The sequence below is a fragment of the Dromiciops gliroides genome, chromosome 2 (genome assembly GCF_019393635.1).
Source record: "Dromiciops gliroides isolate mDroGli1 chromosome 2, mDroGli1.pri, whole genome shotgun sequence".
Taxonomy (NCBI): domain Eukaryota; kingdom Metazoa; phylum Chordata; class Mammalia; order Microbiotheria; family Microbiotheriidae; genus Dromiciops; species Dromiciops gliroides.
Genome location: NC_057862.1, coordinates 662,606,034 through 662,671,806, shown reverse-complemented (window position 1 = coordinate 662,671,806; position 65,773 = coordinate 662,606,034). Strand labels below are relative to the sequence as shown.

The following is a 65,773-nucleotide window of genomic DNA, read 5'->3' as shown; positions in this document are numbered from 1 at the left end:
ACACAGTATCAACAACATTGTGTGTTGATCAACTGTGATAGACTTGATTCTTCTCAGCAATACAATGGTCCAAGATAATTCCAAAGGACTCATGATGGAAAATGCTCTCCAAATCCAGAAAAAAAGAACTCTTGAATCTGGATGCAGATCAAACCATACATACTATTTCTAATGTTTCTATGGTTGTTTTTTTTTCTTTTTTGAGGTTTTTCCTTTTTTGCTCTGATTCTTCTCTCATAACAAGACTAATACAGAAATATGTTTAATGTGAGTGTACACATATAACATATATCAGATTACTTGCTGCCTTGGGGAGGGAAGGAGAAAAATTTGAAACTAGAAATCTTATAAAAACAAATGTTGAAAACTATCTCTAAATGTAACTGGAAAATAATAAAATATTTATATGGGGAGAAAAAAGAGTCTCTAAGCAGCAGGGAGAGGTGGTCCAATTTCCCAGCCACACAGGGTTCAAACAATGCAATGAGATTTCTCCTGATTCCCACAAATGAATAAAATTTTCTCACAGAACAGAATTTGGACTAGACCCATAATTGAGTAGAAAGGGAACTGGGCTAGCTTCAGAACTGAGTCATAAGATGGAATCAGTGTGATTCATTCGATTCCCACAATTAACCACCTTTTCCTATCTCTATTGCTTCTGATACTTAGACCTATTAAAAGGACCATAGTATTTCTTCTATTTCTTTGCTTTTCTCATATTGCATTTGGGCTGGATTTCTTATGGGTTTCAACCATTTTATTTTTCTTTGTGGTTTTTAGTGGGATGTATGAGGAAACTAACCTCTTTTGCTACTTTTATTCCTACATCTTGGATCAGTCTTTGAGGAAGATAACCGTAATAAGTATGTATTTCATTGGACACAACCATCTCCAGACTGCCTGCATCTCCAGCATAACATGGTATTGTCAAGATAATGAAATGTGATAGATGAGATTTGGCAGATACTCAGGTGGCAGGAGCCCACCTGAGTGGATTACTGACTGATTTGACTGGTTACTAGTTGACTAGATTCTAAGCACATCTGGCTGGTATTTGAGAGTACTTAAGAAAGCATGGTTCTCAGAAGCTAAAAAAACTTTGAACTTCTGGCCCAGTCAACCAACCAGCTTGAAGAACCTCCCATTTCTGGGAGGGGACAGGAAGGAGGAAGGAGAGCCTGCGCTGGGAGCTCTGTCTCTTTTGGTTCCTGACTTCATGGTGGCGGCACACGACTAAACAGAGGAATTGAGGAAAGGACTACACAGAAGAGTTGAGGAAAGGACTATACAGAGGGATTGAGGAAAGATAGGATTGCCAGGCTGTAGGAATTCTGTTCTCAATCTTTCTCTTTCTATCTCTCAATAAACCCTTAAAAACCTAAACTCATTTTGTCAGTGATTTTAGTCAGTTTCCCCCAAAACTGGGGGAACAGATTAGAACCCACATTTAGAATTTTAAATTACACAGTATCATCAAGGGGAGTGGGGGCCAAGGGAAAGTGAAGAAGGCTTTTCCAAGGTTGAAGCTAAGGCATCTCCTTACCTTCCTCCCTAAACAGTTCCTTCTCAGGGGGTTAAGCTAGAACTCCATGCTCAATCCAATTTGTCAAATTCATCCCCCTTCTCACATTTGGTATTTTGTTGACTACCATCTGCTTTTAAGTGGTACCCAGATCATTTAAAACTAACTTTACAAATTGCTAAGAGCTGCAGTATATTTTGCCTTATTATCACTGTTCTCCAATAGAGACTGTTTCCCCACATTGTATCTATGGTATACACTACTTTGAATACAAGAGCAAAACCAGAACAAAGGGCACTAAGAAGCATTTTCTTCTTTACCTCAGAGCAAAAGGGTCAAAGGGCAACCCCTTCCCCAGCACCAGAGAAAAATATAATTGGGAAATGTTTAACAAAATAAAAAAAAATACAACAGTGGATGTTAAATTTTTGTTTTTCTAAGCCAATATACCATCTCCATTTGACTTTGACACCATCGCCTTACAGTGATCATACTGAATGATCTCAGGAACCTCCCATTGCTGCAATATTTCAAGCATTTGAGAGGTCTGTCTTTTCCACATTGGCTCCTATTTCTATTTTTAAAGGCTGGCACCATGAACATTAGATAATCCACACAACCATCCAGTGTCTAGTTTTCTTCACAGGACTAATTTTTTTCCAGCTTAGGTTTTTGTATGAAATGTTGCCATGGGAAAAGCTGTCACCAGCATCTAAATATTGGTATTAATGCAGCAACTTTGCTTACTGTGTACTAATCAATGATCAAACCAAGTGAACGCCTACTTTGTGTCAGGCACTATGCTGTTTTGTTTGTGTGTGTTTTTTTGTTTTTTTTTTTACAAATATTCTCTCACTTAATCCAAGTTACAAGAATTTCAAGATCTAAGTGTCTCATTTGATAGGTTAGGAAGGACCTTGAGATTATCCAGGTCCAACTTATACTTGAATAGGAATACCTGCTATAACATAAGACAGTGGTGAGGAGCCCACTAAGCTCCTGGGGCAATCTAATCCACTTCTGAACAACTCTAGTGTCAGGATGATTTCCTCTAATATATCCCCTACTTGCTCTAATTTGGGCCCCCCAAAATCTTATCCTAGGTCTGAAGGATCCTGTGGATCAGTATTCACTCAAAAACATAGCTCATATGCCCCCAAACTATTTATGTGTACCAGTAAGTCCAAAGACACATTAAAAAAAAGATATTTAATCAAATAACATGGTAAATAATACAATAAGATACTCCCCCATATACACATGGGGTACATTTTCCCATAGGTTACCACAGTAGCAGTTGGGAAAAATACACAAGCAGAGAACATATAATAAATAATAATAATAACTAATATTTATATAGGACTTACTATATAAACACTTTACAATTTTTATTTCATTTTATCTTCACAACAACCCTGGAACATAGGTGCAATTATTATCAGCATTTTACAAATGAGAAAACTGAGGCTGACAGAGGTTAAGTGGTGCCCAGGGTCATACCACTATTAATGTCTGAGGCCAGATTTGAACTCAGGTTTTCCTAAGGGCAGACCCAGCACTCTATCCACACATATGACCAAGGAAACACATAAAAGCTACATGTAGTAAATATTTGGCTAGGGAACATGTTAAGGGAAACACATGAAGTACTGATGTGGACATGGCACACATGAGGCTGGGGCAGCTCACATCTCCAATGTGATAAAATGGCTGACATCCTCTGGTAATTTAAACCAAACTGTTTTCTGTTGGGTAAAGTCTGCCCTTAACCATGCACCACACAACCTCCACTGATTTTATCATTTCAAGCCCGGGCTGTATTGTCTGACATCTTATGGCTAGTGAGGTGCACTCTGACTTTCAGCCACTAAGAGCTACCTACTATTCTCTTCCCATTTCCTGGAGTATAGAATTCAGAAGCCTTTCCTTGGAAAGGTCAGGTTAATGCTCTTATAGTGCCCAGCTTGGGATTGTAACACACCACAACCATCTGGAGAACTAACAAAAGCCATTTTAATTCCCCCAGACTTAAATTTTGTTTTTTTTCTTTTGAATCCTGGAGTATAAAGATTTTAAGTCTATGGTGGTAGTTAACTATATGACTTGGGGTTAGAAAACTCCTTATAACTTCCATTAGAAACCTGATCGCTAGCCTGTCCCTGTTTAAGTGTATTTTACATAATGGCTCCCAAGCTCCAACTGGAGTTATGTGGTAAGATGAGGTTTTAAGGCTCATCTTCCTCCTAAGATTCATTAAGATGTTAATTATGTTCAGAATGTTTCTCTATAGTTATTTTATGTGTGTTAAGGTTTCCCTTCTGGTTAAAAGCTCTTTCACATTTATAACAGATATTGAGTTTCATTTCTGTATCTGTTATTGAATCTTTATTAAGTTTTCCCTTACGGATGAAGGCTTTCCCACATTTACTACACTGAAAGGGTCTCTCCCGATTATGATGGTAAGTTAGGCTTTCCTGATTGGTGAAGGCTTTCCCACAATCATTACATTTATAGGGTTTCTCTCCAGTATGAATTCTTTTATGTCTCTTAAGGCTTCCCTTCTGGCGGAAGGCTTTCCCACATTCATTACATTCAAAGGGTTTCTCTCCAGTATGAGTTATTTTATGCAGAGTTAGGGATCTTTTCACACTGAATGACTTCCCACATTCATTACATATATAAGGTTTCTCTCCAGTATGAACTCTCTTATGGATAATAAGGTTTGCTCTTGTGGTAAAGGCTTTATCACATTCATTGCACTGGAAGGTTTTTTTTCCAGTATGAAATACCTGATGATTATTTAGGCTTTGGTGACTGGTGAAAGCTTTCCCACATTCACTACATTTATAGGGCTTCTCTCCAGTATGGATTCTTGTATGTCTTTTAAGGTTTTCCATTGCAATAAAAGCCTTCCCACATTGATTACATATATAGGGTTTTTCTCCAGAATGTGATCTCTTATGTCGTTTAAGATTTGCCTTGTGGGTAAAGACTTTGCCACATTCATCACATTGAAAGGTTTTATCTCCAGCATGAAATAGTTGATGACGAATTAAACTTTGATGATCAGTGTATGCTTTCCCACATTCATTACATTTATAGGGTTTCTCTCCAGTATGAGTCCTCTTATGTGTTTTAAGGTTTGTACACCACCTGAAGGCTTTCCCACATTCATTACATACATAGGGTTTCTCTGCACTGTGAACTCTCTTATGTCTGTTAAGAGCTCTCCTCAGTATAAATGCCCTTCCACATTCATTACATTCAAAAGACATCTCACCTGTATGGATTCTCTCATGACTTTTAAGGTTTCCCTTGAGGCTAAATGCCTTCCCACATTCATTACATATGTAGGGTTTTTCTCCACTATGCAGTTTTTTATGTACCCTAAGGGATGCACGGTACCTGAAGCCTTTCCCACATAAATTACATTCCAAATGGTTTTCTCTAGTATGACTTATTTGATGTGTCTTAAGGATTCCCCTCTGCCTAAAGCATTTCCCACATTCACTGCATTTATAGGGTTTCTCATTAGCATGCATTCTCTGATGTCTCATAAGACATGAGTAGTATCTGAAGGTTCTCCCACATGTATTGCATTTCAATTGTTTCTCTTTAGTATGAATTATCTTATGTTTATTAAGGATTCCTTTCTTGCTGAAGGCTTTCCCACAATCATCACACCGATAGGGTTTCAGACCACTGTGATTTTTTTGATGAACAGTAAAGCATGAAATGCTGCTGAAGTTTATGTTACATTCATTAGACTTATGGAGTTTCCCTGGGGCATGTTTTCTATGGTAATGAATAACATTTGATTGGTAATTGAAGGGCTTTTTGCATTTACTATCCTTACAAAGTGACTTCCCGGTGGAAATTCTCTTATGTTTAAATGGATCTAAGACCTGTTTTAAGCTCTTTCTAAGTGTATCACATTTATAGAAACTTTCTCCCATAGGAACTCTCTGTTGAGGAATGACTTTTTCCTCCCTAGGCTTTGTCTCTTGCTTTTCCTTTTGCCTGTCTAATTCAATATCATGAGCCCAAGTTTCTTCCAAAGTAGATTGCCTGGGGCCATCCTTTGTAAATGTTCCTTGTTCTTTCACAAAAATATCCTGATTTAGAGTGGGTTCCTTGATTTCACATCTTGTCTTCTGACTAAGGGAACCTGAAAGCAACAAAACATGTAAATAGCCATTATTCTCTGTGATGGAAGAAAGCAAAGGGTATATACTAAGTCTAGGTTGTCTTTTCCTCCAAAGACAATGATGATTAACTGGGGAAAGGTTGAACACTTATTGTTGCCAGGAAACTGAAGCCCAATACAATTAAGAAAAAATTATATCAGAGCAACTAGCTGCCCAGGATTTAATGAATTACATTCCAGGGTACTGAAAGAATTTATAAATGTCATCAGAATATCCTCATTAATAATAGTTAGGGATAATGTCTCCATCTTCAGAAAGAAGAAACAGATTTTTATTTGTAAACTAAAGACTGATAAGCTTCAAGGTAATCTCCAGATAAATTCAGGGGAAAGACTGTCAAATCATTTAGTAATAGAGTGTTTGCCATGCCAATCAAACTACCAAAAGATTACTTTAAAGAACTTGAAAACATAATTATATAATTCATCTGGAGGAACAAAAGCTCAAAAATCTAAAGGGAAATTTTTTTAAAGTGCCAAGGAAGGGAGCCTAGCAACACCAACCTAGCAACATCTTAGCCACATCAAACAGTTCTCCAACTATACTTCAAAACAAAAATCATTAAAGCTATTTGGTTCTGGTTACAAAAAAGAGAAGTTAATCAGTGAAACAGATTAGATATACAATATTCAGAAGCAAATGAACCTAGTAAATCCAAATACTTCAAGGACTAGAGGAGGACCTCACTATTTTGAGAGAAAAAATACTATGCTAGAAAAACTAGAAAGCAGTCTGAGCAGAAACTAGGTTTATAACACTCTGTACCAAAATAAATTCCAAATGGATTAAATATAAGAGGTCATATTTTAAACAGATTTGAGGAGACAAGAATAAATTACTTTTCCTATCTATGGCTAGGGGAAGATTTCATGACCAAACAAGGGATTAAAAAGAGGATCATAGACTATAAAATGGACCACTTTAATTATATATGTATAATATATTATATATAATAATAATATATCATATATATATATATATTGCACAAACAAACGAAATGCAGCTACAATTCGTAGGGAAACAGGTAACTACCCCGCCAAAAATATTTGCTGCATTTCCCTCTACCAATCAGCACTTCACATATATTCTCTAGCATCACATCTCAATACATGTCTTTTTGAGAAGGTTCCAAGAGCCCCCATTCCTCCTGGGTGAAGTTACCCTTCTCATAGCATTAATTTCATACCACTTCCTTGCTAAAAACTGCTGTATTACCCCAATTCACTTAAGGTATAGGATAATTCAATTCCCTGAAGAAGTCACATAAGATCCCCACAAAATGTCTTCTGCTCCAGTCAAACAAATCTCACTCTTGTTTAATCTGTCTTTCACATGATGCTTCCCTAGCCAAGAATCCCTCTTCCCTTTCCTCTCTACCTAATCAAATTTCAACTGGATCCTCTGCACAATTACCTAGTTCTTAATAAAGTGTTACCAAATCACTCATCCTTAATTACCTATTCTTTCGAACTCTCAAAGTACTACTAGTGGTAATACTACATTGCATATACTCAGATTACTTTCTGAGAAAACCTGTTGCTTTTGAAAGCCCTCACCATCTTGGTCCAGAACTCTCACTTAGTCAATAATGCTGTCGACATCTCACTTTAACAGAAAACTGACTGCTCTGTGAGGCCATCACACATCTCCTTTCCCTCTTCACTCTTCTCACACACTATGATCCAGCCCTTCTCATAAGGCCTAAGGAAAGCTCCCAGTCCAACACCTTTACTCACCGGCTGGGATGATGTATACTGTGTTTCCCATATGTTTATTTTCCATGCACTCACCTAAAAAAGTGCTAATCAGGACTCCTCCCTCTGCCATCCACGGTGCTCCTATTCTTTCCATCTGGGAAATCACATCTGGTATGGAAACAGGAAGGCCTCCTTATTGGAAAATAAATGATAAAATACTTAGAGCAGAGAGAAAATCCAGAATTCAATCTTAGCCTCTTGCTCGTTAAGGAACTGAGAGTATGCTTCGGGGGCGGTCACTGGTTCAGAGGAAATGATTTCATCCCATTCTTTCCTAGAAATATACACACCTTTCATGTCTTCAAGCATCTACACTGGGTCTCTGGGGGAGACTCTCTGACCTGAATGAATAGTCAGTAGTGAAAGTGCCGTCTTAGCACAATAAATCTACTAATATCCCATCATATAACATATACACCTTTCACTTAAGTAGAGAGAGCAGACTTTGGGTACCAAACAACTCTGAAAGCACTCTGTAACATGAATTCAGGACATTATCCCTCCATAAGAAAGGAAGCACTTAAGGCATCAGTCAACCAGGAGGAAATGGAAATGCAAAGACAACCCAGGGAAGCTGATAATGTGTCAGGGAGAGCCAACCTTACCAAGAGAGAGAAAATTCTCATAGTTCTCCAGCATCACATCCCAATACATGTCCTTCTGAGAAGGTTCCAAGAGCCCCCATTCCTCCCAGGTAAAGTCCACAGCCACATCTTGGAAGGTCAGTGGTATCTGAAATAGCAAATAAAACACCTGCTCACTCAGGAACCAGCCCTCACAGCTCTGAGGAAGTTGGCAGAATGTAAAAGCACTGTTTCTCAAAGAATTAAGGGTTTTAAATACTCAATTTTAATTATTTCTGGGGAGCTTACTTACTGGTTACCTCACTTTATACTAACTCAACATTATTAAAAAAAGTTTACCACTCAAAGTCAAACTTACAAATGAGCTTCCATACTGAACCCAATGTGAATCATCCATGTTATTTGCAAACTCCAAATCACACAACTGAGGAAATCAATTGAGGGCCTTAACATTACTGACTCCCTTAGACTGTGCTGCAAGATGTGTAAATGTTACAAGTATAATCAGGTCTATGCAGACCACACACTAGTTAGTTATGTGCCAGCCAGCTAATTGATTCTACTTTATCATCTAATCATCCTCAGTGCCACAATTTAGGGGTCTGGACTAATATTTTCCTATTAATTAATAAACTTGCAACCTCTTCCTCATCCTCACTTATAAAATGAGCATTAAAATAATACCTCCCTTATAATCTTGTTGTGAGGATCAAGGCCTAGGGATTAGTACTGGCCTGAGATTTTGCTCCTATGAGGAGCTCTCTGACAAAGAAATTCTTTCTGTCAATGCAGATTAGTACCTTTCCTGTAGATATGATCACCTTAGAAAGTTCCCCCAGAGAGTTAAGTGACTTATCCAGGGGGAGGGCTAGCTTTGACATCACTCCCAGAAGTCCATAATGCTTCTGGCAATACAGTTCCCTCTGATATTAGGCATTGTGTATTCTGTTCTCTTGGTTCTGCCTTCAAGTTGCCTTTGTGAATTCAAATCATCTGGCCGGGACAAACTACCTGTTTGGGTGCTGAGAGAACTGGCAAGTGTGATTGCTGAGTCATTTTCAATGATATCTGAACATTTACGAAACATAGGAGAAGAACCACACATTAAGATAATAGTAATATTGTCCTGGTTCACACAAAATAGGAAGAACAGAATATAAAGACTTGTTCTATTTTACCAATTAATATATTAATGTATTATTAATATTAATTATGGGGCAGCTAGGTGGCGCAGTGGATAAAGCACCGGCCCTGGATTCAGGAGTACCTGAGTTCAAATCTGGCCTCAGACACTTGACATGTACTAGCTGTGTGACCCTGGGCAAGTCACTTAACCCCCATTGCCTTGCAAAAAACCCCCAAAACAAATATTAATTATATTAACTAGTTAATTTCACTAAACTTTCTCCCCAATTTTTATTCTTTATCATAAGGGATATCTCTCTGGGAAGGGTTGGGTGAGCTATAAGGGAAAATATTAAGCAATATGGAAACAAAAAGGACTAATAAAAATTCAATTTAAGAGATCAGAGAAAATGGGAGAGGAACCATTAGGGTAAGACAAATGTTGTCCTGATTGAAAAAAAAAAAGGTATATGTGTGTGACCAAAAGCTATTCACTAATAGATAAGTAGTCAAAGGATATAAACAGTTCTCAAAAAATTGCAAATTTAACAAGTATATGAAAGAACTCTCCAAATCACAACTAATAAAAGAAATGCACATTAAAACAATCGTGAAGTTTTACCTCACACCCTGCCAACTGGGAATAGTCAGTGTTGGAGGGGCTGGGGAAGATAGACACACTAGTGCATTATTGGTGGAACTGTGAATTGGTAGAACCATTTTGGAAAGAAATTTGGGATTATTCCAATAAAGTGACTAAAATATCCATGCCTTTTGACCCAGGGATCCCATTACTAGGCTTATGTGCAAAGGAAGCCATTGATAAGAAGTCCCCATATAGACTAAAATATTTATAGCAACACCTTTTGTGATTGCAAAGATTTGGAAATAAAATAGATTCCCATGGAGCAGTTAGGTGTCGCGAGGGATAAATCACCAGTCCTGGATTCAGGAGGACCTGAGTTCAAATATGACTTCAGACAGTTGACATTTACTATCTGTGTGACACTGGGAAAGTCACTTAACCTTCATTGCCCTGAAAGAAAAAAAGGATGCCCATAGATTGGAGAATGGCTAAAAAAATTATGGTACATTAAAAATAATAGAATATTATTGCTCTCTAAGAAAGGAAAACATGATGAATACAAAGAAGCATGGAAAGATCTACATGAACTGATGCAGTAAAGTGCAGGCTAGAAAACAATACACACTATATGCACTACAATAACATACACAATAAACAATATATACAATAACAAATGGATAAAACCACCAAAAAAATTTAAAAATGTATGTTGTACAACTAAACAGAAATTTTTTCCATGGCTTGAAAGAAGAGCTATGAGAAGGCATCCCTGTCCCTTTGTAGAGGCAGGAGATCCACAAATATTAGACATTGTACATACTTACAGACTTTCTTGATATATCAATTATGCTGATTTTTTCATCTTTCTTGTCTTTTTCTTTAAAAATACCATTGGGGGGGCAGTAGATAAAGCACTGGCCCTGGATTCAGGAGGACCAGAGTTCAAATCCGGCCTCAAACACTTGACACTTACTAGCTGTGTGTGACCCTGGGCAAGTCATGTAACCTTCATTGCCCCACAAAAAAATAAAAAATAAAAGTACCATTTGTTATCAGAGATGGCTCTTTGGGAGGGGAATGGAAACTATGGGAAATTATGGTTATGTAAAAAACAAAAGATAGCAAAATAAATTTATTTAAAAAAATATTGACTGAAATTCAGGTAACCCCTATCTAGGACATTCCCTTTATTCATCTATTAGATTAGTATTACTACCTCTTCTCTCTACTCACAAGACTATGAGATTAATTCTTTATTACCTCTTGCCTATTTTACTGTCAACGGCCCCCTACTAAGTCTCCCTACCTCAAGTCTCTCCTCACTCCAGTCCATTCTACACACTGAGGACACTGGAATGATCACTCCCTATTCCTGGAAGTTATAGCTCTTACAACCCAGCTGAAGATCCATTATCATCTCTGATGGTTCTGTCCTCCTGCTGATTCATATTGAGCCTCCAATCCATCAATGTTCCCTCCTAGTCTTTGGAAGGCCAAAACTAATATTAAAGATGAAATTCAATAAGGATGAATATAGTCACAAAAGCACAGAATATGAGATTTGGAAAGGACCTCACTTAGTGGGAAGAGAATCCACCCCATTTGCTACCAGACAAATAGTTTGTCTGGTAGGTTCTTGAAGTTCTACACCCATGTACACACAAGTATAAGAGTGGGGAGGCAGAGTAAGATAGTCAGTTCTAAAGAATCTGGGAGTTTTATTGGATAGGTGGCCAACAGGAGATGGCAATCGGATATAGCAGCCAGAAAATCTAATGAGTTCTCAGGCTTATTAAGAAAGGTATAGGGGCAGCTAGGTGGCGCAGTGGATAAAGCATTGGCCTTGGATTCAGGAAGACCTGAGTTCAAATCCAGCCTCAGACACTTGACACTTAACTAGCTGTGTGACCCTGGGCAAGTCACTTAACCCTCATTGCCCTGCAAAAAAAAAAAAAAAGAAAGAAAGGTATAGCTTCCAGGAATAGGGAAAGGATAAACTTATTATATTCTGACCTGCTGCAGAGAGAGTTTCATTTGGGAAGCCAGTTTGAGAAGGGCATGGATCAGCTGGAGGGTGTCCTGAGGAGAGCAACCTTAATGGTGAAGGACCCTGAATCAACGTCATGTGAATCAGATGAAAGAAGTGGGTATGTCTAAACTGAAGAAGACTGAAGAGTAACATGATAGATATCTTCTAGTATTTGAAGGCCTGTCCCCTGGAAAATGGATTGGCACAAAACCAGGGACACAATAGTAAGAAGTGACAAAAATGGGACATCAAGAAAAACCTTCTAACAGCTGGAACTCTACAAAGATGGAATGAGCTGCCTCAAGAGGTTGTGGGTATGGGGCAGCTAGGTGGCGCAGTGGATAAAGCACTGGCCCTGGATTCAGGAGTTCCTGAGTTCAAATCCGGCCTCAGACACTTGACACTTACTAGCTGTGTGACCCTGGGCAAGCCACTTAACCCCATTGCCCCGTTGAAAAAAAAAAAAAGAGGTCGTGGGTGCTCCTGCTTTGGCAGTCTTCCAATAGAAGCTGGGTGAACACCTGCAATTTCATATGTGGGGATTGTGTTATAAGTGTTATAGTGGGGTACAGTCAACAAGCATTTATGTGCCCACTGTGCTAAATATTCAGAACACAAAGGCAAAAAACATTCCCTACTTTCTAGGAACTCACAGTGTAAGGGGTGTATGAGTTAGACTACATGGCGAATTAGGTCCCTTCCAATTCTCAAATTCTGTTATTTTTTGGTCTGCATCAATTCATATAAGTCTTCTAATGTTTCTCCAAAATCTTCATACTCATCATGGCTTATGGGATGATATTCCTTTATAAACCTCAATTTATTCAGTAATTTCCCAACTAATGAGAATCTAACTGGTTTCCAGTTCTTCACTACCACAAAGAGAGCAGAGGCAATATGAATATTTGGGCAGATAGGGATCTTCCTTCTTTCTTTAATTGCTTAAGGATACAGATGTAGAGACAGGAGCACTGGGTCAAAGAGTTAGAGCATGAGTTTGTAACCAGACACAAGGAAGACAATGTCACAAAAGGCAAAATAGATTACTTCAATCCAATGAGAATAAAATGCTTTTGCTCAAATAAAATACATACATACATACATATGTACATACACATATACATACTATATACATACATATATACATTTTATATATATATATACTAAGAGGTACAGTGAAATAGGGGAAAGACTATTGGCTCTGGAGTCAAAAGATCTGGGTTCAAATTCTACCTCTGAAGCTTATAAGACCTGTGTGATCTTGAACAAGTCACTTATTCTCCCTAGGCCTCAGTATCCTCAACTGTAAATTGAGAGGCTTGGGCAACATGGCTTCTGAATTACCTTTTGGCTCAAGATCTCTAATCCTAAGTAAAGATACAGGCATAGAAATCTCTTTGCAAAGTAATTGATAAAATCTTGACATCTAAAGTCAACAAGGAACTTATCCAAGTCCCCTGTATCTAGGATAGAAGTGGGAAAGGATATCAGCAAAAACACAGACATTCAAGAACTACCCAAAAAAGTACCAGCTTGTCAGGGCTGATAATTAGACAGATGCAAACTCTGCCCTTTACCTTCACACCTACTAAGCTGCTCAAGATGCAATAATTCCGTGTTTGTGGGGATATGAAAACACTGGCAAACATTCCCTAGTCCAAGAGCTGCAAGTTGTTCTAACCATCTTAGAAAACACGTTGGAATTCCACAAAAAAAGTTACAAAGCTCTTCACACTCTCTGCCCCAGCTGACTGGTCCCACAATTTGTTAATTGTTTATTTGTCTTTTACCCTTAAGGAGTTTCTGACAAAATGAAAAAAACCTATATGCAAGAAAAATTGTAGCAGTGATATTTGCAACAGAAAAAAAAGGCAACAGTATTTCCAAAGGACTAACTGGTTACTGTGATCTAAGGAATGACAAATATGACGATTTCAGAGAAATAGAGGGAGATAAAGTGAACAGAGAAGAGTCATAATCGACACAATTACTAGAGTGACAGGAATAAAAATAACTTTTAATGACAACATAAATCATGGCTAGGAGTGTTGGATTTGGGGTTAGAAGACTTGAGTTCAAATTCTGGCTCCACCAGTTACTGTGTGACCTTTGGCAAGTCATCTTAGCCTCTTTTAGTCTGTTTCTTCATCTATTAAGTGAAGCAGATGGATTAGATAATTGACTCATACTGTTCCATCTAGTTTTAAATCAATCAATGAATACTGGACAATATCACTAATAACTCACAAAGTAAACCCACTCCTACTTTTAGCAGAAAACTACCAAAGGGTAAGGATTCATGAATTACAAAATCAGGAGGTTGGATTTCATTCCTTCTAGCTCAAAAATTTTATGAACTCTGTTTTGTCTGTTAAAACTTCTAAGGTTGGGGCAGCTAGGTGGTGCAGTAGATAAAGCACCGGCCCTGGATTCAGGAGTACCTGAGTTCAAATCTGGCCTCAGACACTTGACACTTACAAGCTGTGTGACCCTGGGCAAGTCACTTAACCCTCATTGCCCCACCAAAAAAAAAAAAAACCAGAAAGAAAAAAAAACTTCTAAGGTCTTTGAGGGTACAAAAATGAGTTCAGGATCCTGGATGCAGAAGAGAGAGGACGAGAAAGAGAAAAGGGATGGCATTTCAGGAAAGAGTAAGTTTTTAAGTCACCTGGGACCTGGTTGTTAGGAGCACTGAAGTCATTCCCTCCTTTTCTCCTCGTTTCACCTTTCTTGGGGAAGAGCAGAGTACTGAGAAGCCAGACCTGAAGGATAAGAAGGAAGTCAGGAAGGAGACCCAGTTCTACCTAGTAGTTCCCAACCTAAGAGAATGCAATTTCACATACACACACACATGCACACACACACATACATACACATGCACACACATATGCACACACATATGCACACAAACACATACCCATGCTCACACTCCCACACATACTCACATGCACACACACACAATACATACACACACACACACCTATCATCCTTACAGAGGGAAGACCTCAACTACATCAGCTGTATGCTTTAGAGAGCAAGCAGATGGTTAAGAATACACCAGAAATTCAGGCTGTGAACAAACTGATTTCTTTCTTTCTTTTTTTTTTTTTATAAGCCCATGACAACCTAAGCAAGAGGGGGTGTTTAAGAAGCCCAGACAAGGGTTGCATCTCTGAGAACAGGCCCAAAGTCAGTCATGGCATCAATCAGATTCTCTCACCGTTTCCTTTTTCTCTCCTTTCTTGCCCATCAACCAATTACAATAATCAAAATCCCCAAAGGATAAATCTGGAAGTAGAGGTAACAGGTAACACCTTGCTTCCCTAACAGCAACTACTCTTGGGCCCTTGAAAAACGAGGGATGTCAAGGATGGAACTTTTCCTGTGCAAAATGAGAAAGCTGGGAGGGATTTCTAGCAGTGTTTTATCCCCACTTTAATCTGAACAAAGAACCAGAGAATCCCAGAAACCTCCCTACTCCAACCAGCTGTCAAAAATATCTTATTTTGGGCATGTAAGTGTTACATGCTGATTTTCTCCTTTTGCTCTCCTTAGTGGACAATGATTTAACACATAATTGCTCATCTGGAGAGGCCTTTGCCACCAAACATGGCTAATAAACTGAGAGGAAACTGATCATTTGTTTTTAAAACTTCTAGAACTTACATAAATAGCTCTCGTTCAAACTAATATAGCAATGGCCTGTTGAAGTCTTGAAGGCATTGTGGAACCATTATTAAAATGATGGGGGAGAATATGAGAGGTGCCAGGAAACTGGACACAGGTAAACGTTATCCTGGGTTTCAGAAAAGGTTAAAAGAGCAGACTCTACAAACTCTAGGTCCCACGCCTGACCTTATTCTTGGCAAAATTCTAGAAGTTCTTATTAAACGGATAGTTAAGAGGTTTTTAGAAAGGGAGGCAGGGGAGATGAAGGATCAGCACAGATTCTTCAAGAAGTTACACTAGATTAACCTCATTTCTTTTGATATAATGTTTCCTAGATGTGTGGATCGTGCTACAAAGTTCGCCTTTGCTCCACTGTCATCCCCATCCAATCCCCCAGGGCTCTGTTTTGGATGAATTCCCTTCTCTATCTACCCCGGCTCTTGGAGAATCAATCCATCACCCAATAAACACTTATTAAGCTCCTACTATGTGCCGGGCCCTTGCTAAGGGCCAGAGATCCAAAAAGACAAATTCATCCGCTCCCTTGGGGTCCCGGAGGACCCCAGTTCCTCTCCAGGGCTAGCCTTCACCATTTGGGGTGACAGGTCTTGGGTTCAAATTCCCTGCCCCACACTCGTAGCGCACGGCACCCTCCCATTCCCTTTTTCCACGCCCTTTCCCCTCCCCCGGTCCCAGGGGGAGCCTCCGGGAGCTCCCCAACACCACGCACGCATACGCGCACACCTGCACGCATACACACACACACACCCTACACACATGCACACACACACCTACTCAATCCTGCACACACACATACGTGCACACACACCCCTGCACACACATACACAAACGCACACGTACACATACACACATGCACAAACACACACTCCCTGACTCACCCACCAGCACAAAGGCCCGCCAAGAACTAAAAGCCGGAATAATCAAACCCTTCCTCGGCCTCCCTTCAAGAACTGCGGATGCGCAGAGCTCACCCTAAACTACATTTCCCACAATTCACTAGGACCTATCCAACCAGGGCTCGAAAAGGCTGGACCGCGGGGAACTTTTATCTTGGAAGCTAAGCGGGGAAATGGCTGCCTGTGGGAGCCTTCTGCGCAGGCGCTGCTTGTTCAGAAAGTCTTGACTGACCGACCACATCTCTGCTGAAGTGGGGAGCTTTGTGTTTACTTGTTATAAGGGAAGATTGTTTGTTTCTTTTAATTTTTGGAGTGGGTCATGTGATTATGAGTGATTCTAAAAAGATGAAATCTACATGTAAGCAGTAGATCAAAAGATGCAGGGCACTGTTTCGGAGGCGCAGCCAATAGAATTAGGCTACTCCCAAACACGCACTAGGCTAAGGCAGAATGTCATTTTGTCTCTTGGTGACCAATACCTTCCTTCCGCCCCCCCCCCCTTCACCCCCTCCCGTGCCAGGGTGACTCCACCATAGGTCATGTGCACCTGTGTCAACATTCTCTCTGTCTCTCTGTCTCTGTCTCTGTCTCTCTCATTTTTTACAGATGAGATCACAAAATAATTAGGTGTAAGAGCTTACATTTTAATTTAGGAAAATACTTGAAATTTTTTTAAATGGAATTTTTTTTTACTAAAAACAATTTAAACATAAAGACCCACAGAAAATTAAAATAAGGAGCAGCAGCAAAATGTATTTTGCTACTAGTGAATTGGCTCAAATGCAACTTCTCTTTTAATGATTAAAGAGCTTTTTGAAACCAGGAAGATCTGGGTTTAAATCCTGCCTCTGATACAAAGTGGCTGTGTTACCTTGAATGTCACTTAAACTCTTTAATTCTCCAGGTCAATATGCAAAACGATCCCTGGCTGAGCATGCTGAACTGCTTTGGAAAAGAGTCTCTTCATCTTGTATCTTCCCATAGGGATAAAATCATAGGTGCAGTCCTGACCCGTTTTTATCAGATGAGCTCAAAAAAAATCCAGGGTAGCAATCATGATCTCAGACAAGGCCACAGTAAAAGTGGACATGTTTTAAAGAGACAAGGGGGGGGGTAGGTGGCGCAGTGGATAAAGCACCAGCCCTGGATTCAGGAGTACCTGAGTTCAAATCCAGCCTCAGACGCTTGACACTTACTAGCTGTGTGACCCTGGGAAAGTCACTTAACCCCCATTGCCTCGCAAAAAAAAAAAAAAAAGAGAGACAACAGGGAAACGTTGTCGATCAGTCATGTCCAACTCTTCATGAACCCATTTGGGTTTTTTTGGCAAAGATACTGGAGTGGTTGCCATGTCCTTTTCCAGTTCATTTTACAGTTGATGAAACCAAGGCAAACAGAGTTAAGGGGCTTGCCCAGGGTAACACAACTAGTAAATGTCTGAGGATGGATTTGAAATCAGAAAGATGAGCCTTTCAGATTCTAAGCCTGGAATTCTATCCACTCTGCTACCTAGCTGCCCAATAAAATAATACCAATCTTTAATACAAGCACCCACTGGCATAAAGTCTAAGTACTTATGTCAAGAGATATTATTAATCATCTACATGTGCTGGACACTGTGCTAAGTGTTAGGGATACAGAAATGACAAAAACCTTTCCTATCTTCAAGAAGTTTAGTTTAATGCTAATATGGGAATTTTTTATTTCTAATTTTCTTTACTTCATTTATATCATCCAGGGCTCAAGGCTATTCCTCTTGCAATTTTAGGCTAACCTGTAGCCAGTCTTCCATTAATATTAACCACAGCTGAACAAAAGCTGACTGATGGAATAACACTTTTAAGGGGAGACTGAAAATCCTAAAATAGAAACCAAAGGTTATTTTGACAACCCCAAGAAGAAGAATCCCAACTGTCTCTGACTTCTCAGTTATCTTGGAAACATGTAAATCCCTTCCCCCTCAACCAGCCCATTGAGAATCCTCTAACTATAGAGGCAGCTAGGTGGCGAAGTGATTAAAGCATGGGCTCTGGATTCAGGAGAACCTGATTTCAAATCTGGCCTCAGACACTTGACATTTACTAGCTGTGTAACTCTGGGCAGTCACTTAACTCTCATTGCCCTGCCCCCCTCCAAAAAAAAAGTTTAATCAGTAGCCTGACTTAGTTTACTTATAGAGTCTAATTAAATAGGTTTGTTTGATTAGAAAATTTATGAGATTATGATTCTGCTTGACTAAGTTTGTTCATCTTTTAAGATATTAAAAGAAACATGGGATTATGAATTTGTCTTTTTTAACTGTCATAGCCTCAAAGAATGTAGGAGATTGTAATGTGTAAATGAATTATTTCTTTAGCATAATTTTGCCTGTATATTAAAAAAAAAAGCTCTTTAGAATCCTAACCTTGTTCAGGTTAATTTTTTTTCTAAACCCTGAACCTGTGGTTGGGGATAATAAAACTTAGGTTTTACCTCTATAATTTCTTTATTGTAATAAAACTATTTCTGTAACAGTTAATTACCACATGAACTCTTAAAGGCTATATTTCCCCCATGACAAATGTTTTGGACACTGTGCTAAGTGCTAGAGATAAGGAGAAGACAAAAACTGTCCCTATTCTCAAAGAACTCAGTCCAATGGTGGAAACAACTATGTGTAAACAAGATACACACAGGATAACATAGAAGGCACAGATGTGAGTCAATCTAAAAAAACGGAGGGATGAGAGAGAAGAAGGGAGAAGGAAGAGATAGAATGGGCTAAATCATCACAGGTAAAAGAGGTAAGAGCTTTTACAAGGAAGAGCTTTTACAGTGGAGGGGAAATGGGGAACTAGCAGGGAACACTTGAACCTCACTCATCAGAATTGGTTCAAGAAGGGCAGACTATATAAACACACTTATTCTTCAGTTGTTTCAGTCATGTCTGATTCTTCATGGCTCCATTTGGAGTTTTCTTGACAGAAATACTGGAGTGGTTTGCCATTTCCTTCTCCAGCTCATTTTACAGGTGAGGAAACAGAGGCAAACAGGGTGAAGTGACTTATCCAGGATCACACAGCTAGTGAGTGTCTGAAGCCATATTTGAACTCTTGAAGATGAGTCTTCCTGACTCCAGGCTTGGCACTCTATCCACTGCTCCCCATAGGGGCCCATATACATATTTAATTGGATATAGAAATCTACCTTACCCTACTGAAAAGTAGAAGGAGAAGGGAATAAGGGAAAGGGGGTGTGTGATAAGAAGGAGTGTAGAGTAAAGGGGTCATGGGGCGGGAGGAAAATAGACTTTTGATGAGGGATAGGGTAAAAGAGATTGAGAGAGAGAGAGAGAGAGAGAGAGAGAGAGAAGGAGAAAAGAAATTAAGATGGAGGGAAATACAATTAGTAATCATAATTAGGTTAAAATAAAGGGTTGAAACAAAGTATATTATGCTTTAGCCAAGGTAAAAAAGGCATAGGTAGCAATCATACTCTCAGACAAAGCAAAACCAAAAATAGACCTAATTAAACAGGGAAACTACCTTTAGCTAAAAGGCACCATAGACAGTGAAGTAATATCAATACCAAATATATATGCACCAAATGGCAGAGCATCCAAATTCTTAAAGGAAAAATTAAATGAGTTACAGAAGAAAATTAGACAGTAAAGTTATAATAGTGGGGGGGGGGTTTCTGAAATGAATAGAATTTTAGAAGTTAGATGTGATAGCCCTTTGGATAAAATTGAATGGAAATAGAAAGGATATGTCTTTATCTCAGCTGGACATGGCACCCTCACAAAAACTGACCATGTATTAGTGCATAAAACTCTCACAGCTAAATGCAAAACAAAGATTAAATGTACCCTTTTCAGACCATGATGCAATAAAATTACCTTTAATAAAGGACATTGGAAACATGATTAAAAACTAATTAGGGGCAGCTAGATGGCGAAGTGGTTAAAGCACCGGCCCTGAATTCAGGAGTACCTGAGTTCAAATCCGGTCTCAGACACTTGACACTTACTAGCTGTGTGACCCTGGGCAAGTCACTTAACCCTCATTGCCCCCCCCCACAAAAAAAACTAATTAGAAACTAAATAATCAAATCCTAAAGAATTAGTGGGTCAAAAAACAAATCATAAAAACAGTAACTTCATTAAAGATAATGACAGTGAGATAACATATCAGAATTTCTGGGATGAAGATAAAGCAGTCCTTAGGGGAAATTTTATACATCTAACCTCTTACTTAAAAAAGAAAAAGAGAGAGAGAGAGAAAGTAGATCAATGAATTAGGAATGCAGGGTTTTTTGGGTTTTTTTTTTTTTTTGGTGGTAGTGGTTTGTTTTTGTTTTTGTTTTATTTTTTTTCGGGGCAATGAGGGTTAAGTGACTTGCCCAGGGCCACGCAGCTAGTAAGTGTCAAGTGTCTTATGCCGGATTTGAACTCAGGTCCTCCTGAATCCAAGGCCAGTGCTTTATCCACTACACCACCTAGCTGCCCCAAGAATGCAGTTTTAAAAAAAAAAAACTAGAAAAAAAAAACAAATTTAAAATTCCCAATTAAACACCAAAATAGAAATCCTGAAAATCAAAAGAAAGATTAATAAAATTGAAAGTAGAAGAAAACCAACCATTGAACTAAGAAATGAAACTGGGAGTTGAATTTATGAAAGAAAGAATAAAATAGATAACTTATTGGTTAATTTTACTTTAAAAAAGAAAGAAGAAAACCAAATTACCAGTATCAAAAATGAAAAGAGTGAATGCTACCACCAGTGATGATGAAATTAAAGCAATTTCAGGAGCTATTTTGCCTGATTATATGCCAACTAAACTGGTAACCTAAGAAAAATGGATGCATATTTACAAAAATATAAATTGTCCATGTTAGCAGAAGAAATAAAATACTTGAATCATAGTGTAAGGGCCAAATTTAATATGGGGAGAGTTAATTGGGTGGCTTGCCATAATATTGGGGTTCAGAAAATAATGAAGGACCTCTAGGTCCAAAGTTTCCTCTCTTCCAAACTGCCTTTTTTAGTTATTTCTCCCAGGCTAATAAGAAAGGAGATTAACAGCCTCTTTTCCACAAACAAATCAGGTTTTATTAATGGGAATAAAATATACAACAAAGTTGAAGTTAATAAAGCCAGGGACAAGGGAATAGGAGAAGAGAAAAATGGATAAGCTCCCTGGCTCTAGCAAAGACTGATTCAATCCCTAAACTTGCTTCCAGCTCAGCTAATTCGAAAAGCTGGCCTCGTTTCTATTAACTCACCACCTGGGGTCTGTAGTTTCTATGGGAGTCAGCTGTACAGCCCCTCTCCAGTCCGCTCTCAGAAGCTCACCAACAGGAAAAAGCTCTCCCAGCCTCAGCGTTCTCTTTTCTACTTTTTCTCTCCCTCCCCCAAAAGGGAGGTCCTTCAAGCTGTATGGCTAAGAGAGTGGTCCCCCTGCTGATGTCAGCAATATACATCACTCAGGGCAGGCCAAGCGTGGCCTACATCTAGTCATCCCAAGTAGGTACTTAGTCGGTTTCTCAAACAATACTAAATCAATCCGGTGGGACCCCTGGGCATCTGCCAAATTCCATTATTTTATCACAATAGAAAAAGAAATTGAATAAGCAATAAATGAGCTCCCTAAGAAAAAATCTCCAGAATAAGACAGATTTACAAGTGAATTCTACCAAACACTTAAAGAATAATAAAGTCCAATACTATCCAAACTATTTGGAAAAAATATATCAAGGAGTGCTACCGAATACCTTTTATATAACAAATATGGCTTAAACCAAGGAGAGCAAAATCAGAGAAAAAAAGGGGTAGGAAACAATTCCATTTAAAATTATTGTAGACAATATAAAATACTTGAGAGTCTAACTGCCAGGACAAGACTAGGGACTATATGAATACAATTACATAATACTTTTCACATAAATAAAGACAGATCTAAGCAAACAGAGAAATATTAATTGCTCATGGGTAGACTGAGCCAATATAATAAAAATAACAATTCTACCTAAATTATTTATTCAGTGCCATACCAATCAAATGGCCAAATAATTATCTGATAGATCTAGAAAAAATAATAAAATTCATCTGGAAGAACAAGGGTGAAGAATATCAATGGAATCAATGGAAAAAAATGAGGTAAGGCAACCAAACAGTACCAAATTTCAAACCACATTACAAAGTGGTAATTATCAAAACAATCTGGTACTGGCTAAAAATAGAATGGCGAATCAGTGAAATAGATTAGGCACACAACACACAATTGTAAATGACCATTTATCTAGAGTCTGATAAACCCAAAGATCCAAGCTTTTTGGGCAAGAACTCACTATTTAACAAAAATTGATAGGAAAGGGGCAGCTAGGTGGCACAGTGGATAAAGCGCAGACCCTGGATTCAGGAGGACCTGAGTTCAAATCCAGCCTCAGACACTTGATACTTACCAGCTGTGTGACCCTGGGCAAGTCACTTAACCCCCATTGTCCCGCCCCCCCCAAAAAAAGAGCCATTCCCCAGTTCATATAGTCAAATGATATGAACAGGAAGTTTCTAGACAAAGAAATCAAAGCCATCAGCAATCATAAAAATTCTCTAAATCACTATTGGTTAGAGAAATACAAATTAAAACAACTCAGACATACCACCTCACAACTATCAGATCGGTTAACATGACCGAAAAGGAAATGACAATTGCTGGAGGGGCTGTGGAAAAATTGGGACACTAATGCATTATTGATGGAGTTGTGAACTGGACTCACCATTCTAGAGAACAATTTGGATCTGTGTCCAACAGGCTATAAAACTTCCTAACTTTTGAGCCAGCAATACCATTACTAGGTCTATATATCAAAGAAATCAAAGAGAAAGGAAAAGGACCTATATATACAAAAATATTTGTAGCTGTCATTTTGTGGTGGCAAAGAATTGATAATTGAGGGGATATCCATCAATTGGGGAATGGCTAAACAAGTTGTAGTATATGATTGTGATGGAATACTACCATGCTGTAAGAAGTGATGAGAGGGATGGTTTCAGAAAAACATGGGAAGTCCTATATGAACTGATGCAAAGTAAAGTAAGCAGAACCAGAAGAACATTATACACAGTAATGGCATATTTGGTAGCTAGGTGGCACAGCAGGTAGAATGCTGAATTCAAATCCAGCCTCAGACACTTAACTACCAATATGACCTTGGGCAAGTCACTTGACTGTTTGCCTCAGTTCCTCATCTGTAAAATGAGCTGGAGAAGGAAATGGCAAACTACTCCAGTATCTTTGTCAGTGTAATGATTGGAATGACGCCACCTACTAGAGACTTGCTGTGGAAAAGCTCCACCATGAGGAAAATGCCTCAGAGGCATTGTGGCTTTTCCTTGGCATCAGGAAATGACGTTTGCTCATGGGTGCTGTCTATCAAGGCTACCAGCCAATCAACTTGAGGAGCCTCCTATGGTCTGGGAGGAGACAGGAAAGAGGAAAGGGAGCCTGCGCAGAGAGCGCTGGCCCTTTTGGCTTCCGGACTTGATGGTGGTGGCGGCAGAGGACTTCACAGGAAATTTGAGGAAAGATAGGAATGCCAGGCTGTTAGAATTCTGTTCTCAATCTTTTTCTTTCTATTTTCCAATAAACCCTTAAAAACCTAAACTCGTTTTATCAGTGATTTTTAGTCAGTTTCCCCCAAACTGGGGGAACAGATTAGAATCCACATTTAGAATCTTAAATTACACATCAGTAAAACCCCAAAATGGGGGAATGGAGAGTCAGACATAACTGAACAAAAACAAAAGGATAGCGCCTATTAGGTACTTTACAATTATTATGCCATTTACCTTCATAACAACCCTAGGAGATGGGTACTATTATTTTCCTTCTCAGCAGAGAACCTTGCTTCATATTTCATTGAAAACTTTGAAGTCATTCACCAAGAGATTCCCTCTTGGGGCAGCTAGGTGGCGCAGTGGATAGAGCACCGGCCATGGAGTCAGGAGTACCTGAGTTCAAATCCGGCCTCAGACACTTAACACTTAACTAGCTGTGTGACCCTGGGCAAGCCACTTAACCCCAATTGCCTCACTAAAAAAAAAAAAAAAAGAGAGAGAGAGATTCCCTCCTATCACCTCCTCATCTCATAGCATTACTCTCTCTTCCTTCTTTCTCATGTGAAGAACTGGCCCTTCTCCTTGCCAAGGCTAAACCCTCTATATACACAATTGATTCCATTCCATCCCATCTTCTCCAGCAGATTGCCCCTTCTCTCATCCCCTTTCTCACTAGTCTTCAGTCTCCCCCTTAATTCTATTAATGCTTTTCCTCCATTATCTCTAATTTATTATATATAGATATATATATCATGCATATATATATATATGCACACACACACAAACAAGGTATACCATCTTATTTGTATTTAGTTGTTGGCATATGCTTGTCCTGATTAGACTGTAAGCTCATTGAGAGCAGGGACTTTTACATTTCTTTGTATTCCCAGTGATTGGCAAAGTGTGTGCAAATAGTAGGGGCATAATAAATGTTTATTGACTGTCCATTCTTTTCAGGTCTGTGCCCCCCAGCAGCCACAACCCCATTGAAAAAAAATCTGAAAAATAAAGCCTAAAAAAACCATAAACCAAATCCATACTATAAATCTTCCTGGGCAAGAAAAATACCTTCTCACATTGCCCATGCCTGACTGCCAGCTCAGTCTCCTATGCTTTGGACTAACCCTAGTTAGTTTAACCCTAAGGGTTATAGAAACACCAGAAGTGGGGCAAGGTGCCTTTTCTTAGTCTTTGTATCATGCCAAGAAGGAGCCTTGTGCCATAGGCTCAGGGACTTTAGACCCTCAACATCTGAAGGACAATCATTGCCCTTTTAAAAAAAATTTTACTTGAACAAATGACCCAATTAGTTTATCTGTCATTTTCAATTCTCCAGTGCCTTGCCTCTCAGTAGGGTTTGGTGAAGTGTCAAAAGATGACAACAAAGCCTATCTTCCTCAGGATAAGATTGCCCACAAACAAGGCTTTTTTAAAAGCTCTAGATAAAGAAATGAGCAACATAAGCAAAGGGAAACAATAAGCATAGGTCTTTCCTCTAGTCCAGGACTGCTTAAGGGATAGTCAGAGGCATGTAGAAGTCCTGGTAAGTAGCACGTGTAGAGGGGACTTCACGGTGCCAGGGGTCAGTGGGGAACAAGGCCAGACACAAGTAAGTGCTTGTGGAGATAGGTGGGTGGCTGGAGACAGTGTGTACCCCACACTGAACCCCTAACACTGGAGGCATGAAGCAGGTACAACCTCCAGTGTTGGTCAGAACCACAGCAGAGGACTCTGCTAGCTCTGGCAGGCCTCTGAGCAAGGAGGAAGAGAGAGCAGGTGCCAACTCAATCCATGCTCAGGAATCCTAAAAGCCTGAAACCAGGGAACTTGACAAAGCTTAGCACAGACAGAATATGGGATGAAGCCTACTGCCAGTGCATGAGTGAACAAAGAGAAGGAAATGGTGACAGGGCTGAGGCTGGTGCCTTTGTGTGGCCACCAAGTGTTGGAGGCAGAAACCATGGATTGAGGTACCAGTGGGGGGTAGGGGTGGGGAAAACTTGTTCCTAACTCTTTACCCAACCAGACTAGACAATTATGGGCAGGTCTCCACAAGTGACAGAAAGACAAGAGAGGGTCAAGAACTCACTAGCAACATCAGCATGTCTCCTTGATTTGTGCATGGCAACTATATCTTTGAAATCTGTTGACCTACTTTTATTCTTCTTCTTTCTGTTGGGCCATTTTTCCTGTTCTAAAAACCTGAATTTACAACAGCTCCCATCTGTTAGCTACCTTGGAGACAGTTTCCCAAAGGGAAAAAATGATGAACTTAAATTCTGAATACTATACTGCAGGAAATAATAGAAGAAAACTACCCAGAAGTTTTGAAAACATGGCAAAATGATAATTAGTAGCATCCACAGATCTCTATCAAAGAAAAGTTCACTTCTTAAAACCATGTCATACAGTGCTTGAGTTTCATGATTTCCATAACAAGGAACAAATGTTTCAAGTATTCAGAAGAAAGACCTTCAGCTATAGAGGAAATTCAACTTGAAAAATTCAAGATTATATGTCAGAGTAAGCAGAGGAAATATGGAAAAGGCTATTCTAAAAGCCAAAAAAAAAAATGAGGTTCCCTACACACATACATCCACACACACACACACACACATACACACACAGAGTCATGCCTATAATACATTTTCCAAAACAGACTATTAATAAAACTTATGACCCTTCAACAAAAGATAGGAATTTGAGGCAAAGTCAATGCTTAATAAAGATTTGTTGATTGACACTTGCAAAAAGAAACCAGAGGCAATCAGAACATTCTGCCTGTATACATTCTGAACAAGAGAAACACAAGAAACATAAAATCAGGACAAAACAATGAAATATTATTTTCATGCTCCTAGGACAAAAAGAAACCTGGGGCTGTTGCTTAAAATAAAGAAACCTGATTAAGGTTTAAAAGAAAGAACAAAGAGGAATCAAGGGACAAAGGATCTAAAGGGCAAAAGATTTATTGTGAACTTCAAGAGCCTAGTTAAGGGTTGGAAGAGGACTTAGGGTTAGAAGAGGAATTCTGTGAACTAAAATGTATATTCCCCTCTAAGTATAAGATTCTATATTTTGGGGTGTGTGAGTGAATGGGAGCACAATCAGGAGGGGAAAGAATAGAGAAGGGAGAGTAACTTCATCAACTTTCTAAGTTGTCTTGGGTTGGAAAATTGTTTCATGCCAACCTTCTATGGGTTTTGCCACTCCAGAATTTGTTTTGAGGCATTCTTTTAAAGATATTTGGAGAGGAATTTGGGAGAGCTCAGGAGAGTTCCTGCCTCTTCTCTACCATCTCAGCTCCACTCCTCAGCCCTGTATTTATTCATCTGGCCAAAACACTCACAAAAATCAAGATTGGGGGCAGCTAGGTGGTGAAGTGGATAGAGTACCAGCCCTGGAGTCAGGAGAACCTGAGTTCAAATTCGGCCTCAGATACTTAACACTTACTAGCTGTGTGACCCCGGGCAGGTCACTTAACCCCAATTGCCTCACTAAAAAAAAAAAATCAAGATTAGTTTGATGAAAATGGTGGGGAAATTCAGATATGAATTTCAAGAACTCCACAAGGTTTGCCAGCAGGATAGTTCATCTGTCTCTAAGAAGGGAACATTTAACTCCATCAAAAATAAAGTACAGGGGGCAGCTGGGTGGCACAGTGGACACTTGACACTTACTAGCTGTGTGACCCTGGGCAAGTCACTTAACCCCCATTGCCCCGCAAAAAAACAAAACAAAACAAAACAAAAAATAAAGTACAGGGGCAGCTGGGTGGCACAGTGGATAAAGCACGGGCTCTGGATTCCGGAAGTCCTGAGTTCAAATCTGGCCTCAGGCACTTGACACTTACTAGCTGTGTGACCCTGGGCAAGTACACTTAACCCCTGTCACCCCGCAAAAAAAAAGAAAAAGAAAAGAAGAAAAAGTACATGCGAAGCTTAGAGATACATGGTTCTTGGCTCAGTAAGAAGGCAGAAGAAATTCAGTTTTATGCTGATAGTAACAATCCAAAGTGCTCTTAGGATGCCCTGAAGGCTATTTATGGGCCAAAGACCTATGGTGCATCTCAACTACTCAGAGCTGATGGAGCCCCACTGATTAGTGATAAGGACACATCCCTGGGAAATGGGCGGAAGACTTCCAAGTATTCTCAACAGACCATCCTCAATCAATAGCGAATCCATTGACTGTATACCTCAGGTTGAAGTCAATCCCTCTCTAACTGAACTTCCAACTGAAGAAGAGGTTTGGAATGCCATTAGCCTCCTCTTGCATGGCAACGTGCCTGGTGCTGATTCTACTCCAGCTGAAATTTAGAACACAGGGGGTCCACTGCTCATACAAAAACTGACTGAAATTTTCCAGGTTATATGGCAAGAGATTATCCCCCCCACCCAAGTTATCAAGGATGCCTCCATTGTCCATCTCCATAAAGGTAATAGAAATAGATTGTCCTATGACAGTCACAGTGGGGGAAAGGGGGTCTCTCTCTCGGTAATGGAAGTTGTAATGGATGGTTCCAAGTATGGATGGTGTGGTGCTGCCTGGTGGAGCACCTGTGTCTTCTTGGCGTTAACAGGTCTGTTAGACTCTTGCCAAAGTCCTCCTTAATAGGTTGATTTTTAGCCTGGAAGATAACCATCTATCTACCTGAGAGCAAGTGTGGCTTCAGAAATGGTTGATATGATGTTTGCTACCTTATAACTCCAGGAGAAATGCCAGGAACAGAACAGAGATCTCCACACAATTTTCATCAATATGACCAAAGCCTTTGATACTGTCAGTCATGAGGGCTTGCAGAAAATTATCACAAAATTTGGTTTCCCAGAGAAATTCATTAGTATTGTATGACGAGGGCAGCTAGATGGCGCAGTGGATAAAGCACCTGCCCTGGATTCAGGAGGACCTGAGTTCAAATCCGGCCTCAGACACTTGACACTTACTAGCTGTGTGACCCTGGGCTAGTCACTTAACCCTCATTGCCCCACCAAAAAAAAAAGTCACAGTATTGTATGGCAATTTCACTATGACATGCTTGCCTGGGCTCTCATGTTTTCCCAGTCACCAGTGGAGTAATTCAGGGCTGCGTACTTGCTCCCATGCTCTTTATTTGGGGAGGGGGGCAATGAAGGTTAAGTGACTTGCCCAGGGTCACACAGCTAGTAAGTGTCAAGCGTCTGAGGCTGGATTTGAACTCAGGTCCTCCTGAATCCAGGGCTGGTGCCTTATCCAAAGCACCACCCAGCTGCCCCCTTCCATGCTCTTTAACATGATATTTTCAGCAATATAGTCAGATGCCTTCAATGGGGATGAAAACAGCATCAAGGTCAGCTACCTCACTGATGGTAAATTATTGAACTTGAAAAGGCTTTAAGCCAACACTAAAGCAGAGGGAGTGTTGATGCACCTTTTTCCCCCCACAGATGACTGTACACTCCATGCAACTGAAGCTGAAATGCAACAAAGTATGGATAGATTCTCTGCTGCTTGTGCTAATTTTGGCCTAACAGTTAACACCAAGAAGACACAGATGCTCCACCAGGCAGCACCACACCATCCATACTTGGAACCATCCATTACAGCAAATGAAGAAATATCGAATGCTGGGGTACCTAGGTGGCACAGTGGATAAAGTACCGGCCCTGAATTCAGGAGGACCTTGAGTTCAAATAGGGCCTCAGACACTCGACACTTTCTAGCTGTGTGGCCCTGGGCAAGTCACTTAACCCTCATTGCCCCGCAAAAGAAAGGAAGGAAGGAAGGAAGGAAGGAAGGAAGGAAGGAAGGAAGGAAGGAAGGAAGGAAGGAAGGAAGGAAGGAAGGAAGGAAGGAAGGAAGGAAGGAAGAAATATTGAATTCTGTGGATAAGTACACTTACCTTGGCAGTATACTTTCCAGGCATGTACACAGGGATGATGTGATTGACATACGCATTGTCAGAGCTAGCTCTGTACGTGGGAGTCTCCTAAGGAAACTGTGGGAGAGAAAAGGCATTAGGCTGACTATCAAACTAAAGGTTAACAGAACCTTTGTGTGGACATCATTGCCTAATTATGCCTGTGAAACCTGGACAGTATACCAGCGCCATGCCAGGAAGCTGAATTGCTTCCATTTGAATTGTCTTAACAAAATTCTGAAGCTCACCTGGTAAGATAAAGTACTGGACATCAAGGTTTTTTCTCAAAGTAAACTGCCAGTCATTCAAACTACTATAGAGAGTGCAACTCCCATGGGCTAGCCACATTGTTCAGATGCCAAATGTGTGCTTGCCTATAAGACTATTTTTTTTAGGGGCAGCTAGGTGGCGCAGTGGATAGAGCACCGGCCCTGGATTCAGGAGGACCTGAGTTCAAATCCGGCCTCAGACACTTGACACTTACTAGCTGTGTGACCCTGGGCAAGTCACTTAACCCCCATTGCCCTGCAAAAAAAAAAAAAGACTATTTTTTTGGAGAACTCACACAAGGTGAGTGCTCAGAAGAAGCCATATAAGGACACTCTCAAGGCCTCTCTGAAGAACATTGGAATTGATTGCGCGACATGAGAGATGCTGATAAAGGACCTCCCAGCCTCAAAGAAGGCACTGTACTCTATGAGCAAAGCAGAATTGCCATAGCTCAGTTTATGTGGATTATTTCTTCCCGACCTGTGCTGAATTAGCCTTTTGAGGTCCTATCCGTCTGATCAGTCACAACTGGACACACCGTACCTTGACACCAACCCAGTGATGTCATTTTGGTTCTCTGAGAGTGAAGAACAACAACTGACCAACCAACCACTCAGGCTTCTGTACTTTCGTCATGGCTCTCAAAAGCCTAGACCTTGGGTTTATAAAACAGACTAAAATGGAGTCAGGCACCAATTTTTAGTCCTCTTATCACCAGGACGGGGGGACTGACAAACCCTAAAACCAAGCGGGGAGAAACTACTGCCCCGTTTTCATTCAATTATTTGAACAACAGAACCAATTGTTTCTTTTCTGATTTTATTTTCATAAATCAAAAGTGTATTCATTTCATTTTGGCAAACAAATCTATATTCTCTTAATTTTCAAAAAAAAATATGACATCTCTGCATTTTTTCCAACTTTTCCAAAACGGTTCTTCCCAGCAATTCTGGCCCCGCTGAACAAAAGTCTGAAATATGACCCCGAATGCCCTGGCCAAGCTTATATTAAAAACAAGTCTAGGCAAGAAAAATTCCTCATTATATTGTACAGGCTCAGAATGGTATGGAATGCAACGCATTATAAATTAATCACCTTCATGGCAACAAGGTTTTGGCAAGAATAGTCTTTAAGCCTCTGGTTTTGTTTTTGTTTTATTTTGGTTTTGTTATAGTTGAAATTGGTGGTGGGTTATTGGGGTAGAGATTCTTATACCCACTTGCACACAAATCCAGTTAGAATAAAATACTATTTTATTTAGACACTAGGGAAAGGAAACCAAGAGAGAAGTCTTTTGACTTCTTCTCATGGGGAGAAGGTATGGCACAGAGACTTGGTTCTCTGAGACACCTATCTCCTTGAGCAAGAAAAAGGCAAATACTTCTGGGTTTTTTTTGTTGTTGTTGTTTTTTGTTTTGTTTTTGCAGGGCAATGAGGGTTAAGTGACTTGCCCAGGGTCACACAGCTAGTAAGTGTCAAGTGTCTAAGGCCGGACTTGAACTCAGGTCCTCCTGAATCCAGAGTCGGTGCTTTATCCACTGTGCCACCCAGCTGCCCCCAAAGGCAAATACTTCTGTAGAGAACTTCTGGTGGAGGGATCTAATGGGGTGATCATCTGACTGTAGAAAGTTCCCTTACTGGGGGTGATCATCTGAGGGAGGACAGTCCCCCACTGGTGGTGGCTGGGGGAAGTTGGGGGAGAGGCAGTTCTGATCTCTGGAGCCATCTCCATCCCCCAGTGCTATTCAGGCAGCAGCCATGCTTATCTCTCTTGCTTCAAGGTGTATCTCAAGGAGAAGACCCACATCAGCTGACCAGGTTAAACTTTAATAGTCCTAACCCTGTAACAGTTTTTTGCTTGACTTTCAAAAAGCTAGACATTAGGCTTACAAAATAGACTGTAGTGGGTGAGATACATTTTATTATTCCTCTAATCATTCTTGTGCTACAGGCCTGAGGAATAAAGATTCCACCTCCCCAGGGGAAATAACTGCAGCACATTATTCAATTGTTTATTTGACCAAAGGAAACAATTGTTTCATTTCTGATTTTAAATGTACAAATTTATCAAATTAAGTTAAATATAAATCAATAAGTTTCTCATATTTTCAGTCAACATATCTATTTTTCTCTTTTTACATGGAAACACGTTTCTCTATTTTCTTGGCCACCTTTTCCCACATGGTCCTTCCTAGCACCCAACATGAATGAAAAAAAAAAATCTGAAAAACATACTGATGCTTTTCCCAAATTAAAGGTCTAATTGCTATTACAAACAAACCTGGGCAAGAAAAAGTCTTTGCCACATTGGCCATGTCTAGAATGATAGATGAGGCACTGAATTTTATATCGATCACCTGCCTGGTAGCAAGCAATTTGCAAGGGCATTATTTAGGCTCTTGTTCCTTTAGTTTGACTTTCAAAAACCTAGATCTTAGGGTTACAAAGCAGACTAAAGTAAGGTGAAATACTTTTCCCTAGTCTTCCTATCATGTAAAGGGTCATTTTTGTGCTGCAGTACTGGGATCTGAAGACCCTTTAAAGCAAAGCCAAAAACATTGCTGCCCCCTTTTCTCTTGATTAATTCAACAAATGAACCAATGGTTCATTTCTTATTTTAATGAAATAAATTATTAATTTCCATAAATTGATACATTTATTCACTTTTCAGCAAACTAATTTATACTCTTTTATTTACAAATAATTTGGGGGGTCAACATATCCAAAATGATTGTTCCCAACACCCTCAAATCCACTGAACAAAAATCTGAAAAATGCTCCATAATACTTTGACCAAACTAAAAGCCAAACTCATACTACAAACAAGTCTGAACTAGAAAAACTTGGCATATTGTCCATGCCCAAAGTGATATGAAATGCACTATGTTTTAAAATAATTACCTTACAGGCAGAAGGCAAGTGGCCAGAATAGTATTGGTCCTTTTGGCTTTACTTTCAAAAACCTAAACCTTAGGGTTACAACATGCTCTAAATGGAGCTAGAAACCCTTTTGTATTCCTCTAATGATGCAAAGAAAGAGCCTTCATGGTGCTAAAGATCAGGGAATAGAGACCCCAAGACTCAAGGAAAACCACTGCTACACATTTTTCAAGCATTTATTTGACCAAAGGAAAGAACTGTTTTTTTCCTAATTTTAAATGAACAAATGCTGATAAATTGATTAATTTGGTTTTTTTTCAATCAACAAACCAATCTTCTTTTTTTCTCCTTGTCCTTGTCCTCCTTCTCCTCTCCTCCTCCTCCTCCTCCTTCTCCTCCTCCTTCTTCTTCTTCTTTCCCTCCTCCTTCTTTTTCTTTGCCAAACTAAGACAAACATATTACAAACAAGACTTGGCTAAAAAAAACCCGCCTTTGCCATACTGACCATGCTCAGAATGGTATGTAATTTTAATTTAGTCACCTTCCTAGGAACAGAGTAGTGGAAAGTTTAGCGCTCAGGCTTCTGTTCTTTTGTCTTGACTTGGAATAACCTAAACCTTAGGGTTTTAAAATACCCTGATGTACACAAATAATACCAAGTACACAAAATACACTAAAGTGGGTAGAGAAGTCATTCTGTTTTCATTTATTTCTCTTATCATTGAAAGAATCTTTCTTGTATAAGATTCAGGGTCTCAAGACCTCCAGCACCCATTGGGGAGACACTATTGCCCTTTTAAAAAATTGTTATAGCCCTTTTTAAAATCAATTATTTGAACAAATATATCAATTGGTTCATTTTTATTTTTCCATGAACAAATATATCAATTTATTTTAACAAATGAAATTATTTTAATAATAATGAATTTATTTTAATAGATCAATACATTTATTCATTTATGATTATTTTTGTAAAATGCCAAATCTATATTTATATCCACATATAACATACCTTGACTAAACTGAAATATATCATAAATTAAACAAGTAATGTCTACTGCTTGACAAACTTAAGTTTTAACAATTAAAATCAATCAAACTGGAATGAAATAAATATAAACAAATTTCCAACAAATTGTACCTCTATGTAAATACACTGTTATCTTAAAGGAAAAAATACAAAACCAATAGTATCCCAATAGTTCATAATGATGGGCAAAAAAGTACTTTGAAGTCCAGGGCTATGGAATTATTGACATTTGTTATGCATTTAAGGAATGTGGTTAGAAAGGAAAAATCTGTGTACATATATAACCTATATCAGATTGCTTGCTATCTTGGGGAGGGGGGAGGTAGGGAAGTGAGGTAGAAAAATTTGGAACTAGAAATCTTATAAAAACAAATGTTGAAAACTATCTCTACATACAACTAGAAAATAAAATACTTTTATGATTAAAAAAGGGAAAATCTGAAAACCCCTGAAAATCGCAGCCCTCTGTCACACACCCCCTTAAGATTTGAATATCCTTATGTTGTACATTCTGTAAGGGACAGAATCAGGCAAATATGAGGCCAACCACCTTCCAATTGTGTTCATTTTGAAAAATAGGCCATAAAAAGTGCAAAACTATGAAAACAAAATCTAGATTGTGTACATGTGGCTCAGCTTATGAAAAGAAAAAAGGAAATAGAATAATTTCCTAATACACAGCACTTCATTACAATGCCAGTTGACAGATCTCAATTAGGTCCCCTTTAACACAGGTGTTAAGACATACATCAAGGATGTCTGATGTTGCATAATGAAAACAAGAATATTTCTAGGTTTTGCTACTATAGGACATTTACACTTTCTATGTGGAAGAAAAGGGCTGGGTAAAAAGACTACCTAGCAGTGCAAAAAATTTCAAACAGTTTCTTACTAAAATATAACATGGAAGCCAAAGCCTTGTAAATGCTGAAGTAATAAATCATCAGCAATAGACTACAAATAGAGGTAACTGTTGTGGGGGAAATTGATGGGGGTTTGGGGTAGGGGTTCTTAGAGATTCCACTTTAAAGAATTATACCCTCTTGCACACAAATCCAGTGAGAATAAAATAATAGTTTATTTAGGTGCTAGGGAAAAGAAACCAAGAGAGAAATCCTTAGACTTCTTCTCATTAGGAGAAGGCATGGCATAGAGGTGTGGTTCTCTGACAGGCAGATACTTTTATAGAGGACTGTGGAAAGTTCTTGTTTGGGACAAAATTTGCCTCAGTTTACCCAAATAACTTGAGGAGACCACCAACTCAAGCAGAGGCAGATTTATTACATTCTCATGAGAATGGGTGACCCCATGACCCCATTGCAAGGGCTGAGGAGTGCAGTAATGGGATCATAAGTTGGGTTTTTTATAGAGATTTTGAGGGGGAGGTCCCCTTGTGCACAGGGTGAGCTCACAATCTAACATCCAATCATGTCTCACCCAGGGTGCGCATTCAGCTTATGATCAGGGTATGATGCATGCTCAGCTATGTCTGAGAGCTGAGGCAAAGGGGAGGGAGAAAAGGTCAAACCAAGGGAGGGGGAAAGGGTGAAACCACGGAAGGGGTAAAACCACTCCACCCCGGTAAGGAGGGGCAAGGGGGAAGAAGGGAGTGATGGTACCAGGAGCTGGTACCAGGGGGGAGTTAGGATTTAGGAATGCAAAAAGGGAGAGGTAAGATCTGGGAGTATCTGTACTAACAGGAGACATCTTTCCTGTCTGGTCATAGCAACAGCATAACTAACCCATAACAAGAACTTGGGGTTTGGAATGTAGGCAAAGGTGGGGGGAAGGGGTACCAGGGTACATCAGTTTCAATAAGGCAAAATGCATGATTTCTATTATAAGCAATGGAATTAAACATGAACAAAATGATCTAACTATAACAGGGACTGGGGGCTGGGTACTTTCCAGACCCCATCCTCAGAATCTGAACTGACTCAAGTCCACCTATCCCATACATTCCCTTATTGGGGGAGGACCATCCCCCACTGGTAGTGGCTGGGAAAGTTGGGAGAGGAGGGGCTCCGGATCTCTCAAACCATCTCTCTCCCCCTCATGCCACCACAAAGGCAGCAGTCACACCTAATCTTATCTCCCCAAGGGATGGACAAGACTGGAATGAAGGGTGGTGGTCCTGGAGTTAACTCAGTCCCGATCCTGTGCCACTTATCTCTTTAGGTGTGTCTGTCTTTTTGTTTAGTTTCTCAAGGAGAAGGTTCTTTGATTTACCCCAGAAAACTTCTGTGGTACCCCGGGCCCATGACATAATTATGAGCAAAAGTTAAAATATTCAATCAGCTCTGCTGACTGGTGGCTGCCCTCCTTTTAAAACCCAAGTTGAATAAGCAATGAGAAATGAGAAAAATGAGAAAGAGCAATGAACAAATGAGAAAAACATTGTCATTTCAAAACAAACAAACAACCAAGAAAAAGAGAGAGGTAGGGTTGTGATGGACTGTGGGCAATTTCTTATTCAGAATCAATTTTTCTACAATTAACTTCAACATGTCTTCAGTTAACTAAGATTCCAGAAACACAAAGAGATTTCTAAATACAAACATAAGATACACTAAAAGTTTTTTTATTTTAAAATTCCTTTCCTATATTGTAAGATATTTATAATTTTGTACTGGAATTTTACCAGTTTGAGTAAATATATGACATGTCAATTTAAAAAAAAAATTATTTTAGTTTGATAGAAAACAAATTTAAAGAAATTCTATGTATTACTTTGTTCTCTATTAGCAAAGATTTGTCTGCTCTGAGCAAACGGTTCTCAGTAGAGGCATACTTAAAAATCCCACATAACCACCACACACCATTAATTAGAAAAAAAAAGTCACTAAATAAAACAGTCTGGTGGTTCCAAGACAATTTACAAGCCATGGAACAGCTAGTAACAAGTAATGTATCTCTTTCAGCTAGCATTCTCAAATAATTTGCAGTAAAAGGGAACTGAAAATTCAGAAGTCATCTTATTATTATATGTAGCACAAATTGGTAGAGAGGGTCAATACTTTAATTAGGTGTATTCATATCAATTTGCATAAGGACAAAGTTAGATTGCCTAGGATTTGATATCATACAGATCATTAGGAATTTGTTTTAAAATAAAGCCTATCCTAACTGAAAAAGCACAAGATCAGAAACTGCTCAAAAAGTTGAGCTACCTTGAAAGGAGTCCCGGGAGGAAGGAATGGGGGGGGAGGGGCACCTGAACCACAGTATTTAAACAGGTAGGTTTTCCAATAGATAATTTTTGTTTGTTTGTTTTTGTTTTGTTTTGTTTTGTTTTTGGTGAGGCAATTGGGATTAAGTGACTTCCCCAGGGTCATGTAGCTAGTAAGTGTCAAGTGTCTGAGGCTGGATTTGAACTCAGGTCCTCCTGAATCCAGGGCCAGTACTCTATGCACTGCGCCACCTAGCTGCCCCTCCAATAGATATTTACAAAATTTCATCTGAGCTGCAAGCATTGTAGACTCCCTCCCTCCCTCCCCCAGTTACTTTTCAGCAGTGCTTAAGTATTCAAAAAACTACTTAATATTTGGTCAATTCTAAAAAAAAATTATTCAAGGTAAAACCAGAGATACATATTCTCCACTTTTATAACCTAACTTTTCCAACTACAATTTTTATTGCTATTTGGTACATATTTTAAACAGAACCAACATTACAAAACCATAGTGTTCTTTATATGTACAGTACAATCACAACTTATTGCAGTAATTTCCACTGTTCATTTTCTCAAAAGATGAACTGAAGGTAACTCCATAGAGAATATGTACTTATGTCCTTCTAAGACCCTTTCCTCCCCCCCAAAAATCAAGTTTTCTTGTTATTAGGTCAATAATGTATGTTAGTAATAAGACTCTCATAGTTTCTTTTTTGCAGCATGCTATTTGATAACTGTTGATTAGACATAAGCCTTTTTTTCCTTCTTATTGCAGAGCTTGATGCTAGACTACCACTCTATCCACAAGAACTATAAAGTGGTCCAGGATCAAATGGCTCATAGGACTTTAGGACAATCAGTCTATTTGGAGAATCAACTTCATTTGAATTCAGGAGCCCTTGCTTGGTTGGCAACACAGATGGACAAAGGACAAGGTAGACAATATCAATCCTGAGGTAATAGATTTGCAATTCTGTTTGCAACACCGTTTCTGTTTATATCACATTCTCTTCTGGAATTGGCTATTGTCGCAGTCATGTTCAAGAGCAAGTATATTAGCTTTCATTCTTTTTGAAGATGGTTCACCAAATTCCACACTGACATTGCAAACATTTTGATTATAGAAATATTCTCTTCCTTGATTATTAGGCCACAGAGAGTCACTTTTAAGAGGATAGACAGAGGAAACATTGACATTACTGCCTACTATGCCAAGTTGAGGAGACATGCTCAGAGATTTTAATTTTGTGTCTGGTCTTTTTATTCTGTCAGGGACTGGAGAAGCACTGGTTTTCAAATGCATCTGACTGTTGTCTAATCACAACTGCTTTAACTCCAATATTCTGCTGTCATATATGAGACTTCAGGTTACTTGGGGCTAAAGTGCTGGAATCTATTCCTGAAGAAAGTGGAACTTTGCTCAGCAAGGGTGGGCATCGTTTACCTTTCTCTCTGGCTGCAGTGACTTTGACTGAGTTATTAGAAACCTTAGGTTTATGTGAATTGGTAGATAAGGGAGGCACATCTTTTATGTCTTTTGACTTCGTTTAAATTTCTCATTGTCCTTATTTTTTAAAATTTTTAATTTTTTTTGCAGAGCAATGAGGGTTAAGTGACTTGCCCAGGGTCACACAGTTAGTAAGTGTCAAGTGTCTGAGACTGGATTTGAACTCAGGTCTTCCTGAATCCAGGGTTGGTGCTTTGATCTACTGTGCCACCTAGCTGCCCCTGAGGCACATCTTTTCCAAGTAAAGCTGGTGGGCATCCAGTACACCTGCTTTTGACAGAAGACTTATTTCTACCATTTTTATGAATGTCAGGATTATATCTGTGCATTAACCTCTGATGCATCCTTAGAACTTCTGGGTAAAATGTTCTGTAAGTATAAAATGGGCAGGTGGTTGTTGTTAATAAACCTCTTCTGAGAAAAACAGTTGAACATTCTTGGGCAGATCCACTGGATAAATTCAAAGGCTTTTCCTCAAAGTCCATGTTTGGTTTATGCTTGTAGTTAGGAGTACTCTCTTTAATTTCATCTATGTTATTTACTTTGCTTTCATGGATGGTATCTCTTCTGCCAGAAAGAATATCCTTCTAGCCCACCAGAGCTTTCTGCAGTAAGAGTTTGAATGCTTGACAGTTTAGTTCAAAAAAGGATCTCGGTGTCTGGTACCTTACTCTGCCCCATGATCCTCAGAATTTTCCTGACACAGTTTGAATGAAGCAATTCAGTTTCCTGGCATGCCATTGGTATACTGTTCAGGTGCCACAAGCACACAACAATGTGGTCGGCACAACAGTTCTGTACAACATTGGTGTGGTAGGCAGTCTAATACTTCTCTCTTTCCTTCAGCATCTCCCAAATGCTGAGCTAGCTCTGGCAACATCATTATCAATATGGATATCCCAAAGTATACTGCCAAGGTAAGTAAACTTACCCACAGCATTCAGCATTTCTTCATTTGCTGATGGTTCCACATATGGATAGTGTGGTCTTAGCTGGTGGAGCACCTGCTTTTTCTTGGTGTTCATTATTAGGCCAAAATTAGCACGAGCAGCAGTGAATCTATCCATACATTGTTTTATCTCAGCTTCAGAGGCTTGCACTGAGTGTACAGTCATCTGTGGACAAAACAATCATGCACCACCTCTCCCTCTATTGTTGTCTTGGCCCTATGGGTGTTATCTTTTGACTTGTGCATAAATTGGATTTAAGTGAAGCAGAGTTGCATGAATTCATCAGCCCCAGTCTATCTTCCAGAGTCATTTCAGTCCAATAGTGGAACAGAGTCAAGATGACTGGTGATATTTTATCCTAGAGACAATGGGAAGCCACTGGAGTTCATTGAGTAGGAGGGTTACATAACTGGGTCTGTGTTTTAGGAAAATCACTTTAGTGGGAATGGAAAATGGATTGGAGTAGGGAAGATGGTGCTGCCTTCTACAGTAATAGGGAAGGTAGGAGGTGTGGGGAAAGTTTGTTGCTATTAAATCATTTCAGTTGTGTCTGACTCTTTGTGATTGCATTTGGGGTTTTCTTGGTAAAGATATTAGAGTAGTTTACCATTTCTTTCTCCAGATCATTTTACAGATGAGGAATGGAGGAAAACAAGATTTAGTGACTTACCCAGGGTCACACAGCTAGTAAGTATCTGAGGGCAGATTTGAATTCATGAAGATGAGTCTCCCTGACTCCAAGCCTGACACTCCAGACCCTCCTTCCTGGGATAGTTTAAGAGGAAAGATAATAAGATCTCTTTTAGACATATTGAATTTAAGATGTCTACTGTATATCCAAGTTGGAGATGCAAGATTTGAGGTTAGCAGAAAGACCAGGGCACAACAACTAGATTTGAGAATCATCAGCACAAAGTTGGTAATTAAATCCATAGCAGCTGATGAGATCACCAAGTAAAATAGCACAGAGGGTAAAGAGAAGAGGTCCCAGTAAAGGACCAATGATCTGAAGAAGGATCCAGCAAAGGAGACAGAGAAGGAACAGTTAGGTAGGAGTAAAACTCCTGAAAACCTAGAAAGAATGTATCAAAGAGTATCAAGTGATCAGCAGAGTCTTTTCATCATGAATGCCTGAAAGTCCTCTTTTTCATTGAAGTCCCATTTTTTCCTCTGAAAGATGGATTTATGATTCTTGGTTGTAATCCCAATTCCTTTGCTCTCTGTAATATCATAGTCCATGCCCTCTGGTCCTTTAATGTAGATGCTGCTAGATCTGTGTTATACTGACTGGGGCTCCATAGTACTTGAATTCTTTCTTTTTGGCAGCTTGCACTATTTTCTCCTTGACCTGGGAGCTCTGGAATTTGGCTATAATATTCCTAGGAGTTTTCCTTTTGGGATCTCTTTCTGGAGGCAATCGGTGAATTCTTTCAATTTCTATTTTAGCTTCTGCTTCTAGAATATCAGGGCAATTTTCCCTGACAATTTCTTGGAAGATGATGTCTAAGCTCTTTCCTTGTTCATAGTTTTCAGGTAGACTAATAATTTTCAAATTATCTCTCCTGGACCTATTTTCCAGGTCAGCAGTTTTTCCCAGAAGATATTTCACATTGTCCTCTATTTTTTATTCATTTGGATTTGCTTTATTGTGTCTTGATTTCTCATAAAGTGACTAGCTTCCATTTGTTCAATCCTAATTCTTAGGCAATTATTTTCATCAGAGAGCTTTTGTACCTCCTTTTCTATTTGGCCAATTTGACTTTTCAAGCTGTTGACTTTTTTCTCATGTCTTTCCTGCATCACCCTCATTTCTCTTTCCATTTTTCCTCTACCTCTTTAACTTTATCTTCAAAGTCCTTTTTGAGCACCTCTATGGCCTGAGACCAATTCATATTTTTCTTGGAAGCTTTAGATATAGGGGCCCTGAAGTTGACATCTTCCTCTGAGGGTGCACCTTGATCTTCCTTGTCACTAAAGAAACTTTCTATGGTCCTCACCTTTCTTTGTCTGCTCATCTTGCCTTTCTTTTACTTGACTTTTAAAAGCTCCTTAAAGTGGGGCACTGTTTCCAGGCTGCACTATCCCAAGCTTCAGAAGGTCCCAGGTGGTATGATTTAAGGAGGATCAAGTTCTTCACTTACCTGGCCTGTTCCCTGGTCCATAGATGAGCCCAGACCAAGTTGCTAATCAACCAGCTTTGTGTGTTATGGTGGTCAGTTCTGATGAGCCTGTGCCCCTACCACCTGGACCACTGCTACTCAAGCGTACCTTCTGGTGCCCAGCAGGGGTGAAAAACCCAAGTTTTGCCTTAGCACCAGCATAGACCCCTGTAGTACCCTGCCCAGGGCTCAGCCTTCTCACCAGACTGTGAGCTTAGTTCCAGATGACCCTGGCGTTGCAGCTGATTAAGAGGCTCTGGGCGGGGGGCTCTTTCTCTGGAGAGGCCTTCCTGGGACTGGATCTGTGTCAGGGTGACTGTGGGGTTGGGCTCCACTCCTGTCTCAGCACAGAATCTTCCAAGCTGTCCTTGGTTAGAAGATGATTTCAGTGCTTGGTTAGAAGATGATTTCTTCTGTGGGTTTTGCTCAAGTGATCAGCAGTGTCTAAGGCAACAGTGAAGTCAAGGAGACTGAGGATTGGGAAAAGGCCATTGGATTTGGCAACTAAAATATAATTAGTAACTTTGGAGAGAGAAATTTTTGTGCAATGATAAGATTGGAAGCCAGATTGTAAGAGAAAGGAGTGAGAAGTGGGTTAGAATTTATACTTGTTGGCAAAATCGCATTAAGGAAGATAAGTAATTATGAGCAGTACTATATCATAAAATGTAAAGAAGCAGTGAAGAACAAAAAGAGCTCAAACAAAGCTTGGTAGGATATCCAACTAAACACAGTCACCGGAAGCACATTCAACAAGGAAAATCAAAAGATTACAAGCAGAAGAAAAATGAACAGGAAATGGTTCTCATACCATAATGGTATGTTGGCATAGGAACTGGAAGGTTCAGAGGGCTCAATTTTCACTATTAATGTTACTTTTAAACTGAAAATGTTTTTAAAACTTCACATGTATTAATCTGTACTCAAATAAAAGCCAAAGGGCTTTGGCAAAGAAGATGTAGACACCGTTTGACTATAACTGACTTTTTTTTTCTTCCCACGTCAATGGGGATTAAGTGGCTTGCCCAGGGTCACACAGCTAATAAGTGTCAAGTGTCTGAGGCTGGACTTGAACTCAGGTCCTCCTGACTCCAGGGCCGGTGAGCGCCACCCAGCTGCCTCCTTATAACTGACATTATATATATATACACACATACACATACACATACACATACATATACATATACATATACATATATACACACACACACATATATATGCATCAAAGTAATCTGGCATCCTTTAATTTTTTTCAATTTTAATAGTATCATTTAATTTTTTCCAATTACATGTAAAGACGATTTTCAACATTCGTATTTTGAAAGATTTTGAGTTCCAAATTTTCCTTTCTCCCTCCTTCCCCTCCACCCTCCCCAAGAGAGCAAACTATCTGATATAATTAATATATGTGCAGTCACATAAACCAAAGCTTCTTAAACTGTGGGTCAAAACTCCATATGGGATCTTTCAGGACTTTCAAGTTTACCCTCTCTTTGTCAGGAAGAGGCATATTTCATTTTTATTTTCTCGGACTTGTGGTTTATCATTGCCTTGATGAGAGTTCTAAAGTCTTTCAAAATTGTTCTTCTCTATAATATTAACACTGTATAAATGGTTTCCTTATCTCTGCTCTGCTCACCTGACTTTGCATCATTTTAGAGTAATTTGATCATCCCCTCTGTCACCTCTACTAATGAAAACTCCCAGAGCTCGCTATAACCTCTAGGATAAACAATAAACCCCTCTGGCATTTAATTCTGTTTCACAACCTGGGCCCCTCCAGACTTTTCACACGTCACCCCCCCCCCCAAAGGCTCTCTGATCCAGCCATGAGGGTCTCTTTGCCATTTATACTTGCCTTTCTTCCCCATTTCTGCAGTGATCACCCTCACCCCCCTCGGGAGGGCCCTTCCTAATCCCCTCAGCCTCTAGGACCCTCCCTCTGGGGCTCTCTCCCACCGAATCTCTATTCACGTGGCATGTCCCCAGCGATATGGACAGGTCTTCCCCATTAGAATGTAAGCTCCCTGAGGGTAGGAACTGGGTTGGCCATTTTGGGTAGCTCGCTTAATAACTGCTTCTTGCCTGACACAACTTCATGGACTTTTGAAAACCTGTGTGACCCGGGTTGTTTGCCACGCAATCAGACCCCGAAAAATGGAGGGAATGACCCCACCCCTATCATATTATCTAAATTCGCACCACTTGTTTCTATTGGCCTGGAGCCAACGGCCACATTTTACAGAATCCCAAGTTCGTAAAGCATGAATTTATTCTTTTCTTTCTCTGCATCAGGCAATGTTTGTGGTTTTTGATGGTGGTAAAATTCATTTAAAAAATTTTTTTAAGTATTTTAAAACAGAACCAAAAGGGGAACAGTCTGTCATAGGGTTCCAAGGTCTCCAAACAAAGGCCACAGCAAATATACAGTCTCTTCTCAGAAGGATGCTGGTGATGCCATCGAAGATAACCCACATTCTCGCGAGGTTTCGTCTAACCGGAGGACGGAGGTTTCCCGATCCTAGGCCACAATCACGTCCCTTACCTCGACTTGTTTAGCAAAGTAGAAATCTAAGTGTGCCTAGCTGTGTGACCCTGGGCAAGTCACTTAACCCTCATTATCCCAAAATTAAAAAAAAAAAATTCTAAGTGTGCGCTCTTCACCGTCCACATCTATTCTTTCAAGCTCATGGAACGCAGATGTTGGAATGGGGTGGGGCGAGGGGGGAGCGCGAGTAGAGACCAAACGGCCCTCAAAGTTGCCTACTAGGAAGACTCCAATTCCCAGAAACCCAACACGTATGACACATGCGCGGCCCCTCCCGCTGCTTGCGGCACCGAGGGATTCTGGGAATCGTAGTTCAGAACTCAGCTAGCGCAGGCGCACTTCTCGGTGGGTCTTGCTTTCATCCCTTTGTTTTCAGAGTAACTCGGAGGGAGCTGGACATTGGAGGGCGAGTAGGTGAGTGAGTGTGTGTGCGTGCGTGTGTGCGTGTGCGTGTGAGTGCGTGTGCGTATTTTCGGCTCTGGACAGCGGTGAGGGCGGGGTGGCGAGGGGTGTGTGTTTCGAGGGGGCGGGGCGGGGCAGGGCAGGGGGTGTTGACCAAGGGTCCCTTTTCTTTCAGTCTCAGCTATCACAGGCTATGGGTTCGAATTCCCCTCTGCCACTTATTACCCATGTGACCTTGGGCAAGGCACTTGACATCTCTTCTCAGCAAAAAGGATTCAAGGGATGTAACTGACAAGGCTCCCTCCAGCCCCAGCTCAGGGATGCTACCGCTCCCACTTCCAACCAGAACACTCCCCTGCTCCATAAACTCCACTGGCTCCCTATTACCCAGGGGATCAAGTAGACACGCCTTTTTCTGAATTCCTCTCCAGGCTAATGACATTTTACTTCCCTTTAGGAACTTTATCATCCAGCTGACCTAAAAAAACCCAAACAAAACAGTAAAAATAATCATTGATAATAAACTTTCATTTTTACTCCTTTCCTTCTCAATGAGGTCCCTTCGGACATAGCACTTGTACAAGGTCTGCAGAGTGCTTTATAACATCCCATCTTCTTTGACAACTTTATCTCCATTTTATAAATAAGGAAATGGAGGCAGCTATGGTGCAGTGGATAAGAGTACTGGGCCTAGAGTCAGGAAGACCTGAATTCAGTTCTGGCCCTAGACACCTACTAGCTGTGTGACCCTGGGCAAGTCACTTCACCTCTGCTTTACTTTCCTTAACTGTATGTACCTCTAGGGGTTGTTGTGAGGATCCAATGAAGTGGTTTGTTTTAAGTGATGTTTAGCATATACATTTGTTGTTGTTCACTTGTATCTGACTTTTCCTCACCCCATTTGGGGTTTTCTTGACAAAGATACTAGAGTGGTTTGCCATTCCCTTCTCCAACTTTTTTTATAGATAAAGAAACTGAGGAAAACAGGGTTAAGTGACTTGCCCAGGGTCACACAGCTATGAAGTGTCTGAGGTCAAATTTGAAGATGAGTCTTCCTGACTCCAGGCCTGGCACTCTGTGCACTCTACAAATGCTCATTCCCTTCTCCTTCCCCTTGAGGCTTTTCACTGCCCTCAGCTATCCTGTTTGACCAGTGAGAGTGTCAGCCTCGTGGTACCATGCCTCGTCTTGGGTTCTGTCCACCCTTTCTCTCCACATCTCTAGGAGGCAGAGTCACCAGCTGCCCAGGAGGATGCCCGTTTCCTTTGCTAACACACCTCAGCCCTCCCGATGTTTGATGCTGCTTTAGCATCCCCTGTCATGGTGTCCTCTGGAATCTCCACTCTGTCATGGTGACCTCTGCCCCCTCCTTCTTTCCACCTCTTTGTACTCCCAGAAAGCCATCCCCCTCCCCAGGACTTGCCCCTCTCCTCTGCCCTAAAGCCCAGACCCAGGAGGAGCAGGTATAATCCTTGGCCCTCCTCATCACTCCTGGCTGCTCCCTCTGCCTCTGTGGGACCCCTGTGTTATTTCTCCTCTCTCTAGGAGTGTAGCACATGGCTCATGGTCTCTTTTTGTTCTACCCCAGTCTCTGCTTTTTATTCCCTGGTATCAGTCTAGTTGTTGTCCCCTCAACTCCCCCCACCCCATCCTCCAACTTTATCAGATTCTTCAACTTGGACCACACCTTCACTCCACCTGCCCACACTGGTGAGGCCTCACCATCACCGTTACCTCCATGATCTAGAACTCTCTAGAACCTTCTAAGTGGACCCAACCACCCATCCTTCCATCTCTTTATGCTTTACTCCTCCTCGGCCCGTTCTGTCTCCACCACTCCCTCTGCTCACTCCAGCCCACTCTTCTCTCTCAGATCATTACCCCTGCTCAGGCCTCACTCTGCTACTTAATTAACTTAGCTTAGTTAGTTAAGCCTAGTTAACCAGTTCAATGAACCCACCCCTTCTTCATGAGGCCTTTCTTCCCTCTCATCCACTTCCTTATGGAGAGGAAGTGTTTCTGTCACCTCTCTTCCATGGCCAAGATTGAGAATTACATCCACTCAACATTGGTTCAGTGTCTAATCAATGCAGTGGATCGTAAACCTATTCTGGCCATATGTATGGACAAGGCCTTGAGTTGGGATGAGTGGTGCTGCTTTCCTTCTGCTGATTCTTCCTTGTCTTTGGTCCCAGCAGCCCTTGATGGAGTCCACAGATGCCCAGTCTGGAGCCCCTGAGCCCCTGCTTTGTAGGAAGGTAAAGGTGTTGGGGGACAAGCTTGAGGATGCAAGAGTCCATCCTAGGATGAAACAGACCTTCCACCGGAGCTTCTGTGCAGAGACAGATGAGAAGGAGCTGCTGAGGCCTCAGTAGTTCAGCCACTCGGGCTGAGGACGCCCAACTTGGGAAAACTCATCTGGGAGGTTCCAACTATGGAGAGCTTGGGCCTTGTGCTTCAGGAGAGAGGTGAGAAGTACAGCAGCCCAATGTGGGAGAGAGAAAGAGGGGGGAGGAAATTTCTGAGGAGAGGGTATGCAAAGAAGGGGTTGAAAGAGAAGAGCCAACCCCAGAGCTCATCTCCTTCCTCCCCCTCCCCCAAGCACACATACCTACAAACAGGAGAGGTCCCACAGGATTGGAGAGTTGGTCCCAATTGTCCAAAATGGGAAGAGAACAGAGTCAGTAAAATATGGGCCAGAAGGTTTCACTTTGAGTCCTGTTAAACATCCTTGCTCATTAAAGAATGACTAGTGGGGGGCAGCTAGGTGGCACTGTGGATAAGGCACCGGCCCTGGAGTCAGGAGGACCCGAGTTCAAATCTGACCTCATACACTTAACACTTACTAGCTGTGTGACCCTGGGCAAGTGACTTAACCCCAATTGTCTCACCAAAAAAAAAAAGAAAGAAAGAAAGAAAAAAGAATGGTTAGTGGACATTTAGAAAGCCGGCAGGCCTTCATCAGGAACAGCCATGCCACTCTAACCTTATTTCTTTTTTTGATAGGGATAATAAACTGGTAAATGAGGGAAATTCCTCAGATCTAGTTTGCCAGGGTTTTAGTGAAATATTTGGTACAGTAATACATGTCATTTGGGAAGATGCTGACTAAATTATGATACAGTTGGAGGGATTCTGGACTGGTCAGATGGCCAGACTCAAGGAGTTGCCATTCAGGGTTCAATGCTGGTTTGTCAGGAGGTCTTCAGGGGACTTCACCCCATGGACCTATCTGTGCTTGGCCCTGTGCTGTTGAACATTCTTATCAGAGGCTCAGGTAAAGGCATAGATACCATGTTCCTCAAACTGGGAGGGACAGTCAGCATACCGGAGGGCAGAGGCAGGATCCACAAAGATTTCAAGAGGTTGGAGCATTGGCCTGAACCTAAGAGGATTACATTCAGCAAGGATAAACGTAAAGTCAGTTTCACCAGTACAAGATGGCGGAAGCTTGGCTAGCAATTTTCCTCACAAATCTAGGGTTTTATTGGATGGCAAACTCATGATGAGTCTTCACTGTTACGTGGCACCCCAACGAGCTAACATGAGCTTGGACTACCTTGAAAGAGGTAGAGGAGGTGAGAGGTCATGCTCTGCTCTGCTCTGCCCTAAGGAGCTTCTACCTAAGTATGTGCCACACACTGAGCTAATCAGGGGATTACAGACATAAGCAGAAAGGAGCTTGCATTCTAGTGGGTGAGAACAACACATAAAGGGAGGTAAAAAGCAGGGAGGGCGCAGGGAGGCACAGGCACAGGGAGCATGGGAGACAAAGGCCAGAGACTTGGGAGCCCACTTGGGAAGGGGATAAAGGCATGGCTGGCCTGGGCATTTTCCTTCAAAGGGAGGTTCTTGGAGGAACCAGCTGATTGTGGGAAGGGGCCACCTTTCTTTTGAATGGTTCTTATCCTTGAGAGAATTTTTCAGTTTTTTGCTGTAAGACAAGGATCCCATGTCCTCCCCATTATAAGTCTAGTAGCTTTATCAAACACAAGGTGACGTGGCTTTGACATGACATCACAGAATCCAGGGAGGTCATTTGGTCCAGCCCACACAAGGGGAGGAAGGTGTGTCATCTCACTTCTGACACTCCCTCCCCGTGTGACCTGGAGCAGCTCATCTCCCTAGTTGAGCCTGTTCCTTCATCAGTAAACTGAGGTTGTTGGAGTCAATGGTCTCTGAGGTCCCATCCCTGTGCTAGCTGTGAGGTTCACCCATTGGTTTGGGTCTGCCCTTGCAGTTGTGGTGAGCAAAACTATATGTGGTCACCCTATTTCTGTCCCAAGTGTAGGGAAAATTAGCTGGGGTTTATTATGTTTGTTACTTAGAAATTAGAGGTTACTACACCAGTGTGGGGCATTAAGCATTTATTGAAGCATATTAAGTATTAGTAAAGAAAGTGCACATGGCTCTGAAAGATAGAAAAGCCTAGCTAGGAAATAGAAGAGAGAGAGAGAGAAAATGGGGAACCCTAATGGACTGTGTCTGCTCTCATCAAGTTCCCAGGCCAAACAGTGCAATCAGCGAGTGTAAGCTCTCTGAGGGAAGGGGCAGAGCCTGCCCAAAGCTCATTGGCTAGCATCGTTCAAATCTATTGGTTCACCGGATTTGAGGGTGTTTCGGCACAGTTGTGCGGATGTCAGAGCCCAGAGAACAGATCCTCTGGTGAGAACAAGGCTTTCAGGTGGGTGTGGTTTGGAGTGAGGTAACTTGCTGACTCTGGGCTGGCCTTAAGAAAGGTCAGGCCAGGCTTTCTCATGGGGCAGGGGGCGGGGGTGGGGGGTGGGGGTGGGGAGACGGACTCTGGGAGTACCAAAACCCCATTATTTTCTCACACAGTGAAGCAACAATAGTATGATCTGCCTTTGGTGTGATCGCTCCTTAGATACTTAAGACAGGCGCTGTCCTGCACACCCTTCTCTTTCCCAGGTTAACTATCCCTTGTTCCCTGAAGTAGTCCTCATGTAGCTCAGTTTCGAGGCTCTGCATTATCTGAGCATCTCAGAATCCAAAGGGACCTCGGAGTCAGTTTGTCTAACCTCCACCCTACCAGGATTCCCAGCCTCCCTCCTGTGGACACCTGATCCACGTTTTCTGATCACCATCCTCGCCGGTGTCTCTGCTTGGAAGGGAACTCGATAGGACAGAGGGGGTTTGATCAGAACAGAGGACGCCCACCTCCCTCATTCTGGGTAGTGTGCTTCCCTTAATGATAGCAAACATTTATGCAGCACTTTAAATCTGTTAGTGGGAAATGTGGATTAAAAAGAAGCTTCAGGAATAAATTATACCTAATGAGCTTGCCGTGTAACTCTCCCTTCTTGGATGGCTGCCTGGAATACATATGCGTATCTCATGTCCACACTCATTGTGCTTGTGTGTGTGTGTACACAAGACACCCTTCTTCACTGTGTGACTACAGGTGACTGAAAATCCTGCGGTTGATGTTCTGAATGATTTCTTTGTGTATAGCCACTGAACCATTTTTTGTGTGTGTGAGCCAATTGGGGTTAAGTGACTTGCCCAGGGTCACACAGCTAGTAAGTGTCAAGGTCTGAGGCTGGATTTGAACTCAGGTCCTCCTGACTCCAGGGCTGGCACTCTGTCCACTGCGCCACCTAGCTGCCCCTGAATCATTTTGTAATCCACCTGTTATTACCCAGCCCAGATCTCCATCCTGTCCACAAGAACAGCATGAACTAAACTGTATCCCTGGCATTCTCCTAACCCACCGGTCGAGTAACCCTCTCCAAAAGGAGCCACACTGGCCCTACGCAACTCACTTCCTTGACATTGGGGTGGGCAGCAGCAAGGCAAGGCTGTCCCCCTTGTAACTTCTCTCTCCTTCCTCAGTTCTGTCTTCTCAAGACTCTGCCCTTCCCCAAGAAAGAATTACAGAGGAAGAAGGAATGGCTTCCAGGTCCCTGATGGCCAAGTCCCAGGTGAGTTAGGCTTTCCTGTCTTTCCTGGGATTCCATCTCAATCTCTCAAGGTGTGGGTGCATCTCTCCCTTTTCCCTCATCTTCTTTCTTCCCTCTGCTCGCATCAATGGACCAAAACCTCAGTCTGTCCTCCCACCGAATAGCCTGTCTCTTATGGACGGGGACCACAGGACTAGCTTTAGAGGGCACCTTAGAGTCATCAGTTCTAATGTTCTCGGCTTTCAGAGAAAGCAGAGTCCCAGCAAGGCCACGTGACATTCCTAGGATCACACAGCGGACAATGATAGAGCTCAGATTCAGCCTTAGCCCCCCCCCCCCCAATCCCGTGTTCTTTCTGGTATACAAGCTGGTCTTTCTGTGCTAAGGGTGGGGACACTAATGCCAAGACCAAAAGGGACAATGCACGCTGAGGATCACAAAGCAGCTGAAAGCTTCGAGACCTTCACACACAGACTGTCCACCCCCCCTCCTTTGGGTCTCCCTGTGGCCTCACACTTCACTGACCTTAATTCCAGCATGCTCTTCCACGCTGCCTGTTAGGCTCGCTGTTGCCCCTTTGGGATTAGTCTTGCTTTGTGGGGGGGCCTCAGCCCAAGGGGCAGGACCTCGTGCAACTGCCCCACAGGAGTAGGTCAGACAGCAGTGATTTCTCAGGATCCCTAGGAGGAGAAAGAGGACAAAAGAATGGAGGGTGGAGAGGCTGCTTGGGCTTCAGCCCTCGCATCTCCAAGGCTGAGCTGGTAGTTAAACCTTTGTAGTAACGCCACCCACCCGGATCCCCTCATTCTGTGGAAGTTTCGTGAGGTTGAGGCTTCCCGTGTGGTTCCCCTGGGAGACAGGGAGGAGAGGGCGATGGACCTGGACGGCCAGAGCACATCCTCCTCTGACTTCAGTGGCCACAGCTCAGGGCAGGGCCGTCTGGCTCTGCATGTTCTGTACGATGGTGGGGAGTTCTCTGTGAATGGCCTGTGGGACATCTGGGGTGGCATTCATGCAGTTGGTCAGTGGGTATTTATTAAACACTGGCTGTGTCCTAGGCACTGTGCCAAGTGCTGGGGTAACTACCTGTGCAGGTTTGAAGAAATCTTTATGTCTACAAGGAGGTGCCCGACAAGCAGTTGGTGCTGGGAAGCTGGAGTGTGGGTGTTGGACAGGAGAGGCCGAGCACATGCATCCAAGGGCACAGATGGTGCACTTCCCCGGGCAGGGCCTTGGATGCACGAGGAGCCATGGGGACAGTTTTTGTACAACTTGCATCACCCCCTGACCCAGGGTCCCCCTGGGAGCATCCTCTGACACCCCGGTGCTCTTGCCCCACTGAGGACTTAGAAGTTCCTTGCTAGGGGACAAGATGGTGGGGCTGGGGGTTCATGGGTGTCCCAGAAGAGACGTCCCTAGTTGTCCGAGAGGAAGGAGATCGGCACATCCGCAAGAGTCAAAGGGGGTCAGTGATTTTTTTGAGTCACAGGCCTTTTGTGAATCGGCTAGGAGGGAAAACAGCCCCTTGCTCATTCCTTCTTCCATTTGTAGCCAGGGTCCAGCCAGGATGGGGTCATGCCAAAGCTTAAGAATTCAAATTCTTCGTGAGGCTCAAAGTGGGCAGAGGATGAGAGTTCCCACTTGGAGGCAATGTGGTGCAGGGGGTAGAGTGTAGGACTTGGAGTCATAGGCCCTGAGGTCAAATCCTACCTCAGGCTCTTAGGAGTTATGTGACCCTGTGCCCCAGCTTCCTGATCTATAAAATGACAGCTCTGGATTCAAGGGTCTCTGTGGGCCCCTCTAGCTCCAGACCTATGGTTCTGTGACATATTCTACAAATCTGAGAGTCTTTGGCACAAGAGAACAAGGAAAGGGTTTGGGGCCAGATCCCAGGGGCCCAGAAGGTCTTACCCTGGGCCATGCTTACAGTAAGAGGGACTCCCAGTGGTGCAGAAAGCCACAACTAGGAGGAGACAGAGGGGCCTGGAAACACGGGGCACGAGCACAGCGCTGGAACAGGACTTGTGTTTCTTGTGCCAGCCCGACCACACACCCATCTGAGAGTGGAGATCACAGCCCTCACCGGAGGGAGCATAGACAGGGCAGGCAGGAAGAGAGGGGCATCTCCTGCTCCCACGCGTCCTCTGGGGAGGCGTGAGTGCAGCATGTGGGGCAGGCTGCAGGGGCGTCTCTTTGGGGTCTCTTGTGTTACAAGGCAGGAGGCCGAGGAGCCCAGGTCCAGGGCGGATGAGCTCCTTGGCCGTGGGAGGTTCAGGTCAGTGTCTGTGTCTGTGGCCCTGATGGTGTCGGCGGCAGCAGCAGCATCTGTGGCAGACCCTTCCGGGAGGGCTGAAGGGCATTCTCCCACTGAGAGCCCCATTATGTGGGTCTCAATGCCCAGTTAGACAGCATGGTGGGGCTGTTGGCTGTGAGGCAGACCTTCTGATCCCTATAGATGAATAGACCTATGAGTGCCTTAAAGTCCTTCAGCAGTCATCTATACATTGGGGATTGGTTTTGTATGGGGCAGTGAGGGCCCTACCTGGAATTTATATAGGCTATGTCACTTGGCTCTCCTGTGGGATTAGACTATGCTTCCTGCTTTCAGTGCTTCTAATGTGAACTTGAACCCTGCGAGGAGCAGGTGGACAGCCAGAATGCTCTTTGGTACCCTTGGAACATGGTGGGAGAGATGGAGAAAGGCTGTCAGCATGTTGGGAGAGCTTTGGGGAGAGCTTGAAGAAGAGACACAGACCAGGCAGCCTGGATGGGGTGTGATGTGCATTGTGGGAGAGGTGCTTTCTGCATCAATGGGATCAATGGCATCACCATACCTGTAATGGTATGGGTATGACTGGTGATGCCGGACAATTTTCAGAGCGCTGATTTACTATTTGCTGTCTCCTGTGAGCCAGGCTTAGCCTCTGCCTGTTTGTCTCCTAGAGAGTAGCTACTGCTTTTATGCATGTGTATTGATTCCCTATAAATTCTATCAGCTATCCATCACAATTGTCTTTACTCCTGAATTTACTGGGGTAAAATTGTTTGTACAGTATAGAATGTAGTTCAAAGCGATGGTCAGAGTACTTGGGCCCTCAGGAGATATTTGACATGAAAGTTGCTGTGAGAGCCCCCTTCCACATCCTGCCGGCTTCGTGTTTCTCTGTCAGGTGCTTGGGTGAACAGTGTTTCACTATTTCAGGTGTCATTGACGTTCCAAGACGTGGCCGTGAACTTCTCCCAGGAGGAATGGGGGCTGTTGGAGCCAGCTCAGAAGGACATGTACAGGGATGTGATGCTGGAGAACTATGAGAACTTCGTCTCCCTTGGTATGGATGCCTTCTCTCTCATGAATCGTCATATATCCATTGCATATGTCATTGCTTTTTTTTTTTTGCTCTGAAAGGCTGGGTGATGTCTAAACTGCTCAGCTGAGTTTTGCCTGGATGTAAATAAATATTCCCATGAATCCACATAACATGGTGAAATTCCTAAATCCTTTTTGATGCCCAAGAGTCTTTCTGTTCCCCCTTCCCCCGTGAAGCTCCATACAGCTTTATGGTGCTGCCCCTAAAGCTATGTCTTCCTTCCTGCCTTTTCATCCAGGTCAGATATTCTCCATTAGAGTCCCCAGGTAGTCCCTGAAGGCACAAAAGGAGAGCTTCCCATCTCCTTAGAAGAGAATGGATTTTCTGGGCCCAAACTGAAAACAACCCTGACCTTGATATTTCCAGGGAGTATTACACAGTACAGCCTTTTGAGGTGCTTGATACCACACTCTGGTTCCATGTGATGGAGGCTCATTTGCCCAAAGAAAAAAAAAAGGCTAATGTTAAATCCTCAGCATATTCCCATTTATTTTCCATCGAGCAGGTCTTCCCGTTTCCAAACCCAACACAATCTCCCAGTTAGAGAGGAAAGAAGCACCATGGACTGTGGAGGGAAAAGTCCCACCGAGCACTTACCTGGGTAAGTAAATAAAAGCCCCACAGCAGATAGAGATGGTGTGCTCACTCCCTGTGAAATGCTGGATGGAGGCTCTTCTTCAAGGCCCTCTGGCCTGGGGATTAGGCCTGGGCTCCTTCCTCGAGCCACCTCCTGTCCTTCCTTTCATCAGATGGCTTTTCTGGTACAGACACCCTCATCTTTCCCTCTTGCCTCAGGAGAACTCTGGGTCTCCTCCTTTTCCTTTTCTCCTCTTCCTCCATCTGTAACACCTGCTTCTTCACATGTGCCCTTCCTTGTGCTTTCATGTAAGAGTAAGTCTGACCTTTACTATTTTCAAATCCTGCCTCGGGGGGGCAGCTAGGTGGCACAGTGGATAAAAAACCAGCCCTGGATTCAGGAGGACCTGAGTTCAAAACTAACCTCAGACACTTGACACTTACAAGTTGTGTGACCCTGGGCAAGTCACTTAACCCTCATTGCCCTGCAAAATATATATATATATATATATATATATATATATACACACACACATACATACACACACACACACACACACACACACACATATATAAATAGCATCTCTACATCCCGTAGTTGTTGGGATGGTTAAAGGAGATAATATTTGTAAAGCACTATTTTTTTTTTTTTTGCGGGGCAATGGGGGTTAAGTGACTTGCCCAGGGTCACACAGCTAGTAAGTGTCAAGTGTCTGAGGCCAGATTTGAACTCAGGTACTCCTGAATCCAGGGCCGGTACTTAATCCACTGCGCCACCTAGCCACCCCTGTAAAGCACTATCACAGCATTTGGCATACAGTTGGTGCTGTATAAATGGCAGCTGTCTTTTCACTGCCAAATCCCATAAGCTGTCAGCTACATTTTCTCCATTTCCTCTTAGCCCCTTTCTTTCTTAAGATGCTCTAATCTGTTTTTCCCCCAATACTTTATTTTAAAATTAGTATTCTCATCATCATGATGCTGCTGACTTCCATGACCATAACAATAGCTTACCTCCTTTGAGATCTGCACCTTCCATAGAAGAGGCCAGTAGCGAATGTGTTCTCCCCATTTTTTTAGATGACATGTATGTGACTCAGTGAGACTTTGATTTGTCTTTGGCTACTAAGCGTTATGACTTTGATGCTCAAATCCAGGGTTTCTGCTCTCCAAGTGCTTTTACCATTGTCTCATGCTGCTTCTCTTCTGTCTAAATGAACCGATCTTCATTGTATTTCTCCTCTCAGAAACACTGCAGAATGGTGGGGTTTTTTGAATCATAAAAGTATTTTATTATTTTCTAGTTATATGTAGAGTTTGTTTTTGACATTTATTTTTATAAGAATTCTAGTTCCAAATTTTCGCCCTCCCCAAGACAGCAAGCAATCCAATATAGGCTATATATGTACAATCACATTAAACATTTCTGCATTAGTCATGCTGTAAAAAAAGAATCAGAACAAAAAGGAAAAACCTCAAAAAAGAAAAACAAAAAAGTAGGGGCAGCTAGATGGCGCAGTGGTTAAAGCACCGGCCCTGAATTCGGGAGTACCTGAGTTCAGATCCAGCCTCAGACACTTGACACTTACTAGCTGTGTGACCCTGGGCAAGTCACTTAACCCCCATTGCCTGCAAAAAAACAAAACAAAACAAAAAAACAAAAAGTAGAAATAGTATGGTTTGATCTGTATCCATAGTTCTTTTTTCTGGATTTGGAGAGCATTTTCCATCATGAGTCCTTTGGAACTATCTTGGACCATTGTATTGCTGAGAAGAATCAAGTCTATCACAATTGATCAACATACAATGTTGTTAATACTGTGTACAATGTTCTCCTGATTCTGCTCACCTCACTCAGCATCAGTTTATGTTAAGTCCTTCCAGGTTTCTCTGAAATTCGCCTGCTCATTGGTTTCTTACAGCACAATAGAATTCCACTCCATTCATATACCACAACTTGTTCAGACATTCCCCAATTGATGGGTATCCCCTCAATTTCCAATTCTTTGCCACCACAAAAAGAGCAGCTATAATTATTTTTGTACATGTGGTTCCTTTTTCCTTTTTTATGATCTGTTTGGGGAAAAGCCCTAATAGTGGGGTCAAAGGGTATGCACAGCTTTATAGCCCTTTGGTCATAGTTTCAAATTGCTCTCCAGAATGGTTGGATCAGTTCACAATTTCACCAATAATGCATTAGTGTTCCAATTTTTCCACAGCTTCTCCAACATTTATTATTTTCCTTTTTTGTCATATTAGCCAATCTGATAGGTATGAGGTGGTACCTCAGAGTTGTTTTAATTTGCATTTCTCTAATCAATAGTGATTTAGAGCATTTTTTCATATGGCAATAGATAGCTTTGATTTCTTCATCAGAAAATTGCCTGTTCATATCCTTTGACCATTTCTCAATTGGGGAATGACTTTTCTTCTTATAAATTTGATTTAGTTCCCTATATATTTTAGAAATGAGGCCTTTATCAAAAGTACTGGCTATAAAAATTGTTTCCCAGTTTTCTGTCTCCCTTCTAATTTTGAATGTATTGCTTCTATTTGTACAAAACCTTTTTAATTTAATGTAATCAAAATCATCCATTTCATAATATTCTCTCTCTCTTGTTTGGCCATAAATTGTTCTTTCCATAAATCTGAGAGGTAAACTATTCCTTCCTCTCCTAATTTACCTATGGTATCACCTTTTATGTCTATGCATAATGTTTTTTTACAGTTGAAAGGGGCTTCAGCTGCTCTCCAATCCATCCCTTTCCTGAAAGGGATCTCTATTATAATGTGCTTGACCAGTGGACACCCAGTCTCTACTTGGAGACTTTCAGGGACCATGCTCTTAGACTTTATACCATTCAACTTTGTATTCTCCCCATGCCCAAGTTGTCCTGATGAGTCAGTGAGCACCCATGACCCAGCATGTCATGAAGGCCTCAGCCATGCCTCATGTCCACCATACACTCCTGATGTTTTCTTGCAATCCAAAGCCATTTTGCACCCCACCAACTCTCAGTGATAGATGTAATATCAAATTTATCTCTAGGTCACCTGTTTATTACTTGTACCTTGAATACTTGCATATAAAGATCTGCTGGCTTCTGCTTTGGTTGTTTATCTACTGTGAATTATTTTGGAACACTGCTTTTTTTCCAGTATAGTAGCTATTCTCCTAAAAGGCATGCAGGTTTTAGCTACGCATAGGCAGTGTTTGCTCCTGGCCTCCTTCCTTAGAGTCTAAAGACCCAGGGCAAATACCTTCTAACCAGACCTTGTGTTAAGTACACTCCTTCCTAGGCAAAGAGCCTTTGGTGACTCTATTTTAATCTGAGATGCAAGAAGTCAATCAAAAACCACTTTTTCTTTTGTGAGGGGCAATGAGGGTTAAGTGACTTCCCCAGAGTCACACAGGTAGTAAGTGTCAAGTGTCTGAGGCTGGATTTGAACTCAGGTCCTCCTGAATCCAGGGCCAGTGCTTTATCCACTGTGCCACCTAGCAGCCCCCAACAACAACCACTTATTAAATCCTTACTTCGCACCAGGGATAGTACCAAGCACTAGAGAAAAAGCAAAAACAGCCTCTGCCAATCTTCTTCTTCTTTTTTTTTTTTTGGTGAGGCAATTGGGGTTAAGTGACTTGCCCAGGGTCACACAGCTAGTAAGTGTTAAGTGTCTGAGGCCAGATTTGAACTCAGGTACTCCTGACTCCAGGGCCGGTGCTCACTGTGCCACCTAGCTGCCCCTCTGCCCATCTTCTTAACCAGCTTTCCATCTCCCCAGTCGGCCTCTTTCTCTTGAATCTCTTGCCATCCATTGGCTGCCCTAGTGGAGACATCACCCCTGCCCCCCAAGGGCTTTGATTTCTTGCCCAGAACTCCTCATGGTTTAGCAGTATCTTCAACACTCTCTCTTTGTTTAGTGGTCCTTTCCTTGTGGTTTTTTTATAGTCTACTGTCTTTCAGCCTCCTGACACAGGCAAGGGTTTTGGTTTGGATCTTCATATCCTTTTCCTTTAAAAACAAAACAACCTAAAGCTTTTCTTCCATCTTTTTGAGGAATACCTCCTTCACCCAGTCCATTCACTCGGAGGGCCCCTTTCTCCTCTTTTCCTTATCTTCCAGTAGGGTGAGGAGCTTTCCCTTGAGCACAGTAGACACTCTAGGAAAATCGCAGCAGAATGCTTGTTGCTTTTCTCCAGCTGGAATGACATCACGAGTCCTTACTCTGTCACGCTTGGAGTTCTTGTCTCCAGCTGCTGCAGCAGACTGTGGGGACAGATTGCCTCTTGGTCCCACCTTCCTGGGACTTCTAGACAAGGCTTTCTTTATATCAATGTTCATGTTTTCTCTTTGAATAGCATTTAGCTACTCCTGCAAGAGCCCAGTGCCTATTTCTTTGTACTTGCAGTTTGTCAAAATTTCCCTTCAGTGATCATGTCCTGGATCAAACAGAACTACTAGTATAGAGTAGGTTACAGATCATTATCTCTGGCATGTATTCGTGCCTTGAGGTTTTCCTAAGTGATCTCATTTGATCCTCATAACAACCCATGAGGTGTTATCTCCATTCTATAGATGAGGAAACTGAGTCTGAGACAGGTTTGGTGACTTGGCCAGGGTCACACAGCTAGTATGTGTCTGAAGTCAGATTTGAACTCAGTTCATCCAAGTGCTTTACACAATATGCAACCCAGTTGCTGCCATAGTGACCACAAAATCCCGTGGGGTCATACAGCTTGAGGGTGTCTGAAATCCCCAGGTCTAAAACCTTCTTCCAAACCCTAGTCCTGTCGTTGGAGAGCTGACGTTTTGAACTTAAGTGCAGAACATTACGTTTATTCTTGTAAAATATTACTCTGTTTTGGCTCATTCTTCCTACTTGGCAAGAGTTGTTAAGAAGTCTTGATCTATCATCGAATATATTAATATTGATACATTACTATTAATGTTAAGTAAAGTGAAAATGTGTCAAGTGCTTTACAAACGTTACAATAACTTAAAAACACTAAACATTCCCCATTCTGTTACAAGTAATAGTAACAACATTCCTTTTTGGTCCAGACCTTCCATTTAATCAGTCAAGGGAGTTTCCTGGTGAAGTAATGCCTTCTGTTAGTCAAAATGAACAACAGTCCCTGCAACTCATGGTCTCCGAGAATTGCCTGGGACACTGAAAGCTTAATTAACTTGCCTGGCCTAACACAGCTAGCATATATCAGAGGTAGGACTTGAACCCTGGTTTTCTAACGTCTGAGGCCAGCCTTCTAGGCTGTCTTCAGTAACACTAATTATTATTATAGAGTAAGTATCACACATACGTTTATATCGGCAGCAGAATTGACAAGTTTTGTACTTTCATAAAATGTATTGATAAGGGGGTGGCTAGGTGGCGCAGTGGATAAGCACCGGCCCTGGATTCAGGAGTACCTGAGTTCAAATCCGGCCTCAGACACTTGACACTTACTAGCTGTGTGACCCTGGGCAAGTCACTTAACCCCCATTGCCCCACAAAAAAAAAAAAAGTATTGATAAAAATACTGAATAGAACAGGTCCAGCTATAGATGTCTAAAAATTAAATTAGAGAATTTGATACAAATCATCCAAATCCCTCAATGATTAATTCATTAAAAAATTAACAAATAATAAATGTTTATTTAACTGGCTGCAAATCCATTGGGCTATGCTGTCTGCCAACCTATATTTATTCTTCAAGGTCCACAAAGAGATGTTGAGATTTTGTTAAATGGCCCAGTAAAAAGCAAATCCTTGGGGGCAGCTAGGTGGTGCAGTGGATAAAGCACTGGCCCTGGATTCAGGAAGACTTGAATTCAAATCCGACCTCAGGCACTTGACGCTTACTAGCTGTGTGACCCTGGGCAAGTCACTTAACCCTCATTGCCCCGCAAAAAAAAAAAAAAGAAAGAAAGAAAGAAAGAAAGAAAGAAAGAAAGAAAGAAAGAAAGAAAGAAAGAAAGAAAGAAAGAAAATGCGCAAATCCTAGATTTCCTTTTTTTAATTAAAAAAAAATTTTTTTCAATTAGCTACGTTCTGTTTTCTCTCCTTTCTACTTCTGTCCCACCCCGTTGTCATTGGGGAAAAAAGCAAAAACAAACCTTCAAACAAATATGCATAATCAAATAAAACAAATTCCCATATTGGCACGTCCAAAAACAATTTGTGTCATTCCACACTAAGTCTATCACCTCTATTAGGAAGCAAGTGTTATATATTATTTTTATCATTGCTTCTCTGGAGTCATGTTTGATTATTGTGTTGCTCAAAGTTCCTAATGTCTTTCAAAATTGTTCACTTTACACTGTTATTGTGGTATAAATTGTTCTCTTGGTTCTGTTCACTTTACTCTTAACTCTGCATCGGTTCATACAACCCTTCATAGGTTTCCCTGAAACCATCCCCTTCAACATTTCCTACAGCACAGTGGTACTGCACGGCATTGACAGTGATTTGTTCAGCTATTCACCAATTGATGGACACTCTTTAATTACTACTTCCTTGGCACTACAAAAAGAGATGCTGGAAGAATTGTGGTACATATGCGTCCTTTTCATCTTTCTTTAATTTCTTTGGGCTATAGTTTAGGAGCTGTGTTGCTGGTTCAGAGGAAATGCACAATTTAATCCCTTTTATGGCATCATTCCAAATTCCTTGCCAGAGGGACTTGTCCAGTTCACAACTCCACTAGCTGTATATTAGTATGCCTGCTTTCCGTCAGTCCCTCCTACAATGATCATTTTTTATTTTGCTTTGATTTTCACTTCTCTGATCACTAGTGATTCTGAACATTTGTAATGACTATTGATAGCATGGATTTCTTTATTTGAAAATTTTTGAAATCCTTTGACCTAAGTAATTTGATATCTGCATCTCTTATTTGCCAGCTAAAAAGAAACGAACTTGGTTCTGCATCATCTCTTCCTATAAAATCGATCCTAAGATCCCATGGAGGTCAAAGAAAAAAAAGACCCTATATATGCTAAAATATCCATAGCATTAGTTTTTGTGATGTTTTACCAAAAAACTAAAAGTGGGTACATTTCAGTCAGGGAAAGGTAGAAGAAATTGTGTTCTATGAGTATAGAGGAATATTATCTTTGTGCTGTAAGATATGGCAAAGAGGAGGAATTCAGAGAAATATGGTAAGACACCCAAACTGACACATCATGAAGTAAGCAGAACCAAGAAAGCAATAAACACACTGTCTGTAATAATGTAAATGAAAAGAACACTAACTGGAAGCCAGACTCAGAGTAATTGTAATAACCAATTTTGGTTCCAGAGAATAGATAAGGAATCCTACCTTCTGGCTCTCAGTAAAAAAGCAGGGGAGGAAGCTAGGTGGTGCAGTAGATAAAGCACCAGCCCTGGATTCAGGAGGACCTGAGTTCAAATCCAACCTCAGATACTTGACACTTATTAGCTGTGTGACCCTGGGCAAGTCACTTAACCCTCATTGCCCCACCAAAAAAAAAAAGCAGGGGACATATTGCATACACTTTCATATTTGGTCACTGTGTCAGTTCATTTTGCTTCACTGTTTTTCTTTGTTATGAAGGAGGATGCAATCTGTGTGTGGTAATTGCGAAGGGGCAGGGTACATTTCCAGAAAGGTCTGTATTATTTGAAATATAAGGTATCAGTAAAACTTATTTAAAAAAAAATTCCTGAGTATTATGGATCCATACTTTTTTTTTTTCCTCAGGACATACAAGACATCTGTTTTATAAGAAATTCCTAAATTGGCTTCAGGTTTAGCTGTCTTTAGTTGCCAGAATTAACATATTTCCCATTTTTTTAAAATTATGGCAATTGGATGGCTAGGCGTCTTAACCTTACTTACTAAGGACTGCAGATCTTCCCTAAGAATGCTTTGACTATTCCAGATTAGTGATTGATTGCCCTTGAATGAGGAGACAAAATCTAGAATTTGGTACAAACCACTTCCTTTTTTTTCAAAAACAGAAGGCAATGTATATTGACATCTCTTTGTTTCTTTCAGGTTCTCTTGCTCAGAAGATGAGATGCAGAATCACTGAGTCAGCTTTAAAGCAGTGTATTTCTACAGGAGAGTCATCCAGCAAGAGACTTATAAAGAATGGTCCCCAGGATTCTAAATTGGCAGAAATTTGGAATTATGGTATCAGGTTAGAGAGGCAGAAAGGCAACCAAAAGAGACAGTGCAGGCAAGTAACAGTCACTCACAGAAAAGCTTCAAATGAACCAAGTATTCATGAAGGTAATACTTGGTGGAGAAAGCTCAGTGTCGGGTCCATTTTTGATACACAACAGAGGGTTTCTGTAGGAAAATGTCCCTATAAATATGATATGCTTGGAAAGAACTTTAAACAATTTTCAGACCTAATTAAACATAATAGAATCTCCTTGGGCAAGAAAATGTCTAAGTATAATAAATGCAGAAAGCCCTTCAGCTACCACTCAAACCTTATTTATTACCATAGAATACATACTCAAGGGAAAGCATGTAAATGTAACGAATGTGGCAAAGCCTCCAACATTAACTCATGCCTTAGTGCAAGCCAAAGAATTCACATTGCAGAGAAACCCTACAAATGTAAAGAATGTGGGAAAGCCTTCAGTCGAAAGGGAAACCTTAAAATACATAAGCTTATTCATACCAGAGAGAAACCATTGGAATATGGAAAAGCCTTCAGGAATAACCAGTACCTAATTCAACAGCAAACAAATCATACTGCAGAGAAATACTTTGAATGTAATGAGTGTGGGAAAGGCTTCAGGAAAAGCTCATCCCTTATACAACATCAAAGAATTCATACTGGAGAGAAACCATTTGAATGCAATGAATGTGGGAAAGCCTTCAGCCAGAAGGGAAGCCTTAATGCACACCAGAGAATTCACACTGGAGAGAAACCCTATAAATGTAAAGAATGTGGGCAAGCCTTCAACTGGATGGGAAACCTGAATACACACAAGAAAATTCATACTGGAGAGAAACCCTATATATGCAATGAATGTGGGAAAGTCTTTAGCAGGAAGGGGAGCCTTATTGCTCATACCAGAATTCATACTGGAGAAAAACCTTTTCAGTGTAATGAATGTGGAATATCTTTCAAATGGCGTAGATACCTGAAGGAACATAAGAAAATTCATACAGGTGAGAAACACCTTGAATGTAACCAATGTGGGAAAGGTTTGAGGAAGACTTCATCCCTCATGCAACATCAAAGAATTCATAATGGAGAAAAACCTTATAAGTGTAATGAATGTGGAAACTCTTTCAACCGAAAGGAACATCTTAAAACACATAAAATAATTCATACTGGAGAGAAACCATTTGAATGCAATGAATGTGGGAAAGCCTTTAACCAGAAGGGAAGCCTTAATATACATCAAAGAATTCATACTGGAGAGAAACCATATAAGTGTAAAGAGTGTGGGAAAGCCTTCAGATGGAAGGGAAACCTTAATACACATGAGAAGACTCATACTGGAGTAAAACCCTATAAATGTAATGAATGTGGGAAATCCTTCAGCCGGAAGGGAAACCTTAATGCACATAACAGAATTCATACTGGAGAGAAACCTTTCCAGTGTAATGAATGTGGGATAGCTTTTAAATGACCTGCATTCCTTGCTGACCATAATACAATTTGTACTGGAGAGAAACCCTTTGAATATAATGTGTTTGGGAAAGCTTTCAGAGGAATACCTTGTAGATCATCAAATAACTGTTTCTGAGGAGAATCTCCATAAATGTCATGAATATAGTTCATTCTTCATCAGAGACTTCATGTTAGAGGTGAATTGTGGGGTTGGTATAATGGGGAGATGTCATAAATTCATCATTTATTAAATACTGAATAGTCAAGGTGTTAGGTTTTTTTCCACCAACTACATCATTATTGTTTCTTTGAGAGTGGAAAATGACACTATCCTTTCTATTCCTCTTGTTTATATCTATTAAATATAATTTGGTACAATTGAAGTTACATTGTATTATGGACTTGAGATTAAATCAAAGATGGTCCTTGACATATCACATGGGGTCAAAAGGAAGGAAAAAATCTGACACATAATTACAACAAAACAATGTACGAGGTTTATATGAGAATGTTGTATGAGATATATAGTAAGAAGTTTGTGAATTCCAAGCAGGGAAAGATAATATCTAGTAAGGGATAGGGGTAGGGAAAATCAAAGAAGTTTTCATGGAGGAGAGGCTATTTGATACAGTGATATAAAGAAACAGTGGAGACAAACCGCTGAATGGGAGATAATGTGAATTAGAGGATTTGTCAGGAAATTCAGATTCAATAACAATACATTAAGATATCCAAACTTTAAAAAAAACAGTAGGATTTTATTAGACATAGATGGCAATGGGAAGGATATTATAGGCTTAGAGAAACCATGGGCAAATTTTTGGAGGCTGGACAGAATGGTGCCATGGAGAAACTTAGTGAATAATCTAGTTTGGCTGGAAAATAGCACATGTATGAAAAGCAATTAGAATGTAGAAGACAACACTAAACCTGGTGTCAGGTACTGGGCTCCAATCCTAGACCTACTATTTACTATCTATCCATGTGACTTTGGGCAAGTCATTTAACCTTTCTCAGTTAAAATGAAAATTAGAAAATGTCACAGGGAAATTGGTGGTATGGGGGTTCTTAAGTATTCCTCTTTAAAGAATTATACCCCAGAGGGTAGCTAGGTGGCACAGTGGATAAAGCACCAGCCTTGGATTCAGGAGGACCTGAGTTCAAATTTGACCTCAGACCCTTGACACTTACTAGCTGTGTGACCTTGGGCAAGTCACTTAACCCTCACTGCCCTGAAAAACAAAACAAAACAACCCCCCCAAAAGAATTATACCCTCTAGCACACAAATCTAATTAGAATAAAATAATCTTTTATTTAGATTCTAGAGAAGAGGAATTTAGAGAGAAGTCAAAAACTTCTCTTGAGGGGAGATGGCACAGACATGATTTTCTGAGATATCTCCTTGAACAGGAGAAAGACAAAAGCCTTAATATAAGGTAGATGGGGGTGATCACCTGAGGGTGGAATGTCCCTTATTGGGGTGGGTTTGG

The 65,773-nt window shown here is 41.2% G+C and overlaps 2 protein-coding genes and 1 pseudogene across 5 annotated transcripts; 1 reads left to right on the top strand and 2 right to left on the bottom strand.

Moving 5' to 3' along the window:
- Positions 1-2,998: 2,998 nt before the first annotated feature.
- Positions 2,999-16,558, bottom strand: LOC122741063 (zinc finger protein 883-like). Of its 2 annotated transcripts, none has more exons than XM_043984128.1 (5): positions 16,383-16,558; positions 14,483-14,576; positions 8,096-8,222; positions 7,524-7,622; positions 2,999-5,693 (listed from the first exon to the last, which is right to left on the bottom strand). In XM_043984128.1, the coding sequence occupies exons 2-5, from the start codon at positions 14,513-14,515 to the stop codon at positions 3,787-3,789; spliced, it is 2,166 nt and encodes a 721-aa protein (XP_043840063.1). In that variant the 5' UTR covers positions 14,516-14,576; positions 16,383-16,558; the 3' UTR covers positions 2,999-3,786. The 2 variants fall into 2 exon arrangements, with proteins under 2 accessions (XP_043840063.1, XP_043840062.1); XM_043984127.1 differs by having other exon boundaries at positions 16,387-16,558.
- A 21,341-nt stretch (positions 16,559-37,899) lies between these two features.
- Positions 37,900-44,342, bottom strand: LOC122739576 (annotated as a pseudogene).
- Positions 44,343-44,721: 379 nt separating this feature from the next.
- On the top strand, positions 44,722-65,418 carry LOC122741069 (zinc finger protein OZF-like). Of its 3 annotated transcripts, none has more exons than XM_043984139.1 (6): positions 44,722-44,827; positions 47,011-47,283; positions 50,669-50,757; positions 53,939-54,065; positions 54,610-54,705; positions 62,701-65,418. In XM_043984139.1, the coding sequence occupies exons 2-6, from the start codon at positions 47,250-47,252 to the stop codon at positions 64,299-64,301; spliced, it is 1,947 nt and encodes a 648-aa protein (XP_043840074.1). In that variant the 5' UTR covers positions 44,722-44,827; positions 47,011-47,249; the 3' UTR covers positions 64,302-65,418. The 3 variants fall into 3 exon arrangements, with proteins under 3 accessions (XP_043840074.1, XP_043840075.1, XP_043840076.1); XM_043984140.1 differs by having other exon boundaries at positions 44,758-44,827; positions 47,014-47,283; XM_043984141.1 differs by lacking the exons at positions 44,722-44,827; positions 47,011-47,283; positions 50,669-50,757; positions 53,939-54,065; positions 54,610-54,705 and adding an exon at positions 61,133-61,231.
- Positions 65,419-65,773: the final 355 nt, after the last annotated feature.

Bases quoted from the DNA above. Each gene is read 5' to 3' on its own strand.
- LOC122741063 (XM_043984128.1), bottom strand. From the start codon at position 14,515: ATGACTTCAGTGCTCCTAACAACCAGGTCCCAG. The intron at 8,223-14,482 runs GTGACTTAAAAA...TTGCTATTTCAG, and splicing joins TCCTAACAACCAGGTCCCAG to ATACCACTGACCTTCCAAGA. The intron at 7,623-8,095 runs GTAAGGTTGGCT...TTTTCCAATAAG, and splicing joins TGAGAATTTTCTCTCTCTTG to GAGGCCTTCCTGTTTCCATA.
- LOC122741069 (XM_043984139.1), top strand. From the start codon at position 47,250: ATGGAGAGCTTGGGCCTTGTGCTTCAGGAGAGAG. The intron at 47,284-50,668 runs GTGAGAAGTACA...CTCCTTCCTCAG, and splicing joins CCTTGTGCTTCAGGAGAGAG to TTCTGTCTTCTCAAGACTCT. The intron at 54,066-54,609 runs GTATGGATGCCT...TCCATCGAGCAG, and splicing joins TGAGAACTTCGTCTCCCTTG to GTCTTCCCGTTTCCAAACCC.